Source organism: Salvia miltiorrhiza, chromosome 1 (genome assembly GCF_028751815.1).
Source record: "Salvia miltiorrhiza cultivar Shanhuang (shh) chromosome 1, IMPLAD_Smil_shh, whole genome shotgun sequence".
Taxonomy (NCBI): Eukaryota; Viridiplantae; Streptophyta; class Magnoliopsida; order Lamiales; family Lamiaceae; genus Salvia; species Salvia miltiorrhiza.
Window position 1 is genome coordinate 40,641,012 of NC_080387.1, and position 69,009 is coordinate 40,710,020.

Consider the following 69,009-nt stretch of genomic DNA (forward strand, 5'->3'; position numbering starts at 1 on the left):
GTTCAAGAAAGTGAAAGAGAAAGGGTTTTCTAATCAAATCAACATACCAAGTTGAGAAGTAGAAGCCATGGCGTTCAAGTTGTTGAATTGTGAGAGAAAGTTTATTCTATTTTAGCCGCTCCAGTTATTTATAATCATGTTTGTTTCGGTTTCTATCAAGACTATAGGATTGAGCCACGTGTCTTCTGTTATAAAGCAAACGCTCTTGTTTAATGCCTTGTCGAATTTAATACGAACAACAAATTTTCTCAAAATCAGAAGCCCTAACCTAGCTCCGACGATAGAAGAGAAGCCGCCAGCACGATCCGCAGTAGAAGATTGATTAGCTGAGATTGCGTTTGAGGCGGCCGGAGAAATCGGCGGAGCCGTAATCCAGTAGCTCGCCCCACGGGTGGCGCGTGGCGAAGATCGACAGTGTGCGCGATCTGTTTGGTTGGGAGTTGGTTTTTGAATTCAAAACTATTATATACGTCCCCGGTCCCCGCACCCAAAAAAAAAAAACTAAATAAAACCTCTTATATACGTCACCGGCCTATACGTACATTTTACTTTCTTTCCATAAATAGTTTTCTTTTCTTTCTTTTGAGGCATTTATGAAAAGGTATATTAAATCAAATGACAAGTAGAGTAAAAATGAGTGATTAAAAAAATATATACTATTATATTAAATCAAGTGACAAGTAGAGTAAGAATGAGTAATTAAAAAAAAAGTAGAGTAAGAATGAGGGTTTATGGCTTGTAAAAATCACGACCTTTAGGGTCTATGACTTGTAACCTCTAATAAAACATTTTGCTCGTAAAATCATGAATTTTGGAGATGTTTTAATTTTAATCTCTTGTAAAATATATTGCGTATAAATATTTAAACTTTTAATTGTCTATGATTTTAACAACAAAAATAATTGCCGACCAAAAATATGATGACATGGAAGCCTGAAATCCAGCGTTGCTTCATCGATGGTGACACTGAAACGCATTCATTTTAATACGAATGACATCGTTTAACTTATTAACACTGATATTTGGGGATTGAAATTAAGGCAATAAAAAAAGTATTACTTGCAATTGTTCCTCTTTGCAATAAATTAATGCAATGCAATAATAAATTAATGGCGACAAGAACCAATTGAGATTTACACAACAATTGAAGAAAAATCGATGGAGTTTGAAGTGCGGGTGCCACAGAATTAGGGTAGATTTAAAGAAAATGGGCAAAGAAAAATCGATGAAGATCGAAGGTTGGGTGCCATATCAGCTAATTATAAGTCACATAAGATTAAAATGCCACATATGTGGTCGAATACTATTCTCATAGTTAAAATCAGAAACAATTAAAAGATCAAATATTTATACACAAAATCTTTTGATTGAGGTTAAAACCAGAATATGCCCAAGGTTCATGATTTTTCAAGCAAAATCTTATGTTAAAGGTTAAAATCAGAATATGCCAAAAGTTCGTATACAAGCCATTAACTGTCATAGAAGAATTGATTTGATATCTCGGATGGTAAATGATGATGGTGGGCATTGTTGCTGAAGACTCATAAATCGGTCTCATGCCTCATGAAAAGATTCACCCGAGGTTTGAGCAAATGTAAAAATCTATGCTCTCAAATCCTGAGTATTCTGATTAGTGTACTTGGCCATGAATTTCTTGAAAACTGCCTCTCAATCCTGAAGAGAGTTTGGTGCTAGATACATGAACTATGCTTTAACTATGTCTTCAAGATGTATGGAAAACACCTCATCATTAACTGATCTTAGTTCAAACTAGCTTTGTAGAGAAAAAGTCTGAATTACAGAATAAAACTCTTTGATGAAGTTCAATGGACATTTCATAAAAAGAAGGCAGCTGATTAAAATGAATGTACGTGCTTAAGCTCATAGTGCCTAACTGTTACCCAAATAACAATATAAGATGTAGTCAGCGGAGGAGCAAAATCCCTCGTATTCCATTGTTTAATTTCCTCTGTCAATACTAAAAAGAACATTCACATTGATCACAAAAACTAATGGATGAATAATCTTTGACCTTTATCACTTAGAGCCCGTACCATGGATGGATTTAAACTTTTCTTTTTTTTGTTATTACATCAAAACTGCAAAAGGTCACAACTACATATAGTCTTAGTGCATGTTTGATATTCATATTTAGAAATAGTATGATTAATAAAATTAAGATAAATAATATAGAAAATATGAGATTAGTTATCTATTTAGATCTACGGTAGGTAAGATAAAATTCTAAAATAACTAATATTCTTGTTTGATAGAAAAGATAATTATAGATTAAATGAATGAATTATAATTTTAATTTTATATACATTTAATAAATAATTTTTTTAAGAAGTTAGAAAAAAAAAATTTATGCCACTGCCCACCGCCCCACCGCCTAAGCTAGTAATCTCGCTCTGGATAAATAATCCGAGGAGGGAGTCGATATTAGTTTTTTAAGTGGAACAGTAGAAAAAGGTCGAACTTCTCAATTATCAAGGACCATCTTCTTAGATAATACTCCCTCGGTCCCCCAAAAAACTTCCTAGGAGGGAGGGGCATGAGTTTTAAGACAAAATTGTTGAGTGTATTGAAAATGGTGAAAAAAATATTATACTTTGAAAGTGGTGAAAATGTGTTATAATTAGCATTGAAAGTGGTGAAAATGTGAAAAGTAAGAATAAATTGGGTACTATTAGTGGTGGGGTAGTGTCCCAAAATGAATAGAAAGTTATTTGGGAAACGACCCAAAAAGAAAATATAAGAAGTTATTTGAGGGATGGATGGAGTATAAGCTACCAAACGCTCAAATAAAACAAATTATTTAACTATCCTGGACAACCTTAGTGTTGAATATGGATAACTATTACCCTCTCCAACTCACCTAAGTTGATCAATTTCTTTTCGACACATGATTTAAGAAGTTAGAGTTTAGTCACTTGAATAGAGTGAAAAAATAATAAAGTAGTTAATCAACTTGATTTAAGAAGTTAAACTTTAGTGTTCTAATTGTGTTTTGTGATAAAGTGAATAGAGTGAAAAAATAATAAAGTAGTTAATATTGATCAAATTAATTGGACCGAAGTGAGTATAAAAGTTGCCCCAAAGAGATAAGTGAGCATCGCAAGGCTTTAGGCCCTTAGCATACTAGTTCGATGACAGACATTCTAAGATCACATCATTTTTGGGAAAACTACATTTGGTTAAGACAAAAAGATTGATCTAAAAAATATGGGAATAAGATCAACAGGAACGGAAATCCAGCATATTTCTTTCGAAACAGAAAATATATTCTGGTACTGAATAACCAAGAATCCTGAGGCACTATAAACACTGGAAAGCCCATGCATCTAAATAGAGACCTGCAGACTGAAACTCATTCTCCAATTACTGTAAACTTGTATGAAATGTTAGTGTGACCTACTGCCATAACATACAACAAAACGCATCACTACACTGCCTTTATGGACCAATGCAAGGACTAGCTTTTTCGTGAATTTTAATGTAACACGAAGCTCCAGTTATTTTGGATAACAACTCCAGATCCTTCTCCAAGTACTCCGCTCCAACGTCCAAAATATAATTAAATCTTGAATCCATGTGTGAAGAAAGTATCCTGCTACTCTGGCCCGAGCGAAAAGCACTTCAAATTCATTTAAATAAGTTGTGCTTTCTTAAGATCCGATAGAACTCCTCTGTCTTCAGTACTCCTCTCATTGTAGAGAACCTTCAAATTATAAATAATAGTGTCACTGCATAACTATCAAATTGTAAACAATAATGCTATTTGAGATGATCAACGTAAATGGAATGTGTACCTTATCAATAATTCCATATTCAAGAGCCTCGCTAGGACTAAAATATTTTGGACGCCTTATGTCTTCTTCGATCTCCTCAGGTGATTTTCCAATATGTTTCGCGTAGAGTTTGACCTTTCAAATCAAATATGCAGTTATTAATATAAATTCATTTTGCATACAAGGACATAATGGTGGCACATAAATTAAGGAAAAGGTGAACTTGAGGAATCAGCCTGCAATTTCCCAGATGTGTTGTTGAACCATTAAGTCATGTTGATGGGCACATGGAATTGACATAGAGGTAAGAGATGGGGATTAAAACAAACAGCTTCGCAGAATTCTCTTCCAATTTTTTCAATGAAATTTCTGGGGTATAAATGACGGAAGCTATCTATTTACTTTACCAACTCAGCCTTCACATTTCTAACTTCTTTCCTCATAAGCTCTACATCTGTTGCTTGACCCTGGAACCTGGCAATTGGCTGAAAAGTATATTTGAAATCAATATAAGAACGAAAAGTACCAAAATGAACTAAAGGTGAGATAGTCGGTGCTTCATTGTTTTACAGGATTAGAAACTCTGCTCAAAGTAGCAAAGCCAGACAATCTATTCTTGTGAGACAATCAAAGTCAAATGCAAAGCAATGGTATGGTTTAAAGCAAACCTGCTTGATCATGATTGTTGATGAGGGTAAGGCAGATCGATTACCCTTTGCACCAGCAGCCAGTAGAAGTGCAGCTTCTCCCCATGCATTGCCAACACATAGCGTAAAAATTGGTGGTTTCACATATCTGTAAGGAATTAAAGGTTAGAATTGCAAATGGAATAGAAGTTCACCAACTTCTGTCCATATGAATTGTCCAGCAAAAATGATATTTGCTTCTTCATTGCTCAAGATCCTCTATGAATTCATTAAAGCTAGTTGAAGGAGAAAATAAAAAGGAGGTTTTAACTCCAAGTTTAGATGTAATTGGTAAATGAACTGAAAGGTTCATGAAAAGTATTTACTCGATCTTGCCACAACTTCTACTATTTTATCAGTATGATGTATTATTCCTGTTACATGATGGAGTTCATTTTGAGTTGAGATAGGTTTCCTATGGATAATCCAATACTAACTTTGCATACAGACAGCTAGGACTAAAGAGTCTGTTGCACAGTTACAGATTTATAACCTCATAACATCATATATTGCAAATGCTTCCGTCTCATAGCCCAACTTCTCACCACCCTGCAGAAAGTAAAATAACAACGGAAACAGGAATCAATGGATTTAAAATGATCCAGTGACTAGCAAATGTAGGAACTACAAATTATCGCCTTCTGGTACCACCATACAATTGTGAGATCTCAATTCAAAATGATGAGATTACACTTACATGAAGAATGGTCTACTAATTAATTTTCCATATAGAAATCAATAAGTTGCAGAGAGGGGAGGAAATAATCCATATCTAAAGGTCACTAGAGGCAAGAAGATATTAGATAATTTACCAGAATTTCCAGCATTAACTATGAATATGATAATCTCACAAGTCACAACAACAAATGTCGGTCAGGTAATGTTTCTCATTAAATCATATTTAAATCAAATCAAGACCATCTTGAGGTAAAATGAACTCGTAAACCACCAAAACTAAAAGCTGAATGTGATAAACACCAAAACTATGAATGTGATAATCTCACAACAACAAATATCGGTCAGGTAATATTTCTTGTTATTTAAATCAAATCAAGACCATCTTGAGGTAAAATGAATTTGTAAACCACCAAAACTAAAAGCTGAACACTGATACTCGGGCATACTCGAGGAAGAACACTCTTCAACAGATAAGGCATAAGGAGGGGGAGGGATCACGCAACAGGTGCTTAAAAGTACACACAAGTTTGGGGATATTCCATGTCTCTAGGTTTACAATTTGATGTGTCTTCTGGTGCAATAAATGACAGTGGAGTTTTGAAGTCATTTATTTTCTTCTCCTTGAGAAATTAATTGGTAATAGCAATACATAAATGGAAATGCATAAAGCTGAAGCTGGGGATGGATCAACATTCAAAAGCTCTAACCTTGGTCGTCCCAGTGGAATTCACATAAAGATATATTGGTTTCTCCTCATCTTCATATTGTAGGTAAAGGAATTCAGCAAGTATCAGTTCAGTGACAGAAGGCACTAGAGACATCCCCAGATACACAATGCGGTTCTTGTATAAGTAGGATGCTAAATCTGGTGGAGGTTGCTCCCAAGCACTTCCTCTGGAGAAAGGGATTACCTGTAACAAAAGATTAACACTGTGTCAGTCAAAAAGGCAGTAGATAACTCATAAACACAGGAGTGTGCCAACTTCAAGTTAGGTTCAAACAAACCTTACTATAACCGGCTACGCCCAAAGGGTTGAAAAAAGTGATGTACATATATTATATCTAGTGAGAGGTCAATGTTCATTTGTCCTCACTAAAACTGTTAGAAAATTACATTAATAACAAGTACTGTATATTATTCCCCTTAAAAAAAGAGAGAGAGAAATAAATCCTTCTAGTGGTAAATATTTTGTGTAGTAAGTACTACATTATGTATCTCAACATAACTGAATGTTTATATTACAATGTTTTTTCTCATTAAGAGTTACAACCGAAGAATCAGCATCCACATCTTTCCTTCACTAATAAAAAGAGACATGTTTGCCAGAATAGTATGTTACAACCAATTTGTTAATGGAACGTATACACTTCTTGTAGTTCATTTATCTAACATCTGTAATTAGGCAAATCTTCAACTTACATGTCTGAGATTTACAAATAGATAGTGGTCATAAACTACATCTACAGCTAAGAGAGGATATAGTTGAAAACAAACATGATGAAAACCAAGAAATGTCTCCAAACTAAGTGGAAAAAAGAGATTTGGGATAATACATAAAATATCCAAACCATAAAGTAGAACACAAGTCTCACACGTGAGTATAAGAGTGAACTATTAATATCTACTCTTAGTTTCCACTATGCTCTTAGTTTCTAATATGTTTAGCTTGTGAAGCATGATTCTATCGAAATTAAACTTAAATTTCTACTATGCCAAGTATCCTAACCCTTAAGAAGTCTACTATGCTAAATAACTTTATATTAAGTAAATTTGACATCTATTAGCAAGCTACGAAAGTCATTTAATCAGTCAAATGTGTATCTAGAGTATTTTACTTGTCAATTAACCTTCATATAACCTTTATAATCCACACGATAGAATTAAAAACGTGAGCTAGTATTTTGTTCCAGTGTTCCTAGCTCTACCTCAGCATATGCATGAATAGATACGCTATAGCCACTGGACAGAAAATAGTAAGGCCATAGCAGACCGAACAAGTTACCAAACAATCTGTGACAGGGATATCAAACTGAATAGCATATGTTCGTGCCAGAAAAACGTAGTGTTCTGAGCCAGGAAACGCAACAGAGTTCATCTTAAAAGTTGAAGAAATATGATGGTGTGTACTACATTAATAAAAAACCTTATTGCGGACCAGAAAAAAAATAGCACACTTCCAAAAGGTAGATTCAATTTTCATGATTACAGTTTTGGTCTCCCAGAAGATAATGATCATGTTTAAAGAGTTCTAGAGTTTGGTCCTTCGGTTTCTTTATCTTTTATTGGTTAACTTCCCCTTTCCCTCAGATAAAAGCCTTTACATTTCCCATTTGCATCTAGGTTCAGCCCACATTAAGAAAGCTGCCTTTTTTTCCATCTAGTAGACTCAGGAATTTGATCAAGAAGTCAAAACTTTTCTTGACCCATGCTCAACACAAAGAGGATTACATGTAACTAGTTCTCAAAAAAATCGGCACTTCAGTATATTTTCTGTCCTAGTCACCAGCGAAGGATACATTTTAACACTCCACAGAAGATTGCCCCTTAAATTAGTGATGATCATTAGATAATTTTAGTCATCATGAAGTAAAAAGAGATCACATTGATGCCTATAAGGCATTGCCACTTCATACATTTTTGACAAAATAAGTTCACAGAACCAGCTAGACATTTTATATGAATATCAAGCTCATGAATCAGCCAAACGAGGCCCAGAAACTGAACTAGAAAACTTGATATCCTGAATAAGAAACACGCATAAGCTAACAATTAAAACTTCACGAAATATTTAAAAATAGAAAATGTTAGTAACGATGAACAGAAATTAATCCCAATTCAAGCAGAAACGCATGGTCTCACCCAGTAATTAAGTCGAATAACATTGAACCCAAACCTCATTGCCACATTAAATTCTAGTTTTCAAACAGCAGACCTAGTTATCTAAACATATCCACAATTTAACAAAACGTAGGGATAAAATACCATAGTAACAACGCCGCGTTTCCCTCGAGAGGTCGAATTGGAGGAGGTGTTAACAAGGGAAGCGGGTCGGATCCTCAGACCCGCAAAGTCGCCGGAGATGCTGCCACCAACGAAAGGAGAGAGAAAACTCGTCGGCGGAGATGGCCTCCGGGAAGACGGTGAAGGAGGAGGAGGCGCGGCTGCACTTAGGCTGGTGTTTAGTCTCATGCGGGTAGTCGGAAACAGGAGCGAAGCCATAGCAGCACTAGGTAGACAGAGAGAGAGAGGTTTATGATTATAAATTTATAATTTCAGTTTCAGCGAAAATGAAGTAGCAGTGCATATTAAGGTTGGGTAATCCCAGCCATTGATATTTGCGAGTACAACTTTGTTATTTAAAATATTTTAATTTTAATTTAATTGGTTTTCCAATATTAAAATAAAGTCGGGCTCCAGAAATAACGGAAAAAGAAAAAAAAAAGTCGGATTAAAATGAACTTTTTAATGTATTACTATTTGTTATAAATATGTTATGTGTGTTGACCATGAAATTTATTCTAAAATCCTAGCTCTCTATTGATTATCTGTTTTCAATTAATCAATTGTTGGCCACTGTATATGTTCAGTTGCTTTCTCCCAATTAAAATTTTATTCGATTGACTTAAGTTAAAAATTAAAGGGTTGAGGTACAGATATATCCCTGAAGTGGACACACTAGAGCGTATCCCTCCATTTTCGACCTTGACTCAAATACAATCACAAAGTCCATAAAAAGGTGCATTTAAACCTAGCGCCGTTTTCTCACCGTTAACTTAATTTTTTTATTTTTTTTTATTTCTCCCCTTCACCCTCTTCGCAAAACCCTCCAGCAACACCGCCATCTTTGCCTCTCCCTTCTCTTATTTCTTATTCCGATTGACTCCCGTTGTTGATCTCTTTCCAGCCACACCACAATGGTGGGCGCCGAGGCGAACAAGGCTTCCTCGAAAATCTTGACAAGTGAAACATTTGGGAAGGCCCTCAATGCAGACTTTCTTCCTCAAATTCTCGCAAACATCCAAGCAGTAAAAATGGCGATCATGGTGCAAAAATATTAGCCCTGTACTCTTCAAATACGAATTGGCCTCACTTCTCTCATAACAGCAGCGCACTAGTAATAGTAGCTTTAACTTCTTCCCCAAAAGTAAACAGCTTAACACACTCGTCACCTACCATCATCCATCCTTCCAAGCACTAAAAAAAACAATCCATGAACAGCCCCTCGCTACTGAGGTTGTCGCAAAGAAGAGCAGGGAGGGGCGACGACAGCGGTGGTACCGGATGGTTTTGCGGAGAGGGTGAAGGGGAGGAGGATCCCACTCAAAAATTTAAAAAAAAAGTAAGAAAGAAAGAAAGGAGTTAACGGCGAGAAAACGACCGTTTTCTCGCTGGGTTTAAATGCACTTTTTTTTATGGACTCTGGGGTGTATTTGGGCCAATGTCGAGAATGGGGAAGGAGTGTCCACTTTAGGGGGTGAATCTATACCTTAACCTAAAATTAAATTCTTATACCGTTGTTTTTTTTTTTTTTTTTTTTGACAAGATTGTTATTTGTTATGCATATTGATTTAAATACAATATGTCAATATTTGTGCCTATCTTATTGCTGTGAAGCTAGTGTCATTGGATTATTTTGTTAGCTAATAATGCACAATTTGTTTGTGTTTAAACCAATATATGAAATATGATTGCAGTAAATGAAAAAAAAATGTGTTTTTGAATCTTAATTGTTTATTTACTATGCTATTTATATATGTTCCATTAATATAAATCAAATCAATTTATTTAATGTGAAGTTTATTGTTATCATTTTTCATGCCAAATTTCATGATTTTTATGCACTTATTTTGAGATTTGACATGTTATGTCTTGAAATATACTATATATATACAGTCTTTTTTTTCCGAAATGATCTTGAAAATTAATTGATGATATTTAAATAGCACAAGTAGTATTCCTCTTGAATATTACATTCAAGATCTTAAATTGATGCTATTAAAGTAGCACAAGTAATATTCCTGAAGAATATTACATGCTCTAAGAGCAAGTAAATTAAACATTTGGATAACATATCCTTGATTTTTTATCTATTTGATTCATATTGTTGTTCTCAAAGTAACACAATCAATATTCATGAAGAATATTACTTGCTTTTGAAGAGCAATTCATATTACTTGCTTTTGAAGAACAACCATTCGGTTAGGAAGGTCAAATGGCCCTAAAGGCCGAATGGTTGTACTCTTTTTTCCTTCCTAAGTTTTTTCCTATGAGGTTAGTAAGCTTTTTAACGAGGCAACTAGTCTAATATGTGAGTAAATATACGTCTTGCACTCTTTTCCTCTACCGAATATTTTCCATGGGATTTTTACAGAGATGTTTTTAACGAGGCATGAACATCTAAACACTAACATCAAATGGTATCTTGTGATATTTGTCTTGCTGATAATGCCACTACACACACCATTCTTCAAAAGAAGAAGTATTTCCTTAAGTTTACATTAGTTGAGAATAATGTTAACACAATATTAGGTAGGGATGTCAATCGGGCCAGCCCACTCGGTTTCGGGTTATTTTCGGTTCGGGCTAGTCTATTTTTTTTTTCGGGCTAAATTTTTTCGACCCTAACCCTAACCCACTCGATTTCGGGCTATTCGTTAGGGCCGCTAGTTTACGATCTTTTTAGATATTTAATTTTTTTTTGGATAAATAATCATATTCATGTAATAAAAATATGTCGTATCTTTTAAATCAAGACATTTCGCCTTGTTTTAGATACAAAAATTAGTGTTATTTTAACGTAAGTTTACATAATATTTAACTTTAACTTCGTTTTCGATAAAAAAAATATACTCCATCCGTCCCAATATTCAAGTCTCCTTGCATTTGGGCACGGTATTAAGGAGAGTTAAATTAGATGTAAAAGTAGTAGGGACCACAGAATTAGTGCTTTATTTAATGTTATTTTATTAACTAATTAAAGTGACTGATAAAATGCCTTTTATATTAAAAATAGAGTCTGTTTTATTTTAATAGAATTACTTTAATTATTACAGTTAATTAATGGAGAAGCTGCCCATTTAGAGTGAGAAAGCGGCAGAACTAGGAAATTAAAAAAAGGTGGCAGAGAGACTATTTGGGCTCCGAACTTAACAATTTCATTCCAAAAAATTTAAAAATACACCAATTTTCGTGCAACTACAACTATTAAAAGAGAGCTATTGTTTGCTCACAATTTTTATATAGTCAAGTGACCAAAAGAGAATCCAAAAAAAGAAGAATGAGAAGAAAAGATTTAACAATAGATGAGGGGTCTTCTATGCTTCAATTCCTTCTTCTTGTAAGCAAAAATGGGAAGCCACCAAGAGGGAAGATGAAAGCTAAACTCATCAAGTAAGAAGATAGCAAGACCAAGGAGAAAAGGAGTTGAAATAGACCTAGAGCTAATTGCAAGTTTAGATTTAACAAAGAGGTCCACCATAAGGAAACTAGCTAGTGGCATAAATTGCAGCAAGAGCACCGTAGGTCGGTGGATAGATCAAGGTCTGATCAAAGCTCACACGAGTGCACTAAAACCTGACCTTATAGCCCCAAATAAGCTGTTAAGGTTCAAGAGCATGCAAAACATTGTACACATAGATGAGAAATAGTTTTACTTAACCAAGAGTTCTCACAGGTTCTATTTAACACCAACAGAGGCTGAACCACATAGAACTTGCAAGAACAAGAACTTCATAAAAAAGGTAATGTTTATATGTGCAGTGTGTCGGCCACTGTTTGCTGAAGATGGGAGCGTTTTATTTGATGGGAAGATAGGCATCTTCCCATTTACAGAGATGGTGGCAACCAAAAGATCAAGAGAACATGGTGGCTGGCACTCTAGAGCAAAAGCCCATAGAAAGTGTCAGCAAACCAGTTATGAGAGACTTTTTCATCAACAAGGTAATGCCTATATGCATCATTTACTTGATGCAAGATGTAGTTTTTTCAAAGAATTTTCATGCTTATGCATTTAATATGGCAGATTGTATCTGCCATCATAGCCAAGTGGCCCTCTTTTGCAAGCAAAGATGTGTTTATTCAACAAGATAATGCAAGACCACATATTTGCAATGATGAATTGGAGTTTAGAGAGGCTGCCACACGTGATGGTTTCAATATCAACATTGTGAATCAACCTCCTAACTCACCCGACACCAATATCAATGACCTTGGGTTTTTTAGGGCCATCCAAAGCCTATAAACTGAAATTGCATGTAGTGATGTTGATGATTTAGTAAATGCAGTGCATAAAGCTTATGAAGACCTAGATACAATGTCTTTAAATTGTGTTTTTTTAAGCTTACAAGGTTGCTTGTTGGAGATCATGAAGGTGAAAGGCCAAAACTGTTACAAGCTGCCACATATGAAGAAAGGTTCATTGATGAGACAAGATTTACTTCCATTAAGTTTGGAAGCCCCCATGAACTTGTCATAGAATGCGTGAGATATTTGAAAGAGAAAGGTGCAGAGGGAGGACTGGAAGAGCTAATGGACAGATTAGGCATTAATGAAGCAAATATGGATGGCATTAACGAACTTTTCAATGCCATGATGTTTCTTGATTAAAGCTATCATCTTGAAGGGTTTTTGAGTTTTTGTAAATGCCTACATGAAGATATAGTGCTCATAGATTCTGTAGTAGGAAACATGTTTTGAAAACTTGAAAATGTATGGCAGATTTTATTTGTTTCCATTTAATACCTATATACAGCAAAGTAGCATGAACAAGATGGCAGCCAACTACACACCTTAAACTAAGATCGCAGCCAACTACACACCCCACAATTAATGGCAGCACACAACCAACAAACACCAAGATGGCAGCCAACTACACACCCCACAATTAATGGCAGCACACAACCACCAACCACCAAGATGGCAGCCAACTACACACCCCACATAAATGAAGATGGCAACCAATTACACATCACAACGTAAGCACACGAACACACAAATCACAGACAACACATTACACCATCGTAGAGTATAATCAGAGCATGTTTATATCATTTCAGAGCCAATTGACAACCAACAAACCCTAGTACTCTTGCATGCAGCCACCAAGAAACACAATTACACAATTAATCAGGGAAAACAAAAAACAGAACACCAAGAAACAGACATAGATCTCACCCGAAACTAAATAAGCATGAGAAACATGAAAGATCTCACCGAAAACAAGTAACATGAGAAACAGGGAAGATCTCACCGGAAACAGAATTGGAAACATATGTGCGAGCATCCGAAGGTGGGCTTTGGATGCAGTGGGCCACCACTCGTTTGGTTCCTCCAATTTCACCTCCAATTCCTCCGAATTCGCCAGCCATCTAGGGTTTTTCTCGCTCAGAAAGTCAGTTCCCCAAGTTTCATGACAGCGAAGGTCGAAATCTCTCTTGATTTCAGAGGATTTAGGGAACCTCTCTCTCATTTTCATCCTTGCGGGGCGTCGGATAATCGGAGGTCGAAACGGAGGAGAAGGACTCTGATCTACCTCATACTCTCGGACGCCTTCGCTCTCTGACGCGCCACCACCACACTCCTCGGGCGACGTCGGCAACGTCTCCGACAGGGAGAAAGGAAAAAACACCAGCGGTGGATCACCCCAACGATAGAGAATCTTTGGTGCCGGGAATCACTTCATCGCTCAGATATTCCTTCCAACCATACGAAAGGTTCATCACGGCGGGAGAAGAACGGAGAAAGGCGGCGGACTGAAAGAATGGAGGAAGACGGCGAGCCTTAAGGTTTTCACCTGAAGAGGGCGGTGCTTGATTTAGAGAGAAAGGGTGAAGAGAGAGAGTGAGAGATTCGAAATAGGCTAGGGTTAGCAATAGATAGGGAGAGAGAGAGAGAGAGAGAGAGAGAGAGAGAGAGAGAGAGAGAGAGAGAGAGAGAATTGTTATAATTAGTGGAGAGAGAGAGAGAGAGAGAGAGAGAGAATTGTTAATTAATTGAACTAATTGTATCTTAATTTATGCTAAAAAAAGAAAATGAGATTTGAATATTGGGATGACTTAAAAAGGAATAGGAGACTTGAATATTGGGACGGAGGGAGTATGTAAATTTAACATAAATGATTATCTTTCTTTGACTTTTATATCATAGATATTTGTTATTAATCGTTAGAAAAAAAATCAAAACATATTCTATAAGCATCAAAATGTTATTATTGTTATTATCGAATTAAAAAGTAAAGTATTAAAGTTTAAAAATCAATTATTAAGAAAGTGTTCGGTTAATTGGGCCAACCCACTCGGTTTTCGGGCCAACCCTATCGGGCTCGGGCTATTTTCGATTCGGGCCATTCGGGCTAAAAATTTTCAACCCTAACCCTCCTTTTTTATCGGTCTATTCGGGTTGATCCGTCGATTTCGGGCTTTTTTGACAACCCTAATATTAGGTGCATCAAACATCATTGAAGGCTCCGGAAGTGCTTGTATCATTTTACCAAATGATACTAAATTAGATATTAAAAATGTCATGTACTCTAGTAAGTCTAAAAGGAACTTACTAAGTTTCAAGGATATCCTCAATAATGGATATCACATCAAGACAATTGTGGAAGGTAGCAATGAATATCTTTACATTAATTCTTTTGTTTCAAGCTATAAGCTGATAAAAGAAAAATTAGAACACTACCTTCTGGAATGTATTACACATTCATAAAATCAATTGAGACAAACCATGTCATGAACGTAAAGTTCAATGACACAAAAATCTTTAAGCTTTGGCATGATAGGTTTGGACATCCTAGAACAACTATGATGCGCTGAATAATCAATAATTATATGAGCATAATATAAAGAATCAAAAGGTTCTTTGATGCTTGTGCGCAAGGCAAGTTAGTTAGTAGACCTTCATATACGAAGATTAATATCGAATCTCCATCTTTCTTAGAAAAAAATCAAGAAGACATTTATGGACCTATACATCCACCTTGTGGGCCTTTTCGATACTTTATGGTATTGATTGATTCTTCTTCTAGATGGTCACACAGATGCTTGCTTTCTACTAGAAATGCAGCATTTGCTAGACTACTTGCTCAAATCATAAAATTAAGAGCTCAATTCCTAGACAATTCAATTAAAAGAATTCGTCTTGATAATGCTAGTAAGTTTACGTCTCAAGCATTTGAAAACTATTGTATGACTATTAGAATTGAGATTGAACATCCAGTAGCTCATGTCCATACTCAAAATGGTTTAGCGGAATCGTTTATTAAACGTCTTCAAATTATTGCTAGACCATTACTTATGAAATCAAAACTCCCAACTACTGCTTGGGGTCATGCAATATTACATGCTGTAACATTAGTTCGACTACGGTCATCAGCCAATCATTAATACTCCCCAATGCAGATTATTTTTGGCTGAGAACCTGATGTTTTTCACTTACGAATTTTTGGTTGCGCGGTTCAAGTCCCAATTGCACTCTCACAATGAACAAAAATGGGTCTCCAACGAAGACTTGGGATATATGTTGGATTTGATTCACCATCGATTATAAGGTATCTAGAACCTTTAACGTGTGATTTATTTATTGCACGTTTTACAGATTGTCATTTTGACGAAATGACATTTCCAACATTAGGAAAACAAATCTACATCCAGAAAAGTACAAGGAAATCTTTTGGAATGAGAAAAGCTTATCACATTTTAATTCTGGAACAAATCAATGTGAACAAGAAATTGAAAAGATCATTCATTTGCAAAATACATGCTGCAAATACTCCAGCTAAAATAGATGTCCTTGAAGGACAAATAGCTCTGACAGCAAATGAGTCTAAAGTTCGTAAAAAATGTGGTCGACCAATTGGTTCCAAAGATTCTATGCCTAGAAAAAGAAAGGGGCAAGATGGAAACCAAACAATAACGAAAATGACTAATCAACCAAATGAAAGTGATGTAATTCTTGAAGAATTACAAGTATCTGAAAATTATGAGATTTCAATAAATTATTTACATTCAAATCAGATACTAGAGAGAAAAAAAATATCACCGTTGATGATATATTTGCCTTTCATATAGCTTTTCAAATTTTAAATGAGGATCCTGAACTAAAATTTGTTGCAGAATGCAAACAGTAACTTGATTGGCCAAAGTGGAAATAAGCTATAGAAGGGGAATTAAATTCATGCGATGACCGAAAAGTATTTGGACCTATAGCCCTAACTCTGAAATCTAAAATTCATGTTGGATACAGATGGATCTTTGTTAGAAAGAGAAACGAGAAAAATGAAGTTACGAGATATAGAGCAAGACTCGTAGCACAAAGTTTCTCTAAAAAACAAGGAATAAATTATGAGGAAACATACTCTCCAGTAATGTACGCTATTACTTTCAAATTTTTTATTAGTCTATCTGTGTCACAAAGTCTTGATATGCGCTTTATGGATGTAGTAACTGCTTATCTATATGAGTCATTAAATAATTTTTATATATATATATATATATATATATATATATATATATGAAAATTCCCAAAGGATTTAAAATGCCTGAAGGATTGCAGTTAAAACCCAAAAGCATGTATTCAATCAAACTGCAAAAAATCGTTGTATAAATTGAAATAGTATGGTCGTATGTAGTACAATAGACCGAGCGAGTATCTTTTGAAAGAATGATACAAGAATAAACATATATGCCCTTGTGTTTTCATTAAGAAAATCAAAAGTGGATTTGCAATCATAGCAGTTTATGTTGATGATTTAAATTTAATTGGGACTCTTGAAGAGCTCAATAAAACTAATGAATATTTGAAGAAAGATTTTGAGATGAAAAATTTGGGAAAAAACAAAGTTTTGTCTTGGTTTGCAAATGAACGTATCCGTAGAGGAACGTTTATCCATCAATCCACATATACAGAAAAAGTGTTAAAACGCTTTTACATGGATAATACACATCTGTTAGCATCACCAATGGTCGTTAGATCTCTTGATATTAAGAAAGATCCATTCCAACCAATTGAAAATGATGAAACAATACTTGGTCCTGCAGTACTATATTTAAGTGCAATTGGAGCATTGACCTATTGGCTAATAATACTAGATCAGATATAGCTTTTTCTGTCAATCTTCTAGCAAGATATAGCGCTGCACCCACTTTGAGACATTGGAATGGTGTTAAGCACATTCTGCGTTATCTAAAAGGTACCATTGACATTGGTTTATATTATCAGAAAATTCTAATAATACTTTAGGTGGGGTATTCTGATGCTTGATTTTTATCCGATCCACATGAAGCTAAGTTACAAACTGGATACGTTTTCACATGTGATGGAACTGCTATATCATTGAAGTATGTGAAGCAAACCAAGACTGCAACATCATCAAATCATTGCAATCCATGAAACAAGTCTAGAATGTGTATGGCTAAGAAATGTGATGAGTCATATCCAAGAGTCGTGTAGGCTAGCTTCATCAAAGGTGAAACCAATTGTTTTATATGAAGATAATGTTGCTTGCATCGCGCAGCTCAAGGAAGGATACATCAAAGGCGATAGAATGAAGCATATTTCTCTCAAGCTCTTCTACACACACGACCTTCAAAAGGTTGATGATATCGATGTTCAACAAATTCGCTCAAGTGATAATCTGGCGGACTTATTCACCAAAGCATTACCAACATTGGCATTCAGAAAGTTGGTACACGAGATCGGCATGCGCCAGCTCAAAGATTCAATGATCTCAAGTTTAGGGGAAGCAATTGTACTCTTTTTCCTTCAACTAGGTTTTGTCTCATTGGATTTTCCTAGCAAGGTTTTAATGAGGCTGTTGGGAACCTTGTGGAATATCCTAACCCTTATTTTGATGATACCAAAATTCAAAGGACTTATATGTAATAGACTAGAATCGTTTTGAACTCAAGTGTTAGAGTTCGTTTCTAGTTTAGTTGCGGTGTCGAAGACTGAAGACTGAAGAACGAAGACTGAAGACTGCAGATACCAACTGAAGTATCAGTTGAAGAATCAGTTGAAGACTGATTATTTAATGCGCGCAAAGGACTGATACTAAAGTCAAGTATCAGTTGAACATTCCTCCTAGGACTGATCTTCCAACGTTCAGAAGAAGCCACGTACGCACAAGTACAGCCGCATAAAATGCAGAGATCTCAGAATATCTTATCTCTGCAGAGGTCATTCCTATCTGGTGGTTACTTTTCAGAGATGTCACATCTCATGTCCATCAAAGAGAGTCGTTTCCACACAGACAAGGAACCTCGAAGATTGAAGCCTCAGCCCAAATTCGAATTGCTCTCCAACGGAAGAAATCTTGAGGACGATTTACGCCAACGGATCTATTCAAGACTTCTCCTACAAATAGCGCTCGAGGATCACTTCAACCTTCACCGATTCAACAACATAAGCTGAAGCTCTGCCGAAATTGCTACTCAGCCTAAAGCTTAACCGCCCCAAAGCTTGAATCGAAGAAGATAATTCCAAAGCCAAAATCAGTCACTGCTGATTACATACATTCTCTTAGACCCTAGGCATATATCTGTTTACCCAGAAGCCAAAGGTCAAACTTGCTTCAAAGAACTTGTTCTTTGTAAGTATAGTTGGCACTCGTTCAAACCCCCCCATAAGAGTGTTTGAGTGGTTCGGAGTTCAGGAAGGTACTCTGAACTCTGAGTGAAAAGTTTGAGCACGAGGTGTGCTTAGCAGGGAAATCCTACGCGAGGTGTGTGGGTGCTGAAGAAGGGTTTTCTTCAGTTTACGGTTGTGTGCACCAGGCAAGCACACGGGTACGGTTTGCAGTGCACCAGTGAAGCACTTGCGGAGTGGATTGTTGGTCTGATCAACCAGCCGTGGATGTAGGAAAGGTAAAAGTCTCTGTGTTATTTACAGCTTTCAGTTTTACATTCTTACTTGTGCTATTTCTATTGATAAAACTGAACACTGACTAATAGCAAAGAGAAACCTTAATCCAACAATCTGCTCCACCGAGGCTATTACGAAACTAAGTTTAATTTCCGCTGCGTATGATATCAATCTGATTGAACTATCCTCTGATAGTAAGGAAGAGTGATATCATCTCTATCTTTACAAACACGACTGAAGCCCTTACTTGAATCAGTTAAGTTCCAGTAACTTAACTGATAACTCATTACTGAAGAGCTTTCAGTATCAGTCATCAACCCTGTTGGTCAAAACTGATTTCAGTAAAACAGGAGTCCTTGTGTGCGTGCAAAGTTTCGTTTTGATCTCTGATTGAGATCCCTCTGATTGAGGTCAGTAGATTAAGTCAAAAATAGCCCATAGGTGTATTCCCCCCCATACACCTATTCGAGACCCTCAGGACCTAACAATTGGTATCAGAGCAGGTTGTTCGCAAGAACTATCTGCATCTGACTAGGTTCTATTTGAACTAGATCCTTTTTCTTAAAGGTCTCGAAAAAAAGTTTTACTCTTTCTTTTTGTGCTTGCTATTTGCTCTATCTGCTGTTATCTGTTCTCTCTTTTTTGATGGAGACTAACCACAGCAGATTATCTTCTCTACCTATGTTTAGTATTGAAAAATACGACATATGGAAGTTTCGGCTTGAAAGCTTCCTCACCGCCCAACATTGCCGAATGTGGGAAGTCATCACCAGCGGACCGATCACCATCACCGAAACTGTCAAAAGGGTTCCTAATGATCTCCATCAGGATCCTTACGATGAGGTCCAGCCCAAGTCAAAGGCAGACTTCACCACAGAAGAAAGAAAGCAAGATGAGTTAGACAACCTCGCCAAAAGCATCATCTCTGGCACTATTCCCGACAAGCATGTCATGAAGATCATCAAGTGCGGAACTGCAAAGGAGATGTGGGACATTCTGGAAAGAATGTGCGTAGGTTCCGAGGAAATCAAGGAGAATAAGCTATCGATAGCTTGCCAGAAGTTCGACTCCTTCCTCATGCTCAAGAATGAATCTGTCGAGGAAATGGAACAAAGATTCAATCTTATCTTGAATGAAGTTCAATCCATTTCCAAAGATAAATACACTCAACGAGAAATCAACCTGAAGATTCTTCGAGCACTGCCACGTGGAGAATGACAGATCTACTCAGTCGCTCATCAACATAAGCCAGGATTCAGTCAGCTCCCGACAAACAAGCTTTTCTTCGATCTCATGGCAAATGAGTTCGACCTTCTGAGAAATCTTGGTAACAAGAAGGCTGGAGGATCAGACGAAGACGGTCCATCAACCTCAAGAGGAGTAGCACTGAAGGCCTCAACCAGAGAAGGCAAGAAACAGATCAAGGAACCAATGGAACTCAACCCAGAGGACTTCTTCAGTCAATATGCCTTGTTGACTGAAAGATTCAACAAGATGGAGTCCAAGTTCCGGAAGTACAGAAGGTTCCACAAGCAGCACTACAAAGGAAAAGAAAGAGAAGGCAACTCCAGACATTCCACAGATCGAAGCGGAGAAAGGAAGTCAGCCGCTTACGACATCAAAGATATGGAATGCTTTGGATGTAGAAAGAAAGGGCACTTTCGACATGAATGCCCTGATCTGACTCCAGCTGAGCGCAGAGAACTGAAAGCTAAGAAAGATCGTAGCTTTTTGAAGAAGAAAGCGATGGTTGCTGACGATGCTGACTCTTCCAAAGACACATCAGAATCATCTGACTTCGACAGTTCCAGCTCAGATGATGAGAGCCGAGCCCTGATGGCCAATGAATCAGAAAGTGTGGCTGACAACAGCTACGACAATGGAATGAATGGCTCAGAGGTGAACTCTCACTCAAAAACTCCATTTACTGATAACTTCCCGATGCTTTCAGGAGACCACTCAGAATCTGGAGATAGCTCATCCGATGAAACTGACGAGTTTGATCAGCTTATGACTGATCACTGTCAGCTGAGGAAAATGTTCGAAGATCTCCTCAAGCAGAATCAGAAAATGGACAAGGAGATCAATGATGAACGAGCTAAGAATCAGACAATCATCTACTTTCCGGATGAAACTTGTCTTGATCAGCTAATCATGGAGAACAGCCGACTGGAAGAAGAGCTCAGAATCTCCAACTCAGAATGTGAAAGAGCATCTCATGAGATCAAGAGGCTAAATCACAAGCTGGAAGAAACAGTCAAGAACTGCATGATGCAGTCTCCTATGATGAGCAACTTTCCATCGAAAGGACTGGTCAACAGCATCGGAGGAAAGGTTGCAGCTGTCAAAGGAAATGATATCATGATCATCTCAAATGACGATCCTTCTGAAATCACAACCTCAGAAAAATCAAGAGATCATGATATGGATGAAGTTCGCAAGCGCAGACTGATGGCTAGATCAAATGTTCCACCTCCACGAAGCTTCAGACGAGCTAAGGAGGCCCCCAACCAGATCATTCTACTGAGATGACTGGAAAGTAGATTTCAGTCAAAGATCAGGGAAGGAACATCAGGATCCAAGAAGAATCTTCCTCATCAATCCAGGGGGAAGAAAAGCCACATCAGTCAGAAACTGACATCCTCAGTTCAGTTTCAGAAGGAACAACATCCATGGAGACCAAGCAATGCTGAGTCCAGACGAACTGAGAGCCATCCATGACAACTAGCTACTGGACGTCAGTCAAGTCTCCAAAAGTCTGCAAAGACTCAAGTATCTCAGGGAAGATACTTCGCCGAGCAAAGAAGATCTCGACCACTCATCAGACAGAACTGCTACAAGAGTGAGGCCTTCAAAAGGATTTCTCAACAGAAGAATGCTCATGTGCCACCTGAAGCGCCAACGACGTCAATCAGACATTCAACAAAGCGCAAGAGATCAGCCATACCAACTCTGAAGCAGATATGGGTTCCAAAGGGAACTCGAGCTAACATCGAAGGACCCAAAGCTTGATTGGGTGCCTGAAGCAACTCTTCCTTGCAGGTTAATGTCAGGAAACATAAAAAGAAGGAAGAGGCCAAAGCTTCAATCAGAACGTGGTATCTGGACAGTGGCTGTTCTAAGCACATGACGGGCTACAAAGAATATCTATCTCAGTATGTTGAGAAAGCTGGATCCAAAGTTGCATTCGGAGACAACTCAATCGGAGAAACAAAAGGCTACGGTGTGCTCAACGTGGGTAACGCCAGTATCAGTAATGATAGCTTTGTTTCTGGTCTTAAACATAATCTGTTGTCTGTGAGTCAATTTTGTGACAGTGGTTTCACAGTAAAGATCAAGAAGGATAAATTCACTGTTAGAAACAATCAAAAGAAGGTGGTTCTGAAAGGATTCAGACAAGGAAGTCTCTACGTCGTTTCTTGGGAAGACAGCCCACCAGAAACGTGCCTCATCAGCAAGAGCAGCTCGGAGCTCAATTGGCTATGGCACAAGAGACTCAACCATCTCAACTTCAAGACGATCAACAAACTTGCTAAACATCAACTGGTAGAAGGCCTTCCTTCTATTGTGTTCCAGAAGAAGCAAGAATGTGAAGCATGCCTCAGAGGAAAGCAGACGCGGAGATCATTCAAGTCAAAGTCAGGACACTCCTCTGAAAGGATTCTGCATCTACTTCACATGGATCTGTTTGGCCCGATCACTCCAAGAAGCTACAACGGTAGGAAGTACACCTTAGTAGTTGTGGATGATTATTCACGATATACTTGGGTTATCTTTCTCTTCAAGAAGAAAGAGACACTGGAGGAACTGCCAAAGCTGCTGAGAAGACTGAGCGTTGAAAAAGAAGTCAACATCATCAGCATCAGATCAGATCGTGGGACTGAGTTCCTTAATACTGTCATTTGTAAGTATTGTGATGAACAAGGAATCAGTCATCAAACTTCTGCAGCAAGAACTCCACAGCAGAACGGAGTTGCAGAAAGAAGAAACCGGTCTCTAAAGGAAGCAGCAAGGACGATGCTAGCCGAGTCAAAACTCCCCTTGAAGTTTTGGGCCGAAGCAGTCAACAACGCATGCTACACGCAGAATCGCTCCTTCCTCACTCAGAGACATGGAAGAACTCCATACGAGTTATGGAAGAACAGAAAGCCATCGATTGCCTACTTTCATGCTTTCGATTCTAAGTGTTTCATACACAACAATGATAAGAAGAGGTTGAACACTTTCGATAGCAAGGCTGATCCAGGAGTCTTCCTTGGATACTCTGGAACAGAACGTTCAAGAAAAGCCTATCAAGTGTTTAATACTCAAACTCTTTGTGTTGAAGAAACACCTCATGTGGTCTTTGATGAGTCTACAGATGGTTTCAGGGAACAAGAAGCTGAAAAGTGTGTTCAGATCGCTGAAGGTTCCAAAGCTGAAATCCACAACACTGAGCCCTCTACTGTCTTGGTGTGGGGACCTGGCAAAGATGAAGATGCTGAGATGCTTCAGTATCAGAAGATCAACCAAAGGTCTGAAGTTCAGACTGGAGCCAATGCAGATGGCATCAGTCAAGGGGGAACTCCAGTTGCTGAAGTTCGAGTTGAACGCGCAGAAGCCGCCCCAGCTCTACTCTCCCCTGCTCCAGAAGGTGCTCAACACCCCAGAACCATTCTGACCGAAGAAGCCCCACCTTCTCCAGAAGAAATCAAGAAGTATCGAAGATGGTTTGAACTCCACTCAAAGGAGAACATCATTGGAGAACCATCAGATGGCGTCAAGACTCGGAGATCAATGTGCAACCTCGTCTTCGACATCAATCAGAACTGCATCAACGAAGATAAGAATTTCAGCTGTTTCTTATCAACTACAGAGCCCAAGGATATTGAAGAAGCTCTGAAGTCTACTCAGTGGGTCATCGCAATGCTAGAAGAACTCAATGAATTCAACCGGAATTCAGTTTGGGAGCTTGTGGATCGACCAGACGATGCAAAGGTGATTGGCTTGAAATGGATTTTCAAGAACAAGGAAGACGAAGAAGGAAACGTTGTGAGAAACAAAGCAAGGATAGTGGCTAAAGGATACAGTCAAGAAGAAGGAATCGACTACGACGAGACGTTCGCCCCAGTTGCCAGATTGGAAGCAATCAGACTCTTCTTAGCCTTCGCAGTTCACAAAGGTTTCAAGGTACACCAAATGGATGTCAAGTGTGCATTTCTCAATGGAGTGCTCACAGATGAAGTCTATGTAGAACAACCTCCAGGGTTTGAGGTTGCTGGACCAGAAAAGGTGTACAAGCTGAAGAAAGCGCTCTATGGGTTGAAGCAAGCACCAAGAGCGTGGTATGATACTCTCTCTGAGTATCTGGTTGAACAAGGCTTCAAAAAGGGATCTGTGGATAGAACTCTGTTCACTCTCAAAGAAGGAGAAGATCTCTTGCTTGTTCAAATTTATGTCGATGACATAATCTTCGGATCCAAATCTGAACGCATGTGCAAGAAGTTTGCTGACATCATGACCAACAAATTTCAAATGTCCATGATGGGAGAAATGAATTTCTTTCTCGGATTGTAAGTCAAGCAGACCAACGAAGGAATACTGATCAGCTAGTCCAAGTATGCCAAGGAACTGATAGCTAAGTTCGGTATTCAGCACATGAAGTCAGTCAAGATCCCAATGAACACAAACTGGAAAGTTGATCCAGGTTCAGAAGGAAACTCTGTCTCTTCGAAGAAGTACAGAGAAATCATTGGATCTTTGTTGTATTTGACTGCGAGCAGACCAGATATCGCATTTGCAGTCGGGGTATGTGTAAGATATCAATCAGATCCTAAGGAAGCTCATTTGGATGCAGCAAAGCGGATTCTGAGATATCTAAAAAGCACGCCCAATTTAGGATTGTGGTATCCAGCAGACGACGACATCAAGCTCACTGGATATTCAGATTCAGACTTCGGTGGATGCAAGTTTGATCGCAAATCAACCTCCGGAACATGTCAATTCCTAGGCAACAAGCTCATTTCTTGGTTTTCAAATAAGCAGACTTCAGTCGCCACCTCTACAACTGAAGCTGAATATGTTGCTGCCGGAAGCTGCTGCTCACAAATCCTGTGGTTAGTCCATCAACTAAAGGACTATGGGATCGACGAAAAAGAAGTTCCTATCTATTGCGACAGCTCCAGTGCTATTGCAATCTCCCAGAATCCAGTTCATCACACCAGAGTAAAGCATATTGAAATTTGACATCACTTCATTCGTGATCATGTCGAAAAGAAAAATGTCTCTGTGGAATGGATTCCCACTGCTATTCAGAGAACGGACCTGCTGACCAAGGCTCTCCCAGAAGAGAGGTTCAATGATCTATGTGCAAAGATCGGCCTCATCAACCCTGAAGAGTGATGCTGTGTTTGAAGATCTTCTTAAACAGTCATGCTGACTGGTGGTCAACCAACTGATGATTCAACGATCGCCGACGTGGAAAGCAATGAAGTCCGAATGCTCATCTGAAGAAGAAGTCATCCTGATGAATCAACCAGGATCACGTGGTATCAACTGACTACTATGTTCAGTTGATCAGTAAGTATTTTAAATGCTTACATTTCAAAATCAGTTATTTCAGTTAAGAGCTTTAAGTTTTTAGTTCAAAATCTTTTCTCTAACTGATCAGTTTCTTTCAAAAACTTTAACTGATTGTTTGAAATTGTTGGAAAATGGAATATCCGAGAAGGACAAGATTTTTTATAAAAGTGAAAATCTGTTTTGATTGAACTTGTCCTGATCTTATTGCCAAAAATCTTTCCAACCTTTTTGCCTCTGCAATAAAATTTCTTGAAAAGCTCATTGACATGACAGTATGTAATGATGCCTTTCAACTTTTTGAAGACGCAGTCCCTCGCAGTGACGGCGGACGCGAATTTTCTCTTTAATTGTATTTTAGGCACAGTTTTCGAAAAACCTTTCATCTTCTTACATGGTTCAAATCTTGTCTATTTATACCATGCTGTCTTCACGTTTTTTCTGCATCAACTAACAACTCTCCACAGCCTTCACTGTGAGAAAAATTTTCAATCTTTTCAAAAGTTGCAGAGAAAAATTGTTCCGACTAAAGGAGAAATCTATGACTGCAAAGTCATGGAGTGGAAGAATGACGCTCACATACCTGGTCTTCACCGGACCCTTCCACTGGATCTCAACGTCTCTCCGGCGTCAAAGTTTGCTCTACCCTCACTTGTATCCAGCGAAGCGAGTGTCTTCCATCCTCATGCCCGGCACATGGATTGGAAGTTCCTGTCTAAATTGGACAGACTTCACCTGGTTTTCAGGAAGTTTCTCACCTTTTGGTGAAGCCTCCATGTGGTGCAACAGCAATGAGCAGGAGCTCGTTGCCATCCGGCGCAAAATCGACAGTGCTAGTCCTCACGACTACCACTGATTCAATTCTCCATCTTCACCTCATCTTCTCCCCCATGTATGACGATGCGCGTTTTGATACTTTCTTTCATCAACGTCTCGCCATGCATTTCCTTCGTTTCTCCTCCCCTCCTCTCTCACTCCTCTATTCTTCTCTCCTCGTCTGTCTCCTCGCTCTCCGGATCGTATGTATAGTTGCATCTCATGATTATCTCTAACGATGCTATGCATACTTTCCTTTCCTTCACACTGCTCTTCTCCATTCCTCTGTCTCCCCGCCTTCTCCGTCCTCTCTTTTTCATCCTTCTCCATCCACTCCTGACGTCCTCCTCCTTCTGCATATTCGGGACTCCTCCCCTTGTCAAGTCGTCACCACAACTACTTGAGAATTGGAGTTGAAGTCTCATTTGATCTCAGCTTCCATGGTCATCTCTCTTTTTGATGTTGCCAAAAAGGGGGAAAGTTGGGAAAGACAGAGTCAGTGAGCAACCCTTTCCTTTGGTTACTCCTGTCCCTATTTCTTGACTGTAGATGGGATAGCTAAGGATCACCAGAAGGATGACGTTTCAGAAGAGACCTCAATTCAACGGAACACAAGTGAGAGTGGAACAAGCTTAGGAACATGAAGACACGAAGACATAAGATAAAGATCAAGAAGTTCAAGGCGCAGCCAAGCAGACTGCTGGAGTCCATGGGTTTCCCATGTTGTTTTTGTTGTTCTTTCTACTCCAATGTAAGTCTTGCCCTGTACCTCGACTGATGGCTTATCAGTCCTTATTAATGAAATGAACTTCTTATTGATCTCAACCTGAAGACAATAACTCTTTGTCCAGGCTCTGATTATGGTTTTTCTGCCTTCTTTTTGTTCTGTTTTTAGAACTGTTTTCGTTCTGGCTCTAAGTACAAGTTTTTAGGTTCTATTGTTAAGGGGGAACTGTTTTCACCCCATGTTTAGAACTTGTACTGTGAGTTCAGTCTTTTTGCTGTCTAGAACTGCTGTGTGGTTTTGGCATCATCAAAAAGGGGGAAATTGTTGGGAACCTTGTGGAATATCCTAACCCTTGTTTTGATGATACCAAAATTCATAGGATTTATATGTAATAGACTAGAATCGTTTTGAACTCAAGTGTTAGAGTTCGTTTCTAGTTTAGTTGCGGTGTCGAAGACTGAAGACTGAAGAACGAAGACTGAAGAACGAAGACTGAAGACTGCAGATACCAACTGAAGTATCAGTTGAAGAATCAGTTGAAGACTGATTATTTAATGCGCAAAGGACTGATACTAAAGTCAAGTATCAGTTGAACATTCCTCCTAGGACTGATCTTCCAACGTTCAGAGGAAGCCACGTACGCACAAGTACAGCCGCATTAAATGCAGAGATCTCAGAATATCTTATCTCTGCAGAGGTCATTCCTATCTGGTGGTTACTTTTCAGAGATGTCACATCTCCTGTCCATCAAAGAGAGTCGTTTCCACACAGACAAGGAACCTCGAAGATTGAAGCCTCAGCCCAAATTCGAATTGCTCTCCAACGGAAGAAATCTTGAGGACGATTTACGCCAATGGATCTATTCAAGACTTCTCCTACAAATAGCGCTCGAGGATCACTTCAACCTTCACCGATTCAACAACATAAGCTGAAGCTCTGCCGAAATTGCTACTCAGCCTAAAGCTTAACCGCCCCAAAGCTTGAATCGAAGAAGAGAATTCCAAAGCCAAAATCAGTCACTGCTGATTACATACATTCTCTTAGACCCTAGGCATATATCTGTTTACCCAGAAGCCAAAGGTCAAACTTGCTTCAAAGAACTTGTTCTTTGTAAGTATAGTTGGCACTCGTTCAAACCTCCCCCCATAAGAGTGTTTGAGTGGTTCGGAGTTCAGGAAGGTACTCTGAACTCTGAGTGAAAAGTCTGAGCACGAGGTGTGCTTAGCAGGGAAATCCTACGTGAGGTGTGTGGGTGCTGAAGAAGGGTTTTCTTCAGTTTACGGTTGTGTGCACCAGGTAAGCACACGGGTACGGTTTGCAGTGCACCAGTGAAGCACTTGCGGAGTGGATTGTTGGTCTGATCAACCAGCCGTGGATGTAGGAAAGGGTTTTTCCGAACCACGTAAAAGTGTATGTGTTATTTACAGCTTTCAGTTTTACATTCTTACTTGTGCTATTTCTATTGATAAAACTGAACACTGACTAATAGCAAAGAGAAACCTTAATCCAACAATCTGCTCCACCGAGGCTATTACGAAACTAAGTTTAATTTCCGCTGCGTATGATATCAATCTGACTGAACTATCCTCTGATAGTAAGGAAGAGTGATATCATCTCTATCTTTACAAACACGACTGAAGCCCTTACTTGGATCAGTTAAGTTCCAGTAACTTAACTGATAACTCATTACTGAAGAGCTTTCAGTATCAGTCGTCAACCCTGTTGGTGAAAACTGATTTCAGTAAAACAGAAGTCCTTGTTTGCGTGCAAAGTTTCGTTTTGATCTCTGACTGAGATCCCTCTGATTGAGGTCAGTAGATTAAGTCAAAAATAGCCCATAGGTGTATTCCCCTCCCCCCTATACACCTATTCGAGACCCTCAGGACCTAACAGAGACAACATTTTTGTTTTAGGGATTGGTCAATCAAGGGGAATTTCATGTGTATTGGATAGGTACATTTTCCTTTTGCTTTAAATAATTTCTTTTGTTTTGCTTGCTTTTAAGTATTACCAACATCAATTTTGTTACGTTTTCCTTTAAATAAATTTTCTAGTATTTGCTAAATTTGTTATGGTATATTTGAAAAATAATTAATTTTTATTATATTAATTATTTTATAATATTAAATTATAAATGAATAAATGTGAATAAATATTAAATTGGTGAAAAGTGAATCCAGAATTATGTGAGCAAAAAACCTAAATTTGAGTGGGTATTATTGGGTGAATAAAAAAAAGAAAATAAAGTGACGTGCATCGGATGATATCAGCAAAAACCTATAAATAGGAATATATGAATGAAGATGCTCAAAAAACTGAGAAGCCCGAACATACTCATATTAATATTAATTATTATTTCATTTATCCACAAAATTAATTAGTCATCAATTATTTTTTGAGATATTCCAAAATATTGTCAACTTTCTAAATATGAATTGTCTTAAAATAATTTTTTTATTAAAATAATCTTATTTAATGTTTGAGACGATAATATATAGAACAATAAATAAAAGAAAAAGGAAATAATTACATAAAAATTTACATTTTTCATAAAATATTAAACATATTTTCTTAATTTGCGTAAAATATAGAAATAGACTATTTTAAGAGACAAAAATTGTACTAGCCACGGCATATAGTAGAAATTACTAATAGTTTATCTCCCAATATAATGGAAAAATTATAATTTATTCATCATAATTTCCCCATATATGGCGTATAAACTATAACTGAATTATATTTAATTTATATATATATATATATATATATATATATATATATTAAATTATAAAAGATATCTATATATTATACATCACATGCAGCCGATACCTCCGTACCACAAGGGTGAAAAATATACGCGCCCGCAAAATGGCCAAAAAAAAAGAATATCATGATGTCTCTCGTATAAGTGCGTTCACGTAATAATAATAGTATATTACGGATCTTAGGATAATTTGTAATTGGATTGGATATTCATTTCTGAATCAACATCATACTCAGGGGCGGAGCTAGGGGTGGGGCAGGGGGGCCACTGGCCCCCCCTGGGATTTTAAAAAATACTAGGATATTTTTGTAATTTTGTATTAAAAATAAAAAATATATAATTTTATCTACATCATTATCTTGTTGAGCTATTTTATATTGTAATTGATATGTAAACTTTAGAGTTAAGACTTTTAGAATAAGTAAAAACATAATTAATTTATGCATATCATGCTTGGATTGGATTCTAGAGATTTTTTTTTGAATTTGATATTGAAAGTTACTTTGCCTTACAAAGTTTTATGGGATTTTGGAAAATAAAATCACAAACTATTTTGAATTTGCAATTTTAACGTCTTTTGAGTGTGGCGAATTAAATCACTATTTTTTTCAAGTTTTGCAATTTTGTCCCCCTGTTTTTTTCGATCGCTAGAGTATTGAATTGGAGCTTACATGATTAGTAAAAACGACGACGTTTTTGTGAGGCTTAAACGACATCGTTTCGTACCATTTCAATTAAAAATTTCTCCAAATTAGAGACTGTATCATGTATTTGCATAGGCCATTCGATATGAGCGGAAGAGAGCTAACTCGATATGAACGTGAGTGGTCTCGTAATGAACTTAGTATGTGTAGCTAAGCCCCATACCCAAAGAGGAAAGTCCAATCCCTCCCTGAATATAGATAGAAGTTGAGCCAGAAAAAGGGCGGCTTGCCGGATAGATCAAAATTCAACCGGATAAGCTCACCACATGTTCTCTGGGGCCTGCCGCCGCTAAATCACCCTACCTTTCTAACTCTTCGTCTTAAGAAATATATAATATTCAATATTTAATAATTTTATTATAAAATACATCGTAACATGAATATGAGCTTGAAAATCTATTAAAATGTGTTTTTTGTAATTTAAATAATATTATAATTGTGTTATTGATTATCATTTTTTTTAATTTAATTTAATTTTTATTTTTTAATTTAATTATTAATTTTCTTTTAAAAAAAATTTGGGCCCCTGAATCGAAAGTCTGGCTCTGCCCCTGATCATACTAACTCATTATAGTGTCAAAAATCGCCAGTCCGATGATAAATTGAGACTCCTGTCTCTCTCTCACTCATAGATGGAAGCAGAGCAAAAGTCGAGCAAAGCTCACATCTAGTTCCGTAATCCAGCCAAGGCCACTCTTAACTCTCTCTCTCATAGATGGAGGCAGAGCAAAAGTCGAGCGGAGCTCACATCTTAGTAGTTCCCTACCCCAGCCAAGGCCACATTAACCCAATGCTCCAATTCTGCAAGCGTCTACTCTCAAAGGGCGCCAAACCCACCCTCGTCCTCACAAATTTCGTCTCCAAATCCTTCGATCCCAAATCCACCTCCATCCCCGTCGCCACCATCTCCGACGGCTTCGATGCCGGCGGCTTCCGCCAAGCCAGGGACGTCGACCACTACGTCGCGCAGATGCGCCGCGCCGGCTCCCAAACCCTAGCAGATCTCCTCCGATCCTTCGCCCAATCCAACGATCGCGTCGATTGCATCGTCTACGACGCTTTCCTCGCTTGGGCGCTCGACATCGCGCTCGAATTTGGTGTCAAGGGAGCTGCTTTCTTCACTCACGCTTGCGCGGTGAATTACGTGTACTATTACGCCGCCCGCGGGGTGCTGAAGCTGCCGGTGGAGGCGACGGTGGAGCTGCCGGGGCTGCCGCCGCTGGACCCGCCTGATTTCCCGTCGTTCATATACGTGCACGGATCGTACCCGGCTTACTTCAAGATGGTGTTGAACGAGTTCTCGAATTTGGATGGGGCGGATTTTGTGCTTGTCAATACGTTTTACGAATTGGAGAAAGAGGTAAAGCTAATTAATCCGTGTTATTCTCAATTCTTGCAAAATTTGTCTCTCTCGATAATTGTATTTTTTTTTTGGTAAAATGACATTTTGTGTATGTGGTTGGTGTTTTTTTTTTTTGGGGGAGGAATGGATGTGTGGTTGGCGTTAATTAATGATAATGGGTATATATACTAAGGAGGAATTAGGAATATCCATCGTTTTCATAGAATCAATTAAAATTAAAATTGGCTCGAATGATAGAAATAATTAAAAATTTTAGAATATTCATTAAAGTAGATAAGAGATTAATCTTATTATTTTTATTTATCAAGGCTAATCCTTCAAAGTAAACGCCCCTAAAAATTAGTGACGTTAAGTTAATCGAGATTGGATTGGTTCTAATCTATATTTAACTTTGTAGAGGTCAAGACTTATGAAGCAAGATTAATCATACGTAATATTTTCTCTCAATTCGAATCATATAGGAGTATTATGGAACTAAGTCATGCTAAACTAAACAGGAATACTTAATTTAGTTTTCAAATCTATCTTTTTTAGTGGAATTTTCATATGAATTGAAGTTTGAATAAAGATGAATATGGTCTAATATTTCCTCTCCTCAGTCTCCTGTTGAGAAATTCATTTTGAACTCCAAAAGTCATGGCCCTGGCCCTGGCCCATGGTCACACATTGTCGAAGTTGTTGATATCAATTGTTACTCTTTTGCCTTTATATGTAGCGACAGTATAAACAAATCTGACTACTTTAATTAGTGGTGTAGAAACTCAAGATTCTAAAAATATGATAAAATTTGGGAATCCTTTTTGACATCGTTTGAGATTCTACATCCAAATTTGGTGTCACAAGTTTTAATTTATTATGAATTAGTTTAAACATACTATAATTGTTAATTAAGATGTATGATTGTTTGTTTTGTTTTTATTTTTTCTTGGGAAAAGAGAACGGTGGGGTTTTTTCTTTGGACATCATTTGGATGTCCAAAGAAATTTATTGTTGTTTTATTAATTATTTATTATTCGGGCCGATTATTGAAAAATTAGGACTTATTATTTCTTGCGTGCATTTTCTAAAGCAAGGAGGAGATTTTCTTTATTCATCAATATTATTTTTTGTGCGTGGCATGATATGTTACAATCAAAAGCAAAGTGTGATGATCCCATTTCATGAAATTCCATAGTACTTAATTACATATAGATCAATCTATTTTTTTTTCAAATAGGTAGTAGATTCGATGTCAAAAGTATTTCGAGTTCTTACAATTGGACCTACAATCCCATCTTTCTATTTGGACAACCGAGTTGCAAACGACAACAAATATGATATCAACCTTTTCCAAGCCGAACCCTCAACAACAATCACCAATTGGCTCGACAAGAAACCTCAAGGATCAGTTGTATACGTTGCATTCGGTAGCATGGCTACTCTCCCCAAAGAACAGACGGAAGAGCTTGCGTGGGGACTGCGAAACACAAATTTCGACTTTTTATGGGTCGTCGGGGCTCGAGACACAGAAGAATTGCTTCCAACGGATTTCTTCCGTGGGTTGCACGATAGGTCCTTGTTCGTGCACTGGAGCCCTCAGTTGGAGGTGCTGGCTAACAAGGCGGTCGGGTGCTTCTTCTCGCACGGGGGGTGGAATTCCACGACCGAGGCGTTGAGCCTGGGGGTCCCGATGGTTGTCATGCCACAGTGGACGGATCAGACGACGGATGCTAAGTTCGTGCAGGATGTCTGGGGCGTTGGCGTTCGGGTTAGGGTTGGCGGGGACGGTCTCGTCCGGAGAGAGGAGATCGAGGGTTGTATAAGGGAAGTGATGGAGGGGGAGAAGGGGAAAGAGGTGAAGAGGAATGCTAGAAAATGGAGTGATTTGGCTAAGGAGGCAATGAGTGAGGGTGGCACTTCTGACATAAATATTGATACATTTATATCTAAGTTGATCACTACTTCTTAACCCTTGCATTGAACAACGACTCATCGTTACTTACTTTAATCATATTCATTACAAGTAGCATAGGCAGTTCTATATCTTTGTCAATTGCATGTATAATTATTATTAGTTGCATAGGTAGTTCTATATCTTTGTCAATTGCATAATTATTGTACTGTTTGCACACTTTCGAGCATGTGCATACTTCTTTTTCCTCATATTTCAAGATGAACCTGATTATATTTCATTGGTGATTCATACCTTAGCATACAACTCGATATTTATAGGAATATATAGAAAAGTTAGATGCGTCTCTCGAGACTCAAAAATCAACTAGAACTAGTATGTCTTGCTGTATGATGGACGGTTATTTTTAAAATTTTAAATTATGTAAAAATATATAAATTTAAAATAATTATAATTAAACAATTATGTAAACTTTTTTGAAAGGAAAAAATGACATCTGTTTTTTTTTTTCACCAACAAAATTAAACAAAATGGAAAAAGAGTAGATGTTCAATATTAGAGATAAATAAGAGCGAACAAAAATTAATTTTGACACTTTAAACGATCATAAGTTATTCATTTCAAATTTACTTTTTATAAATTTTTTTACGTCGAGTTAAAGATCTTCTCGTACTAGTATTTAATTTAACATTCGTATTGAATATTTTTTCATGAATCGAAGTTGATAATTTTTTTAATAAAATTAAAATAAAATAAAAAATAAAAGAAGAAAGAAATTTTGAAAGGAAAAAGTGAGAGCATAGAGAAAATTTATAGGTAGAAAAACCCTTCTTTATACTATTATATAGATATAGATTCTTATGATATGAAACTACAGTGGCGGATCTATATAGGGGCTGCATCGGGCTCCAGCCCAGTGCAACCCCAAAATGTTGTCCTATATATATATTAAATATATTTAGCCCAATATCTACATAGTTCAATTTTAGCCCAGTCCAACTTTCAGAAAAAAAAAAAAAAATCTTTCAATATAAAAATAAAAATTAATTCATTCTTGTAGAAGATAAATTATTTTTTTTAAGAAAAATATATAGATGTAATTTTTTATATTCCTTCAACTTTAATGGTACAATTCGCAAGGGTAGCGTTAGTATGTATTATTGAATCAACAGAAAGAGAATAACTATCTATTATAGTCGATGATCGAATTCTAATCCTAAGTCCATTAAAATTCTACTTACACATAAATGACCTCCAAGAAATTTACGTTTCAAGAGATCATAATTTAAAACTTGTATGGAAACTGCTGATTTTGTCATGCTGTGTTTGATTTCAAAAGGTCAAATGTTTATGTATGTCTCATAGCTGCAAAATATGTGAATTTTATGAATGAATATTTGTTTGCAAAAACTTGTTGTATTTGGATGAGCCAAATAGTCGGTATTTCAAAGGATTGAACCTTTTGTGCATCATCATCATCATCATCATCATCATCATCATCATCATCATCATCATCATCATCATCATCATCATCATCATCATCATCATTATTATTATTATTATTATTATTATTATTATCTCAAAATAAAATTTAAGTCACATTTAATTGTATGTTGAAGTAAAAAATTGATTACGTAACAATTTAGAAATTAGAACTCTTTTACGAATATGCATACAAGAGTTGATAATTTAATTATAGGTATATTTTGTGCATTTATAGATAATTAATCTTTTGAAGTATGATCATAGAAGCTTTTAAAGTATGGGAGAATTTGCGTATTACTATTAGGCCTAACACCATCAAAAGTGAATTTGTTTATTTTCATACCAAAATGCCTAAATCATTGCGATAATGCCTAGCTTCCAACAACTAACAACCCGAATATGAAAATGAATGTTTATAGCAAAGACGAGAAAGATATTTAAAGTCCAAATCGTTAAGGATAAGAACTCAAATCGAGATGAAATCAAGTTTGATTGTTACATGCATGCTTTATAAAGTGTGCAAAGTTGTTAGAGCAATTCACATGGTCTACAGCCTTGCATCTAAATTACTAGCTATATATACCTTTTCACTCACGTCTTATTGTCTTGTGTTGGATAGTACACCCGTGAAGCACAATACAACTTAAAAGAAAGATTACAACGGAAAAACTGGAAATGCACTTAAAAACAAACTAGAACAAACTCAAAGCCGAGTCGAGGAGTCCTCTCTCCGCAAGACGAGATACGCCCCGGTAGTGCTCACGGTAAAGCGTGTCGTCCCCAAAGATGAAACGGCTTCGTCCTTCAAAGTAGCAGCACCGCGAGCTAAGAAGGCTCCGGCGAACTAGATGAGACGAGAATTGAGCTTTATGCTCCTACGAATGCAGCTAGGATGATGATATGAGATGGAGAGAAGAGAGAACTTGTGTGTTGGTGTGTTCTACTCCATCAACAAATGAGGCTATATATAGCCACACCATGGGAGGTGAAAGGCCTTAGCTTTCATGATGCCATCATGGCTCATCATGGCTAGCCATTAACCATTGGTGGTTACAGCAGCTGAAAGGCCAAAGGTCTTGGCAGTTACGACAGCTCAAAGGTCTCACGTGTAGTACACAATTTTAGTATATCATTTTCCACTCACCAGAAATTGGTTTTGAGACAATGAAAATACTGTGATTTATCTATATAAAAAATATAGAATAATCATATTATATTTAATCCTTTAGGAATTAAATAAACAACCACCACAAATTAGTTAAGTATAAAAATATACAAAACTAATTTCCAACATCTTGTCTAATGTAAATTACCCAAATTGGTTTTGAGACAATGAAAATATTGTGATTTATCTATATAAAAAATATAGAATAATCATATTATATTTAATCCTTTAAGAATTAAATAAACAACCACCACAAATTAGTTAAGTATAAAAATATACAAAACTAATTTCCAACATCTTGTCTAATGTAAATTACCCTAATCTTCTTTTTCACTCAAGTATTACTATAATGCTTTTTGTCACTCGCATATGACTGCCAATGTAAATTCTCATTGCTCATCGAGTTATACAACTCTACTATGTAACATAATTACTCATTATGTTGCTGCTCTAGAGCATAGCATAGATATCTCAACTCCTTGCAGTACGTAATCATGTGCATAATTACCCATTTTGGTTATCTCAAATTCTAAAAAGAAAAAGAAAAAAATCTTTATCCACATCCCCTCTAACAGCACGAGCAAACCATGGTTGGCGCGCGTTTCTGGTAAGGAGTATTTTATAGAGAAAAATTATATAGAGAAAAGAAAATTAGTTATACTACAACGTAGTACTAGTGCGTAACCCGTCGAAATTCGACAGGAAATTATTTTAAATTATTATTTAAATTATATGATACTCCCTTCATCCCCCAAAATTATACATAATTTTTCTTTTTGGTACGACCCTCAAAATTAGGCATACCCTATTTTTAGACACTACCTCATATATAATTCTTACAATTTTACCCTTTTAACTTACACTATTTACTCATAATCTATTTAACAATACCCTCACCGTGGGATCCTTTCTCCACTATCATTACTATAAACTTCCATGCATAATTTTGGGGGACGGGGGAGTATTATTTTTGTATAAATAATTATTTATATATAAATTATTTTTAATTTAAGGTAATATAGTTGAAATTATATTAATCTGAATCATATTCCTCAATTAAATATTAACCTTTTGTTAGAATAATAAATATTCTTTTTATATATATTTTTATTTAATACTAATATTTTGAAAAAATGTCAATATTGAAGATTTTATTTCATCTGAGCATCATCTCGTCTGAAGACTCTGAACCACCCTATAGGATCATATCATCATCTAAAGCCCGGAAGACGACATCTAATGTTTGAACACCAGACTTTTGAGCATCATCTCGTCTAGACCTCAAAATACAAAAAATAAACTTTTATGCTTCAATTTTTTTAACATCACTATCTGGAGGTTTAAAAATCAAATTTGACTTGTGAGATTGTATGATTTAGAGCTTCTAATATCATAACTAACTTGTAAACATAATTTTGTATGGAACTTGAAAAAATTGACAAACTTTTATGAATTATTAGATATGAAAAATATATTTTTCTTCCCTATACAAATAAAATGTACGGATATATTTTATAAAAAATAAAAATAAAATTTTAATTATTTTGATAGACATAAAATAAGATTTTGTTTTAAAGTAATCAGGTTATAGAATTTGTGCCTTATTATTCAAACATGTAAATCAATAACCGAACCCGTTTATAATTTACATACACGTGCATGTCTCAATTCAAACTCAACTTAAAATTAATTTTATTGAAAATTAAGAAGATAAATATTACTATATATATATATATATATATATATATATATATATATAAAAATTCATACATTATAATATATTGCAACATATACATATAATACATACGCTTTTAAGAAATATAAAATTAATACTAACAAATATACATCTAATCACTAACATTCAATTAAAATCATTTATTGTATATAAATTATAAATTTTTTTCTTGTCATACATGTAAATCTAATTTTTATTGAGATAAAATAAATAATAAAATTTATTAATTTAGATTATATGTAAGTTATTATTATTAATTATATTTATTAAGATTAATTTTTATCGAGATAAAATAAATAATAAAATTTATTAATTTAGATTGTATGTAAGTTAATATTATATATACATTTATTATTAATTATATTTATTAAGATTAATGAATCTTTATATGGAACGTAATAATTAATTAATTAATAAATGATGAAGATTATATATGGTAAATTATTAAAATGAAATAGTTCTAAGCATGCTGCATAGGTTAAGGTTTAATTCTATTATAAAGAAGATTTCTAAAATTTTAAAAATGATATGGAGACATTCTTTTTGGTTATTGATTCACCACATCAACACACCATGTCACAAACCCAATTTAGAGAATTGTTATTCAGTGATAAATTCCTATTAAAATAAAACTCGCGTGTAAAATAAAAAAAGGATCAAAGTTCCATGTATTTTAAACCAATTAACCTTAGTATATATCAAAAGCAATAAAAGTGTGTGCATATGTTGGCTTAAGAATAGAGTGAAATTAATGCCTAAAGTCAAACGTCTAGCACGACAGAAACTTTAAAATTTCTTTTTATCCAGTAAAAGAAACAGTAGATAGTAGATTATCGCATTCAACAAATGGCAGTACATTTAAATTTCAGACGCTAGAGGCTTGAAGAAGCAATATTAAGACCGCTTTACCAAATGATACAGAAGAAACATGGAATATGTAGAAATTTTCTATGAAAAATAAATTAATCAAAGTAGAATTACATACTGCCTTTTAGAAGGTGTCACTAGCTCTTTCTATCATGCCTAAAACTCAACTGCAAAAGTAAATATGTACACAAGCATCATAAACAAAATAACCTCTCCATCAAGCAAGAATATAAGCAAATATGTACACTAGTATCATAAACAAAATGAGCTCTCCATCATGCAAGAATATATATGTACAGTGAGAGTGTGGTGCTGAGGTAGGAAGAGAAGCAGTTATCCATGGCTGAATCAAGAACCTGATTCATATGCCCAAAAGGTATCAGGATCAGGACTGAAGAGAGACAGGTCCCTGACTTCCAGGTTAGCAATGTTCCAATCAACAAGTCGAGCTTGCACTACTTTAATCAATATCAGTATGGTTGGCAAAAGCCACCATGTGTCGTCTTCCCTGCCATTAGAATGTCAAATGGTATCTTTATTAAAATTGTTATTACCAAAGAAATAAAATCACACTCACACACTTAACCCCACTAGGTGACTCAAACCCCCGACCTATTATTGGTTGGAGAGGAAACGTCTTACTAACAGGTTTTGCTTCATTTTCAATGTTAAATGGTATCTATCATCAAACTAATTACGTGAAAATATGCAGATTCCGACTGTTCTTTTATTGAACAGACTGGTCTCAAGGAGTCTGCTGTGCAGATTTCTTCCCCAAAAATGAAGCCAAGCAATCAATAGTTTTTTCTTAATAAATATACTTCATAAAATCCTGATGGGAAGAATAATTTGCATCATATTGTGTAAATACATATATTTAAATTTACATCTTTCAATCATTCATGCAAGGTTAATTGCCTATAAATATACGAACTATACCCAAATTTCTGTTTTTAACCAAATCTATTTTCATCAAAAATACATGAACTTTTAATATTTTGGAATCTAGCTTAAATTAGAATTCCGGCCACACTTAATTCTACGTGGAAGCCGTAAAATAATTACATGGCATTTTGTATATTAATTGGCTATGAGCTAAGTGGCAATCTACATGGTGTCTGTTTGGTCGTTTAAGATTTAAAGGGCCAGAACTCAGAAGTGATACGGCCATCTGACCATCTTACTTCTGAATCTGAACCAGACTTCTGACCAACAACATCTGAAACTTGGACTTCTGAAACACTGACTTCTGATCAACATTTGCAAAGATAATGTCACTTAGCTTACTTCCAGTCCGCATCAAGCTAGCTAATATACAAAATGCCACATAATTAATTTTTGGTTTCCACGCAAGCTTAAGTGTGGTCGAAATTCTAATTCAGGTTAATTTCCAACAAAATAAAGTTCATGTATTTTTTGACTAAAAAAACAGATTTGGTTAAAAATTGGAATTTGGGTATAATTTGTGTATTTATAGGCAATTAACCCTTCATGTAATGCACATGTACACCATGGAAAATCATACTAATATATGAAGATCTGGTCAGCTTTGAGGTGAGAAAGCTCAGTATGTTTGAAAACCACCCCTTGAGATTTTAGTTGTCATATAAATACAACCCCAAATGTGTAATTTTACGACAGAAAGAAATGTCATGGGAGACATTTTTATAGTTTAGAATTTTTTATTCATTTCTTAGAATAAACATGTTAATCTTGAGGGCAGTTTTTGAAACTAACAAAATAAATAATTTAAAAGCTTGGTGTGATGTAGTAAAGTAACCAAATAAAACCCCAACAAACATGGTAAAATAATCTTCTCGTGATACAACATTTTTCAAAAGAAGTTACCTTGAAGGCCAAGCATTTGTCTCTGCCTGGGACTTCACTGTAGTGATGATGTAATGAATCAGGCCGCAGATGAATGCCACAACCTGCAAAGCTCACAAAATGGTACAATTAAACAACTGAAAGCAGCCACCCTAAGGTAAAGCTAAAAAATATACCCCCTCCGTCCCCCAAAATTATGCATGGTTAACTCCGGCACAAGTTTTAATAAAAAGCTGTTTGTAGTAATGATAGTGGAGAAAGGGTCCCACATTGAGGGTATTGTTAAGTAGATTATGAGTAAATAATGTAAGTTAAAAGGATAAAATTGTAAGAATTATATATGGGGTAGTGTCCAAAAATAGGGTATGCATAATTTTGAGGGACGTACCAAAAAGGAAAGGTATGCATAATTTTGGGGGACAGAGGGAGTATCACTTTTTCTGCAGAAATTTCTTTTTGAACCATAATTCTGTATTTCTGTTGCCCTTGGAAATAGCCATCTCTCTCGCTACATATATATAGGGAAAATGTTTTGACACCTCTAAAACTATACACCATTTATCCAAAATGCCCCATACTATTAATAATAGCCAAACAATATGTGAACTATCAAATGTTTAGTCATATCTAACATCTTTCATAATGTTGATTGGGCATTAGTTCAGCAGATGTGTCAATACATCATGAGGTGGAATACAACTACAAAAGAGATAACAATCATGCACAATTTCTTGGCAATAACCATCTCTCTCTCTCTGTATACGGGGAAAATGTTTTGACGTCTAAAACTATACAACATTTATCCAAAATGTACAATACTATCACTAATAGCTTAACAATATGTGAACTACCAAATGTTTAGTCATATCTAACATATTTCAAATTTGTGACGGAATGTTGATTGGGAATTTCTATATCAAGATACAGAAACACGGGGCACCATGTTAAGATAATCTATACTATCCCGAAACCTGCTAGAATCAAAGTCCTATCATCATAGGTTAGTTGATCAAGAAGCAGTCAAAGCCAATAAAACAAGATAATTCGACTGAAGTAAAATAGTAGCGAATGGTGTCTTTCAAGCATCAAGAAAGGCCACTTTCTAATTGATTTTTACAAAGATTTAGAAGTCTAATATATGTAGGCACTTGGCTCAAATAAGTGCGCATTCCCTCTTTTTTCTTTGCTATCCACTATCTTCATTTATTTATTGTTCAGTTGATGTTCATAATATCACACAGCATCAGTTACAATCTAAATCAGGAGTCTGAAGCATATGGTCACCTAATGATAAATGCCACACCCCTCTTAGCTTTTCTTCCCTTCATTATCCTTTCATTCAAAGTGTTGTTGCTTAGGTGAAAGTAAAAGGTTAATGTTCATAATACTTACAATGTTTGAGATTGAGCTAGCATTCCACAGGGCATAGACACGAGCAAGTGAAACTCTCCTAGGCCCATTAGTGAATAAGGCATTCAAGCCTGCTGGAAAGGGCGAGAGCAATGACAAAGGAAGGATTAAAAGCACAGCAACAAAAGCCCCTAGAGCTATCCAGTAGAACAGAAAGAGCATTAGGAGAGTGACGAAAAGGTCAGCCAAGAGCATGACGGTAATCAAAAGCTGTACAGTATCCTGAAACAGAAGTAAGCAAATGTCAAAGTGTGAACATTGTACTGACAAAAATATCACGGACTTACAATACCTGTCTGCCAACAGGGCGGGTGTTCAGCAACAACAGAGAAAATGGGAAGAGAAAATCCCTTTTATAGCCTAGTGATTTCAAGGTAGCTTCATTTATAATACCCCCATTGAAGCCCTTAGTAATCTTTTTACGGGACAGCAAACTACTTGTGTAGACTTGACTCTCTTCTGAATGCTTTGAACTCTTTTGTGCTCCTGAAGTGAAGTTCCTGAAACTGCAGGTGGAAATAATGAGATCCACCAGGAACTGGAAGGCTAAACAACTTCACCTATGCTTACTGATAAAAATAGTGCTGATATAATTTCTGAGGCACTCAGCTAGCATATAGCAATAGGGGAAAACTAATATAAACAGTTTCATTACTATTTACTATTCAAATGAAGTAGCATATCAACATCTCAGAGATGAAAAGGGCACTTGAAAATTACATGCTGAATGCATGCAGAGACTCGGTACCATTACTACTAAGGAACAGAAAACTTGATAGATTAGCTGCATACAACTTCAAAAGTATGTACAATAATGCATATCTCCGGTTGTTTTGTGATACCACACAAAACAGTTTTAGTTTTGTTGTAGAATATTTAGTATTTAGTATATATGTTTCCATATTTATCTTGTAACCCTAGTTTTTTTCCCTATATAGATGTGGGGATCTTGTATTCTATATACTGAACATAATAAACTATTCTTCTCCTCTCCTATGTCTCCTTATTTTACCATTCTATTCTACATGGTATCAGAGTGGGTATGAATTCTTCATTGATTTTTTCTGTGTGTCGTCGCTTAGGGTTTTAGTTTCTGCCGTTTCTGCTGTCTGTTCTCCGAACCGCCGGCGCTCTATTTCATCGCCGCTGCTATTTGTTCCTGCTCTGCCTAGGGTTTTGCTTTCTGCCTTTCTCTTATCATGTCCTACACTAAATCTGCTGCCTTAGGAACCACCATTAAATTGAATGGTTCCCATTTATCTGCTATGGTCTCGTGCTTTTCTGTTGTTCTTAGGATCTCAGGAAAAACGACATCATGTTTTATCTGCTGCCCTTGCTAGTACAGATCCTAAATATGAAGCATGGAGTGTTGATGACTGTTCTGTTATGACTTGGCCTCTCAATAGCATAGATGAACTCCGTTGGTAAAAACATGAAGCATATTACTGAGAAGTACTAAAAAGGCTAATTGAAAATTTTCACCACTAATGGGTATCGCAATTCCCACTCGGCTAAAGAGACAACAAAGAACAATTTTATAACAAAAAATCCCTGAGCAATACCAACCCCATTTCATTAGGACAAGGCCAATGAGTCATTTATACCATCACTTCTTAAACACATGTCATTAAACTAAGCAAAATGGATAAATTGATATCAAATCAAACTTTACTACCTCGATGATGCATCACAGTTGTCCATATACTCGGAATGATGAAGATCTTTTAGAGAACAACCACCAGCCAGTACTAAAATACCCAACTGGTAATATCCGCTTGATGTAGCTTGGAACCACCCCAGCTCGATTTTAGATCCGTGAAAGTCAAGTTGGGGGTTACCGTGAGTAGTCAGCCAATTGATAACGGGAACCAGAGCCGTCCGGATAGATCCATGTCTCACAGTTCTCAACTGGGCATTTAAACCAGCAACAAAGCGATTCCAGACAGATGCAGGTGCATGCTGAAATTGGAAAATCTTGTATGGTGAGAAATCTGTACACATAAATCCTTTTAATGTTATGAAGTATTAGAATAAGGAATCATTACACAAAATTTATCATCATCATCATCATCATCATATCACATCAAGCTATAATAGTTGGACTGTGTTTAAAATAGAAAATTCCTCTAGATCTCCTTGAGTTTCATTGTATCCTGAGAAGAATGTTTCTGAATATTTTTCTGAAATTTATTCAATAGCATTGACAAGTGTTGAGGAATATTTCATTGAAAATGGAAAAAATGGCAAAAAGGAATTTATTAGCAGTTCCCGTCTATGTTTTCCTTTCACGAACTCCTATCAATTCTGAAACAGCAAATTGAAACATTAAAATTTACCTGAGCAATAAGGTTCATCAATAATGTATCATTGTACAGATTATAAGGAGACATATAACTTCCGTCCCCTCCAAAAATAATTCCCATCGGAAATCTTTTCTGCATACTAGCTACCATGTCTATTCGTTTCTCGTCACCACCAAGGAAAAAGTCAATGTACGAAACCATCAAATCAGGAGTTGCCCCAACCTGCAAAGAGAATTTCACATGTTAGAAGATCAATAAGCATTCCATGTACATATGCAGTCACCCTCTTCTGCTCAATCAACTTTTGTAAACAGAGATTTCCTCTATTGCATGTTTTTTAAATTTAAGAATTTCACGTGTATTTATTGAATGTCTAATGATTTCAGCCACCTTTCTCGTGCTTCAGTTATGTGTGGGAAGGAGAAATTAACACAGCTGCAATACAAGCCTGATTTTTTGTTATGTATTCTAGTAGTTGGAATGTATTACCTTTTGTAAATCCTTTCATGGGAAAACTTTGAAGAAATGCATCCATTTTGTTTAGGCTAATCCCTCCAAGTAGGCACAGTTATATATGAATCCACTGCTAATAACAGTGACTGTCTAGGCTATTACTCCACCCAGTTGCGAGACATATTTGTCTATTATGTGCAGAGCTGTATACTATCTAATATACGTTAAGTTCAGAAGCTAAAGACTTCATCCAGTTCTTTTCTTCATATGATATATGTAACCAAGATTGTTTACATTAATAAAAATAACATCAGGAGGAAAAATATTTTCCCCATTGACCAATTATAATTTATATTGTTTGGCCCTACAAGAAAGACGACCTTTTGCGACATGGAAAATCTGTTGCAAACTCTAGTTTTTATGTCGCAAAAGCTAATTTGCAACATTTTTTGTGTCACGGTGGATAGTGTCATAAGGTTGTGATGTAAATTTACGACATTATTTTCCAACAGTGACACAACACATACCCTCATACTCATATATATAACTACATCAATCAAATTAAAATGTAAATAAGCGCGGAGATTATCCAAAAGACCTTCATTCCTTTATATAGAGCGCGTGATCTGCAAGAGCGCAGACAAGAGTGGTCATATTCAGACTTAACAAACTCCTGAAGCCGATGAATCTTTTTTCTCCTACGCCATTGCTTCCAGGACCAGGCACAAGGATATGCAAGGACTGCAAGTATGCTATGAACTGACCCTTCCCACCATTCATACGCAGCAACAGAGTTTATCTCGTCAATGAATCTGTTAAAGGCATCTTCATACCTGCATTGTCAAATAAATATGGCTAGTGACTACAGGAATCCACAAACCGGAACATGAAAGATATCAAGACCATATAGTTTGTATGAATGAAGTCAGTTATTTAGGGCATAGACCCTGAACCCCAAATTCACGAAAATGAATAACCAAATCCTGCCCAGGATAGAAAGAATTATTAAAAGAAATTAGGTTTTCAGATTACTTAGACAACTAATAAGAGAATATTAAAAATGCTGTAACTGGACCATACATGTCACATTAAAATCTGGTTAACCAAATAGGAAAGCAATCTGGAAATGTGAAAATATCTCTCAGCATATAGCAGAATTCTTTTGCACTAGAATGAAAAAGTATTAATAAAAGAAATATTCTTACACGATCTCAAATATTGCTGTGGGAGGTGAGTAAGGAAGATGCCAGGGTTCTCTAAATGTATTGGGCCCCATAAAATACATCCTATGCACATGACCCTGCGTTTCTTCTGCCTTAGCACCACGAACCTGGAAAATAAACAGACACAACTTGGACCATAACTTGACCATGCCATGGCTCTAGTTACACTGCAGGAAGTAGAATATGCACACCTCAGATAATGAAAGAAGATAAGGAGAACGTTGATCGTCATGATGCACAATTGAGTTTGCCCCCTCATAAGAGCATCCGGATCCAATAATTTTGATTCTGAGAGAATTTAATGCTAGGGATAGGACCATGACAACACAGAACAATAGAAAGGCAAAGGGCCAGGGCCCCCCAAACGTATATATCAGCTCCTCAAAAGGTGTGTAGCAGTTTTTCGTCCTATATTTGTCAGATATGCATTTATAAGGACAATTTGACTGGGTTACTCCACCTGCAGAAAAATAGGGCATGTAAAAGAAGTAGATCTAAACTTATGAAGATATGTTCGATGAATAAATGTATCGTATTAATCGCAATACCTCTTATATATACAAACTTAGCACGAATAGGAAGTTGTTCAAGAGAACAAGGCTTGCAAAGACTGGGATCTGATCCTTCATCATCTTTATATGTTCCAACAGGGCATTCCTACAATACCGACCAAGTAAAAGGATGTTTAAAGACAATGGTATAAATACTTTAAGTAGTGAAGTAGATAGGCGATTCAGGATAGATATACCATGTGTGGTTCTATAGGTTAGGATGGAGACTTATTTCTTGCATTTTAATTCAGAAACGATTTTCTTTTACTCAACCCTTTAATCACATAATCACATGATTAATTGGAATTTTATTGTAGACAGCAAACCTGGTACCCACATTCCCAATCAAGCATGACTACAAAATTTACCTCTACCATCTATCAAGCCTCTCAGGAAGACTACAAAGAAGATAAGTCACATAAGGCAGCTACAGAAGAATGATTACCATCTTCATATCTCCAATCAATGATGCCACCATCAATTGGATGATTTGGATCAGTATTGGATCAAGAGTATGTCCACTTTTCTATGTTGTAAAGGTGAACTTACTATAAGGTGAAAAGGAAGAAAGCCAAACCACCATGGAGAATTCGAGGAGAATTGATGGTTTTTTTGTTGTTGTTGTCTTTTCTTCAATAGTTCTCCAGACGGATACTCTTTTTCCTCTCTCGTGTTTTTTGCACTGAGTTTCCGCGGGAGAAGTTTTAACGAGGCCTAGCTCTTGATTGTGAATCTTTGTGCACTCCAGGAGTTACAGGATTTTTCTCTTTTTTCTTTTATATATGACATTATTTCTCTCAAAAAAATAAAAGATGTGTTATGCTCCTAGTAGTATTAGCAAACATATAAACATAATGAGATATTCATGAAAAAAAAGGCCAAAATGAAATGTCCACCACATTAAAGAGTGCTTTTCTGTTGCATATGTCTGTCCTTTACTACTTGGTTTCATTCTCCTTTAACTAATAGAAGTTCAACCAGCCCAAAGCTATATCAGAAAAGGGAGAGCATGGAACATACTGTACAGAATGTACCATACAAGCCTTTAGGGCACTTCTTTCCAGTAATTGTGCCCTTCTCCCCGTGAAGACCAGCTCCACTCCCAGCACCTCCACTGGAACAAAATGAACAGATTTGTTATGTTGCTACAATATGCATTTTTTTCATTCAAATGCTCGCAATGTCTGCTTTGGTTATCATTGCCCCTACATATTATTTAAGTAGGGAATGACAGTAATATTGAAAATCCACATGCTTATCCACAATGAGTAAAATAAACACATTAAGGAGTACATACAGAATTACCCAGCTAGCAAACCAAGGAACACATAAGAGCCACATCATGTTTGACCTGAAGAGAAGAAATCAAGCATAGTATGTCTAAAGTGCCTACCTGCATGAGATTCTTTTATTTAATTTGACTAATGATAGACTGCACAAAAATGGATCAGCATTTAATATAAACGTGCTGCTAGATCATACGCTCTCTGGCATCCCTTTCCTAGGAATTTCCAATGAAATTAAAAAGCTATAGGAGATAAAAGATAAAGAGCATACTGTTAGCCAAATAATATTCATGTCCAAGGACACACCAATTAAGAAATAAACAACAGTTTCGATAGAGATAGTAGCTAGTTTGAAGTCAGCACAGAATCAGTTAGCACCAAAATCAAATCAGAGTTGTATATCCATGCAATATCAGAACATTAGCATACCTGTAGTCGATAGCACCATTGACAAAAGCAAGTGGAACATATTCCTCTCCAGCTGCTATCTTAGACCAGTGAAAATGGATTCTTCCACCCCCACCACCCCCACCCCCTAAAGCACCACCATAGCCTCCAACAGCTGATAAGGAGGAGTTTTCTACAAGTGAAACAGTTTGAAGGAAAAGAAGGATGGTCCCACCAGAACCTCCACCAAGTCCACCTATTAGAGTACCATTACTATTGCGAGTTGACTTATGACAACTTTGACCATCAGCACTGATAAACCCATAATTATCCAGCCTGAGAAGCGGCCACTGCCTGGACCCAATCACTACCATAAAGCATGAAACAGGAACACAGGTCACCATACTCCAGTTAAAGGATAAAGATAAAGGAGCTGTGTATCATATTTTTGTGAACTAGACTAATTAAGGAGAGTATGAATAAAGCAACAAGAATAAAAACATTTTATCTTTAGCATAGAGCAATAACTTCCAGAAGCAAAATTTTAAATTGCAATCAACATATTTCACTTGTCAACACATAAATTATCACAAGAAAATCAAACATTTGCAATACTCAAATATAACAGCTACTTAAAATACTAACCTACTAATCCACCACCAGCCACATATCCATCAGACTGATTACGACCCTCAGTTCCACTACCCAATTCACAAGGAAGATCGGCACTGCCATATCTCTGACCGCCTTCACTAAGGATCCCATTGAAAATTCCAGATCCCCCTCTCCCACCATGTCCAGCACCACCACCAGCTCCATTTGAGTAATTTCCCTTACCAATACCAGTCTTACAACCTGGATGGCATGCCATAAGAAAAACTCAATCTCATATATAGAATGCTTAGCTGAAAAGATGGCCACATAAACTTGAACTATACACTACAATGGAAATGCATGAAACTGGAAGGCAGCATTCAGAATGCAACTAACATTCAGAATGACACCAGATTGTAGAATATATATACCTAATGCTGATGCAGTTATCATGCCAACAGTGTCCACAATAACAGTTCTTGCCCTGTGAATGTGAACAATACTTCCCCTAATAACCCCACTCACCAGAATATCCTCAACACGACATACCTATAAAATATAACAGTCAGAATTTGTCAACAATTAATAATATAACATGGTTTACATGAGGGTGCATACCTAATGCTATTTTCTGTTCTTTTATTTTCTCTGTTCAATTATTAAATAGGTTGTTTAATCCTACATGGGCTTTGCATGGCTCAGTTGAATAAAAGAGGTCCTTTTCCTTACAAGAAAGAACTTCTAGGATTCCAGGTCTCTGGAATGCAGCACAGCGCGCTTGGACAGGAGAGAGTTCCTCTCCTGATAGGTCTATGTTTCCTTTTAATTCAGTTATTCAGTGATATTAAATTAGGGTTCTTTTTAATCACTAGTTGTTCTCCTTTACTCTTAACACTTACGTCCACAAGCATTCAACGATCTAGTGATTGTGCTCCCTGAAAAAGGAAAATGGAAGGAAAATAGAACATGAAAATACTAAACATTTTCAGGAGAAATGTGGATTCTTAAGCATCTAAATAAATTCTCTGAAATTATAGTTATCCCATGCTAATACATGGAAGCAAGAATTACTTGGTTGAGTGTGCGTGTGTTGGCCAAGCGGTAAGGGGTTAATGCCTAAGGCTAAAGGTCTTGGGTTCGAGTCCCCTGTGGCGCGGCCTGTAAATTTTTTATTTAATACTGTTAATTTATAAAAAAAAAAAAAAAAGAATTACTTGGTTGAATCTAGATGATTTCAACTATGTCCGTGGCACAAAAAAAAAGGAGTTTCTTCAGATTCCCCCTCAACTACATGGCTAAAGCTTTGGAGCAAAAGCATCCAAAGGATCGATCAATTAGACCACAATGCTTATAACCAAAAATAAATTAAACAGTCCCCTTGGGATGGCCTAGTGGTTGGGGTGGTTGCCTGTTGTCCAAGAGGTCACAGGTTCGAATACTCTCGGCCACAATAACCACTAGGTGGGGTGTGTGTGTGGTTTGTATTATTTATAATGTAATTTCATCAAAAAAAAAAATTAAACACTTTCCTACAAAAAAAATACATATTCAAAGATATTTTTAATTTCCTTGATGGTTAGATAAACTCTCAAGAGATGCGGAGGCATTTACAAGATATCTAACTTACTTGCATGGAGAAGGACAGGGTATAATTAACATGACAATCATCTGGTGGAATTATCAGATCCACAGGGCATGTTGGACTCTCACAAAGAGATTTAGTCACCCTATTTCAGGTCAACAGAAGATGATGTCATTTGTCCATATAGAAATATAAAAAGAAATCATTTATGTAGAAAATATAAAAAGAAATCATTATGTATAAGGTATTACAGATGTCCGATCTACTCACAAGCCTGTACTATCATCATCAACCAAGGGAGCTTGAAGTAAGGAACCTGGGCCAACCTACCACGCGAAAGTTTAGTGATATGAGAAAAATGTTTGAAGGTCCATCAAGCAAAGCAGAATGACAATCAACAAAAATGAGAGAGCAGCAAAAAAAGAAGAATGCTGTCAATTTCTAAAGCAAAGAACATCTAGAGCTATATTTTTTTCCTTTTTCTGATGCAAGGAGCTCTATTTGTTCCACGTAGAGAAAAGTACATGAGGAACTCCTGTAGAAAGAACTTAAAGACTTTGGCATCATGTAAGTAAATGTCAATTCTGGTGAAAAGAATGTAATTTCTCTAGAGCTATATTTTATCCTTTTCTTATGCAAGGAAATTTATTTGTTCTACGAAGACATAAGGTACATCTCAGCTTCTGTGGAAAGAACTGAAGACTTCGGCATCATGTAAATGTCAATTTTGGTGAAAAAAGCTTAGACTTCTGGCATTTCTAAAGGAACAGTTTTAGCCAATGTCAGAAAACCTATACATATAGTGAGTAGATATTGAAGTGCTATTCAAACATTCTAAAATAATGACAGTGTTATAAGAGCTAATAGCACAGAGATGTCTTTATTGGGAGCGGAGGTAAAATCAATTTGTACATCACAAGATAATAAACAAAATGTACTACCCTGATCTTAGGCCTTGTCGTCTATGGAACAAAACTTGGAGAAAGAATAAAGTAGAGAAGTTTTTTCTTTAATGGATATCTTACAGTAATATTATAGAATAACGACAACGATAGTCTCTGGGCTTTGATTGCATCACCTTCACCAGTTAGTTTTAACAGTCCTTGCCCGTATAGAGCCAAGTTTGCATTTGAACAGATCACAGAGTTGTCCTGCCAAGTGCCACCAAGGGGAAACAGTGAATTAAAGCCTCATTAAAAATAATCTTCTAATAAAGCCAACATTTGCAGTTTTTTGATAAGTAGATATTACCTTAAGAACAACAAGATTTCTGACCTCAAGGATAGATGTAGCGACATCAGCGTTTCCTCCACCAGCAACTTGGATTTGCGAGTTCAACATGAGTAACATTTTAACCGATACTCTAAGAGCTCCATAAACCTAGTAGAGGTAGAAAACACAGAAATTATGAATATATGACTATTATAGAGACCGGCATCAACAAATGGTGCGAGACAGAGGTGATGCATGCTGGTTCATCTGATGTTTTAAGTCAGACAATTTAACATGTACAGTTATTTTCATTTATATTATGGAACTTCCTGCAATACTATCTAAAGAACAGTCATAGAAAAATGAAAATAATATTAATAAAATGGAGCTCCATGCTAATTATCTTTGTATTGAAAACATAGGACTCTGTTTGAACATGCTAAAGGGGAAGATGGATAAAAAGAACCTTTTTCAAACATAGTTTTCGGTATGTTCGCTATACTTCAGAAGAACCATGTCTACTAATGTCACTCTTAAAACAATCCCTCCAGTTTAATTGTGCACTTGAATGGTAGCAGTCAATATCTCAGATACTAGAGAAGTATGTGGTTCATCCAACTTGACCTCCAAAAATAAATAATCTCACCAGACCTTCAAACAGAATCTTGGGCACAAAACAAAAGGCTATTAACCCGAGCATGTTTGAACCTTATGGTAGTGGTTAATATAAAATAATGAGATCCGTAAATTTTTATTGCCCCCAATGTTACCATATGAGGATCAAGATATCACTCAATAGATTTAAAACAACTAACATGAATATTTACTTTAACTGAGGGCTACCATCCACTTCATACCAACCAAAAATTTCCTCTTCACAAAACATTATGAACTCGAACATGTTGCACTTTATGGCTGATGTAAATCTGAACTAATGAGATCTGTTTGAGTGCCCCAAATATTTCCAGATAGGAGAATCGATAAATTACTCAATAGAATTAAAATAACTAGCAAACTATCCAGTATAACTGAGGGCTTGCCCCACTTCATACTGTACCAATAGTTTTCCCTTCACAAGTAAAGTTGCCTTATACTCTTTCATTATAGTATGAAGCAGAAAATATGTATGTTTAAGAAAGCTGTTTTCACATGTAAAAATATCTAGCACAGAGCTCATATTTCCAAAACTACAAATTATTAGTACTAGAAAACTATAGCGCGGAGAGGCAGGCAAATAGTACAAGAAAAAATGTTATACCTTTATAATGGAATCGCTCATTAGAAGTTCCTCTGCAACAAGTTCAAATTCTGAGACAGGATAGTCAGACAACCCAAAAATGATGCTGCTTTTACAATACAAGCTTATCTGCCCTCTCACCTTCAAATGGAAAGTTCCAAGACATCATCAAGGGTTATTCCCAGAAAAAATACAGTTCAGTTCAAATATTTTCTTAGCTCATGGAGCAGCAACTCAAACATTTGGCAAGAAAAAGAAAAACAACAACAACAACAACCAATGACCAGTCAAAACTGGGAAATCTCACTAAACAGTAAATAAAAAGTCTTCAAGATTGTGCAGCAGAGATTCATTAATTGTACTTAAATTGATTGATTGCAATAAGTTAACAAGAACCACAGGTTTCTAAACTTGCAAGTGCCAGTTGTGGCAACAATATGTATTTGGGATCTCCAGCGACAATGTTGGCTGTCTTGATAGACCTGAATGCCTTTCGGTGCATAAGTGAATATTTAACAGAATATGTTCTGGGATTGCAACCACATTATTGTCAATTAATCAGCAGCGACTCACATATACACTATAAATACAACCAAGCGATTTGCACATACATTAGAAATACAACCAAGAATCATATGACCATTGCGATTCATAGTCCATATGGTTGAACACAAGAGTTGAACTATGCATATATGCAGAGTAGGGATGTTCACATTTGGTCGATGTGCAAGACAAACTTTTATGAAGGAAAAGGAGATTAGTGTACCTATTTTGCTATTGAAAAAACATGTAGAAGATTTTCTAAATACCAAGAAAAGGTCCTACACATGCTGCATTTTATATAGCATAAAAAGCCGAGTACTCCATTGTCTTTCTCATAAAATAATTATACAGATGATTTGATGGAACATCATTGCCAGTTAACTTCGACCAGACTGATGAACATTGACCTGTTATTTTACAAATGTCAGAAGTCTAGGATTCTAAACATTTGTTACTGATTGCATTAGTCAGAAATGTTTCTAAATGATGCCAACATGTCTACGTGCATGTATTGTTGTGTCTGCAACATTTTGTTGAGGTAATATGTCCTATATGTGTCAGGGATACACACAAGTCAAACTTTTATATAGGAAAAAGAGATGATTGTAGACCTGAACTCTTGTCCAGAGGAGAGGCACTAAAACTTTTGCATTGTTCTCAACATAAACATTTGTCCACAGTGGGCTCGTAGAAAAATCCAATAAGGGAGTTTCCGTTTCTGTTGTCAAGTTGTCATTGCCAACTCGTAAACTCAGTACGGATGCATCGAAATAAGTGCCAGCTGCACCACAATTCCAATAACACCCAACACTAAATCCACCTGCCACAAATAAGACAGATATACACAAGGTTAACCCTCGCAACAAACCTATGAAGATGAAAATGATATGAATATGGACAATCTGTATGAACTTGTGGTTAGATTTTGACATCATTTGTGCTAATTCTGCTTACAAACATAGTTTAGTTTTTATAACCTCCATATGTGGACAGCACTGAACTCCAATAAAATGTCTGAAACTAGCAAGCTGCTTGGGAGATGCTTTACTTCCACAGCATATTTTCATATACACGACAAGGAAACTAGCAAGCCCATTTGGAACCAACAAATAGTCGGTATGCAATCCTCTAGCATTTGAACATATCTCATTAACTCCAAGGTTTGTTCATATATCATAACTTTGACTGAAGTTTTGATTATATACAACAGATTATGCCTGATGAAGATTTTATGCCACTCATAGGCAATTGCGTCTCGCAAACCCAAGAATTTTCGGGCTGAGACAGTTGTTTCCGAGGATGCAAGGCTTGGACTTCTAGCAATAAAGTCTAAGCATGTCACGTCATACAAAGTCCTAAAGAAATTCAATTGTTTTCTACAGGGTCATAAAGTAAATTCTCTTGTTTTTTCCAAATAATGAAGTTATGCATTATATTGCTCGTCTTCCACATTTCGTTGCAAGTATCCAAAGCCGCCTTACATTTTTTGACTTGGTGTTATTAGATTGTGTATCCTCCACATTTCATTGCAAGTATCCAAATCCAAAGTCACCTTCCATTTAGCCTTCATTACACTACCCTTCCTTCCCTTATTTGCTTATGTTAGTTAATCTCTAGACATCACTGGGTGTAACCAATATTCAAGAATAACTTCTCATTTGGCCCTATCCAAAATGCTCAGGATGACTCTAAGACATTGATCCAACAATAGGGAGGTTAAGCCAACATTATTTGAAGGGTGACTCTAAGACATTGATCCAACAATAGGGAGGTTAAGCCCACATTATTTGAAGCAATGATGAAAATGATATTACTAATGTTACATGTTACTATATTAGTTACATTACAATGGAAAATACATTACTTACCTAGTCAAGTCAAAAGATGAATATCTAAGATATTTAGCGTTTTTTTTAAAATGTCCCTAACAAACGTTTTCTACTAAAAAACCCTCAATCTTTGGAAAAGTTTGATTTAGGTCCCTCTTCATAGAATCCAACGACAGAATGATGAGTCACCTCGCCGATTCTTAGGTGGATTTTTTTTCCACCTCACCCACTAAACGACATCGTTTCATGAAAAATAAAAAAATTATTAAAAAATAAAAATCAATCTAAGAAGAACTCAGTTCTGCTCCCTCTCTTCGTGAGTTCTGCTCTCTGTCTCTTTCTCTCTCTCTCCCCCCCTCTCTTTCTCTCTCTCTCTCTCTCAGGTGGAATTTTTAATTTATTTTGTTTTTGAAACAACGGCGTTTAGTGGGTGAGGTGGAAAAAATGTCCACCTAAGAATCTGGCAAGGTGACTATCATTCCGTTGCCGGATTCCGTAAAGCAGGACATAAATCAAACTTTTCCAAAAAGTTAAGGGTTTTTTAATAGAAAATGTTAGTTGAGTTGGGGACATTTTTTGGAAAACGCTAAAAGTTGGGGACACAAAATATGATTAACCCAAGATATTATTATATTGGTAACAAATTCTTCAAGGTTTTATATGTCATGGTGATGTTAAAATTGTTCTAGAATCTTCTTTTGTATATTCAATGTTTATAAGCTTTCAACACGTAAAGGGGCTTGCAATAACTGATGCCTTATAAAGTCAAAGCCAGAAAATTATTTCGATTCAGAGTAATTCGTCATTGTCATGAATGTTCAAATTCTATTCTTCAAAGTTAATAAACAAAAGCCCAAAAAAAAAAGAACTTCTGATAAATAATCTCAATCTGAAAGTGGTGTAGGTTGAGGAATATTTATAAGAGTACACAGTGTTGTAAAAAACAATTGAAAATGCATCTATTATTTTATCTAATTCTTATTTAATGGACAATGAGAACTAAAATAGATGAGCTGAAAATGCAAGGAGGCATGGCAACAGCCCAAACAAAATAAAAGACTAGGAGCTGGAGGATATAAGACAGTAAAAGGAGCAATAATTAACAGTAATTGCAACAGTTGGTAGTTTCAAAAGTAGGTAACCTCAGACTTAATATTAAAAAGGGTTAATAGCACCAAAATACATGAACTTTCACACATTTCTGAAATTGCACATAAACTTAAATTCGGCCTCCAAATATACGAACTTTTATTCCTTTTTGATTTTGCACATGATGAACATTTTCGGCGAATGATTCATTAATATATTTTTGTATTCTTGTAGTGGAATTTACCTAATATCCAACTACGCCATTTAGAAAGAATTCCATTTAAGTTACGTAAACAATTTCGACTTCGACCTCAACATTCATTCGTAAAAAATGTTCATCGTGTGCAAAATCAGGAAAAAAAAAAAAAAAAAAAAAAAAAAAAAAAAAGTTCATGTATTTGGAGGCAAAATTTTAAGTTTATGTGCAAAACCAGAAATGTGTGAAATCAATGTATTTTGGCGCTATTACCCCTATTAAAAACATTACCATGAAAAGTGGGATGGATGTAAGAAATTACTCATGCAGAAGAATAAAGCATTAGCGAAGGACTTTGCTTAGGGGTCTATTACTAAAAATACAAGGAGAACTAGATTAGCACTAACCATGCACTGTAATTTTTACATCTTCTTGCTTGCTGTAGCAGTTAAGAGATATCCTTCCACCTCCACCTCCACCCCATCCCTTCCCACCAGCTGCAGTTATGACACCGAAGCCCCTCCTGTTCAGCAATACCACATTACTTAACTTAAACTATACTCAAAGTAGTTCTATGTTAAAGAGTAGCCAGAACGAGCACCATGGGAGAGACACATCAAGCTCTAATCTATGGAGAAGCAAGAAAATCGTAAGAGTATAGGTCAACCAGTCTAGTTTTAGCAGATCAGACAAGAATATAAAGGCCTCTCAGGTTCAAGGTTTTGGCCCTGAAAGTCAATGCTTCAACACAGAAGGCCACATTAATTCCTGACCTCTAATAGGAAATGTGATCTGGAAAGAACAGATACATATTCACACTAAATTGTGATAGATCTTGTACAATAGTCTTCACAAATTACAAATCAGAAGTCACTTTCATATAGACGATAAATGTAGTGGTTTTCAGTTCTGATGAGTCTTTTCAATTCCCTACTACCCTATTACAAAACATGACCAGGTAAAAATTTGCCAAAAGAACAGTTTATAAAATTGTACATGTCCAGGACAAATAGTTTGACCTCATTCTTTATGAACAAAATCAATCAGTATGTTATACAAATTCAAATTAAGGCACTATTTCAGATATCTATTCAGCAGGGGATCCAGGTTATCCTTTTTCATTATTATTATTATTATTATTAGGCTTAAGCTGTGCGCAAGTGTGGCATTTCACTAAACAATTCAAGCAGGATGTTACTCACAGCTTTGTAGCATGTATTAAGATACTCCCACCAGATCCTCCACCACCTAGTGATCCTCCATCCCCGCCTTCAGCAGATACTGATCCATTCATGTAGAGAGTATCAGTTATTTCAAGCCATACACGTCCACCACCACTTCCCCCAAACTTGTGGTTTTCAGATGTACCACCACCCTTGCTTCCATAAGCCCATGGGCGAGACAAGGTGGTCCATGCATAAACATCACCGCCCCAGAAGTTCGAGAAATTGGTTTTCAAACAGGATGCACCACGTCCACCATGCCCTCCACCAGCTCCATCATAGCCAACAGGTGTTCCACTAGTCTGATGAGGTGGTGACCCACCCAATGATGATGTATTTAGAGAAGAATTAGGCTCCATAGTCAGATTGGCAGCAGAAAAAAACACAGTGCCAGCAACTACAGCTGCATTATGACCAACTTTTATAGTGCCAGATAAATTGAAACTTATTGTACAACCTTCTATTGGACAAACAATTTCTACATGAGGAAGTATCTCTAGGTTTCCAGCACCAACTACATATATGTTAGAACTGCTATACAGGTTTGAATTGAGAAAACAGGTATTATTAATATTAAATGACCCAACACCCTTCAAGTCCTCACAAGAAACAAAATCGTCTTCTTCCCTTGAAAATCTTGATTTTTGTAATCTGGTAATAGAATAGGCTCGATTTGCACCACCTAAAAATGAGAGACTGTGATCTGACACTCTGTCCGAATTGAGGACATGTTCTTCAGTCCACTCCAAGCTGTGAGAAAGAACATGTACCCAGAGGTATCCACACAAAACACACCAGCAGATATAGTACCAACTTTTCAGTAGAAGCATGACCATCCAATGAAAAAATGTGTCGATATTGATTTAACACATCAATGAGCCAAGATTCCTACAAGAATCGATCTTGATAGCTGCTCTTAGAATCAATCAATTCAATGCTGAATCAGAAAAATAGATATTCCACAATCACCCCACTCATTTTCCAAGCAATCTTCTGCAGTGGCTCATCGATTCATGTGAAACATTCCCTGCAGTGAACGCATCTCAAGGAGTATTAGCCATACCTCAGTAGTATGATATCAAGTATTAGACTCACCAAGACCACATTTACTCCACCACTTTGCTAGTTTATCACCTTATGAGGGTGACTCCGACACTCAATTCAATTTTGCCCAAGATATGAAATAACTCAATTTCATTGTAATCTCGAAACAACTCAAAAATTCTACAGACAAGATATGTGGAAAAAGCTAAAGCAAGTAAACAGAGTATTCGTACAATCATAACAGTGACCCATCTGCACAAGCAATGCAGAATGAAAGCGCACATGAAAGCGCAGTAAAACACGCATGCATAGACTCACGCAATCACATTTGCTGTCCAAAGTTCAAACAAACTCAATTATCGTCGAATATTTTATACACTCTAATTAAATTATACGTAGTTCAATCTCGCAGATGCCGGCACATGTAATCATACCATACGCACACAGAACGTTGAGTGATGAGAGCTGAGAACTGAGAGAACGGAATTGGCCAGCAAAATAAATCGAGATAACAATCTCCGACCACAATTATGAACTCCGAACACGCCTCAAATTTCCCTTTCCGAAAAAATTAAAATTAAAAATAAAAAGTATATTAGCTTCTGGAAGTCAGCGTCGCGCCTCTCCTTCTCATTGATTTAATTTTAATGTGTAATTTTAGGGTAAGACGAATGACTACAGTTCGAAAATGGTGGTGGTGGGGAAGGGTGTGATGATGGCGACAGGGATGGCGAAAGGGGAAGGAGAGTTGTTTTAGTTGGGAGTCGTAAGCACAGTGGGAGTGAGAGAGAGAGTGGAGTAGAGAGAGAAAAGAGAGTCCGAAAGCCAAAATACTTGCATCGCTGGATTCCGGTTTGAGATCTATCTGCTGAGCTGTAATCGCTCCATATATTTTAAATTTTAATCATAATCAATTATATTATGTGTCCAAATTTTTTAGTATGCCTTTAATTAACATATCCTTAAGTAGTTTTTTTTTTTTTCAACAATATAGCCCAAAGTAACTACATCCGAAGATAAAATAAACATCACCAAGGAAAAACACCAGAACAAACTAAGAGCACTCACATTGATTGAGTAACTCATTACTCAATGGAGTGGAGATCACTTATGAGTAAACACCTCACATCGTGCTTACTCATTCTCTTTAGTTTTGATTTTTGCATTTGTCATTTAATTTAAATTGCACCAATTTAAATAACATAATTACTTCAAATTAGATTTCATTAATTAAAAATCCCTAAAAATTACATTAAAAAAAAACTAAAAAAAAACTAAAGACATAATTAAAAATTACTTTTAAAAAACTAGCTAATTTCCACCACCCCTTTGTCGAGCTAGAATCGCCATCACCCGTTGCATGTGGATTTCTAGCTGCTCTGATGTTATGTCGGAGGTCTTCATGAATAAGATCTGATCGTCGTGGATCTCCCTCTTTAGGGCATTCTTTGAGTCATACAACTCGATCATTCGATCGAGCTTGGTATCGGTATTCGTCATGTATTCCTTACATTCGGGTAGGGCTGTCAAACCTTGCGGGCCGGGCCGGCCCGGCCCAACCCAGCGGGCCTAGGCAATTTTTTGGGCCGGGTCGGGCCGGCCCAAAATTTCAGCGGGCCTCGAACAATGAAGCCCAGCCTGGCCCTATACGGGCCGCCGGGCGGGCCGGGCCAAAACGGGCCAAAAATTAATAAATTAATATATATATATATATATATAGTTCCAAAAATTAATAAATTAAATCAAATTTAAAAAAAAATTGAAGACAAATTCGATGAAATAAAAAGGGCTTTAAACAATCTACATCTAAATTACGAAATTGACTAAAATTAAATGTAAACAGATATGACTAAAACTAAATGTAAACAATATGAATACAAGTAAAAAACAAAAACTAATTGCAAAAACAACAAAAACTGAAAACGATTTATTCACAAATGAATTAATACAGTAATCAAATCAATTGGAATCAAATAACAACCACAAAAAATAATCAAAAATAAATAAATCTTTCAAATAAAAATAATTTAATATTGATTGTTGATTGCTAACTTAAATCTTAAGTTAGACTTTGACTCGTCATTGTCGTCAATTGAAGAAATAGACTTAGATTGGGTTGGGTCCATTGGGATTTGGGAGGAGATATAAATTTTTGAAATTTTCACCTACTATACTGACGGGCCGATTTGGGCCCGAAAGCCCAACGGGCTTTTTGGCCCGCAGGCCGCATGGGTCGGGCCAGGGAGGCCCGGATTTTTTTGGGCCTTGAAAATCCTAGCCCAGCCCGGCCAAAACTACGGGCGGGCCGGGCGGGCCCATCGGGCCGGGCCATTCTCGGCCCATTTTGACACCCCTACATTCGGGTGGAAACTCCTAGCCTTGCAACGCCTTCGCCTTTCCTTTCCCCTTCGGCGCTTTCGCCGCCGCCTTCACCGCTTTATTTCCAATAGGACAGGAAGATGTGATTTTCTCGCCCGAGGCCGAGGTGGTGAAGTCGTCGGTCTCACTAGTCTTTGTCTTCTTGGAGGAATGCACGTCTCCCTCGAGGTACAAAGATTTGAACTTCCAGTTCGTCCGGATGAGCTTCCACGCATTCTACAGCTTGAAGGGATCGTCTTTGCTCCGAGCGGCGTAGAGAATTTGAGCCTTCTCCCGAATCATGTCGCCAGAAGGCCACTTGCGTTCATATCCACCCAAATCGACTCTCACAGCTTCACCTCAGAACTCACACGGGCCCAATGATATTTTATTTTCCAGTGGTTGAGGTTGGTCTCGATGACGACGTTCATCAGGTCAAGGACGTGTTGCGAATAGGCCTCACCCTTTTGATCGATACCCCGGATGGCGTCGTTCGTCTCCTCCACCTAAATTCTTGCGATGGGGTCCATCTCCTCCTGGGTGTAGGTGTGACGGAAGGCCCTGCCCTCCTCCTTTGCCGACGCCTTCACTTTGTAGGCTACTGCCTTCCACTGCCCGCCTTTCTTAGGCGTCATCAAGGCACTATGGGCCATCGGCGCCTCCTCGCCGGTTGAGGGCTCCTCCCCTAAGTTGAATCACGATAAATAGGGATGGTAGTCGCCGGTAAGATTGGGGATCCAATTTGGGGTGTAGTAGTCAGAATTGTTTGGATCCATTTTAGAAGAGTTTGAGAGAGATGATGAAGAGAAAAATTGAAATAGTGTGAGAGAGAGAGATGATGAAGAGAATTGTGTGTGTGAATTGTGATGGAGGAATAGGGTATTTATAGAAGAATTTTTTAAAAAAAATAATAGCAATGGTCAAATAGGGTGAAAGTAAAAAAAAATTAAATTCAAACGGTCGAATTGAAAAAAATAAGGAAAATAACAAAAAAATGAAACAGACGGTCGAATGGAATTCAAAAAATTCATTTTTTTTTTTAATTAGGCGAGTGCATTGCACGCGCCTTTAATTTCCGCTATTGAGTCGTACTCAAAAGAACGAGTAAGACTCGAGCCCCCCTTCTCTCACATCGGCTTACTCGAGTAAGTCCCATCGAGTCGCCCGATGTGGGTGCTCTAAGTATCATCATGGAAACGAAATCTGAAGTTAGGATAGCCGAGCTGGTCCATCCTAACCAAAGCAAGAAAATAACTTGGAGCAGAAACGTAATCGAAAGCAGTCAGAGCTTGGACCTGAAGCCCTCACCTCGCCATAAAGTCAGCAATTTCCCTCACAATAGATGTGAGTGAAACGGACCTACCGATGTTGAATAAGCTGTCGAATCCAAGCAATAGTATGTCGGAGACTAGCATGACCGTGTTGCCCAGCAGACATGAGCAAAACGATCGCCGCAACATCCAACTCAACCCAGATATGAGCTGAGAAAGAAATAGTCAACCTAAAATCCTCGAGCAGAGCAGCTAACTCAGCCTCAAAACTTGAAGTAGCAGCACATGGGGTGCAAAAAGCAGTAAGAAGGGCTCCAGTGTGATCACGAACCACTCTTCCACCCACACCACGTTACGTCTGTGAATCGTAAGATCCATCAGTATTAAGCTTCACCTAAGGGGACTCCAGAGAGGGTTATCGCACCAAAGTGGAACGGAGCATCCTCCTCACAGGTGGAGCTGAAGGCATGAAATCAACCGGAGGAGCGCATCCCCGCCAATGAGTGTCGGTCAATGTCCCCGCCGCAACAAAAAGATGAAGATGATGGGTAACCTGCCAAATCACGTGAGAAACACGAAAAGGAATAGTCTTGTGCTTACGACTATTCCTCTCCATCTAAAGGAACCACATAATCAAACACATCGTTGAGTTAACTTTCGCTTTTTTTTTTTTATTAAAATCCCTCAATTTTAATATTCTCTCCGTCTCACCTATCTTGAGACACTTTCTTTCTTGGACGTCCCACCAATCTTGAAACATTTCCTTATTTGATAAAAATTTTACTTTTTATTTATATTTTCACATTTTCACCTACATACAAAACACTACTTTCTTAATTCTCGTGTCCAAAAAAAGGTCTCAAGATAATCGAGATGGATGGGGTATTTTTTAAAAAACTATATATTCAACTATACAAAATTCGGTGCTAAAATGATGATCACCTCATCAAATTTTTAGATGGAACCATATTGCTTATTGAGTGATAGAAATAAAGATTTCAACTAAGAATTCGACAATTTAACTCAACGTCACCATTACGTGGTTAGATATTTTTTAAAAATTATAGAAAATTGAGTATTTTTTGTAACACCCCATATATTTAGATTATTATATAAGTTTAATTATTAGTTTTTTTTTTTTTTGCATAGCTTATTATTATTATTATTATTATTATTATTATTTGTTAAGATAATTACATATAGATATGCACCATTTATTTTTTTAGGCTATTATTATTATTATTATTATTATTATTATTATTATTATTATTATTATTATTATTATTATTATTATTATTATTATTATTATTATTATTATTGATTCCTATTAGAATTAGAACCCCTTTTATCATCTTTATTCTTTATCCTAATAGGAGATATACATATAATATAATTTTTATATTTATCAAAAACTCTGTAGAAACTAGTATCTTTTCAATATCTATTTTTCAAACCCTAAAACACATGCACACAGAACGCAAAGCAAGCAAAATCGGAACGGTGCGATTAAAACCTTCATTCCGGATTTAATTTTTAGTCTCGACTTTAAGGTGATGGATTTTACGCTTATTCATATTGTTATATATGTTTTTACTTTCATGTTTGATTACGTGTTTACATGCATCTCATTTTATGATTATGACTAAGTCATGAGGCTTATGTCTCTACCTCTAGGGATGGTAATGGGGCGGATCTGGACCGGATATTGCTTGGTCCAGATCCAGATCCGAATTTTTTGACTTAGACCCAGATCGGGTCCAGATCCATTGGATCCAAAAAATGAGATCCATGTCCAGATCCATAAGATCCACAGGGTCTCGGGTCCAGACCCGGATCCATACTTTTTGTCTTTTAAAATAAATTTATAAATCTTAAATTAATCCAAAATAAAATTATAATTATTGTCTAGAATTTCAACAATTATTCAAAATAAATGAATTAACCATATTCTATAAAAATATCATCAAAGTTTAATAACAATAAGAAATATAATAATCAAGTACTAAATTAGAGTGGAACAATGTGTCCTCTATTTTACATAGAAAAAAGAAAATTAATAATAATAATAATAATAATAATAATAATGAAAACTAAAACTTAAATTAAAATATTATCTTTAATTGCATTATATATTATTTATGAAAAGAGATATATATATATATATATATATATATATATATATTAGTCATAGATATTAGGTTAGAGTTAGATAAAAATAAATAACATTATATATATTTTTATATATAAATGGATCCATGGATTGGATCTGGACCGGATCTGGGTCTCAGATTTTTTGCTCCAGATCCGAAAATTATAGGAATAATCCAGATCCGGTCCAGATCCATTGGGTCCATTTTTTCTAAGGTCCAGATCCTAAAAAATGGATCTGGATCCGCGGATCTGGATCGGGTCCAGGATCCATTGCCATCCCTACTCATTGACTTAGGTTACGTTTACGATTGGTCATGGGAACTACTCCATTGACTTAAGCTATGTTACGATTGGTCATGGGAACTACTCCATTGACTCAAGCTATGTTTACGATTGGTCATGGGACTCACTCCATCGACTCAAGTTATGTTTATGTTTCGTCAAGGGACTTATGTCTCTACCCCTTGGCGCATGTTTGCAAGTACTACATGTTATCATAACATTATTTAATTATATATGTGACGTCTATGGATATTTGTTATGTTCCTCACTGAGTATATTTTCAATATGCTCACCCCTTATCTTTTCAGTTTTGCAGTTCTGGAGTCGAGATAGCCATGGAAGTTGAGAATGACTAGAGATAAAGATTTTGCATAGAAAGTTTAAGTGAATTTGTTACATTTTAAATTATCGTTTTTTTATTTCATGTTACTAAATTAGTTTTTTGGGCAAGTTGGTTTTGAAATATTTTTAAACTTTGATAGTTAAGAAATTTTATTTTATCTATTAATTCTTCAAAATTTTAAATTGAAAAGTTTATGAAAATTGGGGTGTTACATTTTTTTTAATAAATATGGAAAGTTTTAATAAAAATGGAAAGTTGAGATATGTTTTTAAAAATGCTAAAAGTTAAAAATGTAAGCATGATTAATTATTTTAATAATTAAAACTAGTAAGTGACCCTTCGAATTTCAACGGGATCTATTAAAATATAAATTTATAAAAAAAATTTAATAGTATATTTTTTATTTCATTAATTTATTTTCATTAAAATAGAGAATTTAATAAAATTATTTTAAAGTAAAAAAGCTATAATATTTATTTGAAATTGATCTAATTTAAATGTCTTATGAAATTTATATGTAAGCAGAGTTTCAACCCACAAAATATTAAAAGAAAAATTGAAACAATTATTTGAAACGTACCTAAATTAGATGTCTGCAGGTGGAACCAGTAACTGAAAAAAAATTAAATTAAATCATTAATGTTATTGAAACTCACGACCATCATATGAAAAAAACTAAAGGATATGTAATTGACCATCATATGAAAAAAACTAAAGGATATGTAATTGAAACTCAGATGTTAACTAATTAGTATTTTGATGTATATGATCTGCATATGAATCTAAAATTCGTTGGAATAAGTTGTACAACTTAAAACTCAAAAAATGCATATTAATGTTATATTCGTTGGAATAACGTATATTATTGATTGATTTTTATAGATTAATATATTATTGATTTTTATAGATTTTTAATGGATGGAGTTTTATTAGAGGTGGAGATTGATTAGAGATATTGAAAAATATAAGAATGAGTGGCGCCACGTAGGATAGCTAGAGTTTATTTTGCTATTTTATATATATATATATATATATATATATATATATATATATATATATATATATATATAGGGTAGAGTTCAACAAGAACGTAAATATTTGCAAAGTCTAGAATCATAATCTCGTTCGTTAGATCAATTTTAATCAAGGGCTGAGATTAAAAGCAAATATTAGTATCCCTTAAATTACTCACATCCCTCTCTCCTCTCTCCTCTCTCCTCTCTCTCTCTCCCGTCCCTTTTTCCCTCTCTCTCGTCTCTCACACAGAACACACACACACACACACACAGAACACACACAAAAGGTGGCGTTGCCTCCTTCCTCGGCGCCGCCCAAGTTCAGCCATCAAGTTGTGTTGAACTTGTGTTGAATGGTATTGAACTTCTGAACTTCTGAACTTCTGAACTTGTGTTGAACTTGTGGTATTGAATGGTATGAGAGATGAGAGAGGAGAGAGGAGAGAGGAGAGAGGGAAAAAGTGACGGAAGAGAGAGAGAGGAGAGAGGAGAGAGGGATGTGAGTAATTTAAGGGATACTAATATTTGCTTTTAATCTCAGCCCTTGATTAAAATCGATCTAACGAACGATATTATGACTCTAGACTTTGCAAATATTTATGTTCTTGCTGAACTCTTTCCTATATACATATATATATATATATATATATATATATATATAGGGTGTGGTTATAATGAGAACCACACTTATCGTAAGAACATAAGAACCATTAAAATCAATGCATCTGCTATATAAATTAATGCATTTGCGATTAAATTTAATGCATCCGGAAATAATAAAAATTTTGCTCCCTTCAGGATTCGAACCCAGGATCTGCATTCATCCACCAAGATGATGCATCCACCGTAGACCTTGATGATCGAATGGCTTAAAATGGTTCTCCGTTCTAATTTTATTTAGTGGTTCTTATTTGAACCTCTCCATATATATATATATATATATATATATATATATATATATTAGTTTTAATATTTTTTTTTTGAAACAATTAGTTTTAACAAGAGTCTATCTTGTGCCTCCTTCTCCGTAACGGCAAAGACTTTTCCTATTTGTGAGGCAATTGTCGAGTCGATTACATGCCCGAACAAACATTAACATGAATATAATTTTATCGAGAAGTTGCATAAAAGCAGTTGGGGTTTAGGTATGAGTTCAATGTGGACCAATAATTTTTTATGTTTGAGGTAATTAACAATGTGGACCATTATTGCTTTTTAGTATTTTTTTTATTTTTTAAATGGGGTTCATTACACTTTTTTGGGACTAAATATTCAAAAAAAAAATTGAAAAGACTAAACATTCAACTTTTGGAATTGGATATATGGTGTATGATTGACTCGTGGTATGCTACGTACTTACTCAAAACAAAATTTTTGTGGATGATAAATAGTTGTTTAAAATCAATTATATGAAGATACATTAATGTTTATATATCATACGTACATTGATTAAATACCATTCATTGGGCTTGTACGTACTTAAGTTATTGTGGAATTAATTATAATAATTATGTGTATAAATCAAGATGGTGAAATTTACAAGTGTATTTTATTTTTACGAGATAATTTTTCTATAAATCTACATGAAAAAATTAACATTTTTCTTAATTTATGTCGATAATTTTAATTATATATAATTAATATTTATTAATTACTTGATTTATCATAGATGAGAATCAGTTAATAATTAATTCAATGTTTTTGTTTTGTATGGCATAAAATTATGTCTCGATGCGATGAGTTGGTAATATTCTTTTCAATATCTCAAAAAAAGATATTTATATTAAACATGGTCAATGAATTCATTTCTGGTATCTTACTATGACATAAAATTATATCTTAATGCAATAAGTTGATAATGTTCCCTTGAATAAATGTTGTTATCACGAGAATTGTATAACCTTATGGAAACCTTATAGAGATGCCTAGTCGTGAGTTTGTTCTGCTAGTCCACCTTCCTAGAACCAGTATCTATATCTAATCTTGAATGTGGTATCTATATCTAATCTAATGGCGTTGAAGCTAGGGCTATAATAATAAGGGATATTTGTAGTAAAATACACGAACTTTCGACAAATTCTGGTTTTTCCCATTACCTTTAAAACATTAAAAAAAGTACACTATCTTTCGATTTTTTCTGATTTTTCCACGAGTATGAAATACCCTAAAATAGAAGTTGATTTTAGAGCTTTTAACTTAGATTTTTTGATACTTAAGCGTGACGGATAATACATGTGACATAATATCCATAAAATCAACAAATCTTAGTCAAAAGCCCTAAAATCAGCTTCTATTTGAGATTATTTCATATTGATGGGAAAAATCAGAAAAATCGAAAGGTAATGTATTTTTTTTTTTTTTTTGCAAATTTTAAAGATTATGGGAAAAACAGAATTTGCTAAAAGTTCGTGTATTTTACGGTAAATATCCCTAGTAATAAATCATTACTCCATAGTATTATATTATTCTGCTACCCAACCGCGTTGTTTAGTTGCATTCTTCTCAAAACTT

At 36.1% G+C, this 69,009-nt stretch overlaps 4 protein-coding genes and 1 non-coding gene across 7 annotated transcripts in view; 2 read left to right on the forward strand and 3 right to left on the reverse strand.

The window, feature by feature from the left end:
- LOC131024632 (uncharacterized) overlaps positions 1-488 on the reverse strand; it is a 3,643-nt gene extending 3,155 nt beyond the window's left edge. The window contains exons 1-2 of one of the 2 annotated variants that reach the window (XR_009101965.1): positions 269-488; positions 48-185 (exon numbers count right to left, since the gene is read on the reverse strand). Coding sequence is in view for 1 of the 2 variants with exons in the window: in XM_057954142.1 (XP_057810125.1) it covers positions 48-69 (22 nt within the window). In the remaining variant the exon portion in view is untranslated. The remainder of the gene's footprint in view (positions 1-47; positions 186-268) is intronic. The other variant, XM_057954142.1, reaches the window with a different exon arrangement.
- A 1,021-nt stretch (positions 489-1,509) lies between these two features.
- LOC131007377 (small nucleolar RNA R71) lies at positions 1,510-1,617 on the forward strand. Its single transcript, XR_009096079.1, has one exon. It is a non-coding gene; the product is annotated as a small nucleolar RNA R71 (small nucleolar RNA).
- A 1,626-nt stretch (positions 1,618-3,243) lies between these two features.
- Positions 3,244-8,485, reverse strand: LOC131024645 (ATP-dependent Clp protease proteolytic subunit-related protein 4, chloroplastic). The gene is made up of 7 exons (XM_057954152.1): positions 8,139-8,485; positions 5,863-6,066; positions 4,971-5,026; positions 4,460-4,586; positions 4,199-4,276; positions 3,813-3,926; positions 3,244-3,721 (listed from the first exon to the last, which is right to left on the reverse strand). The coding sequence occupies exons 1-7, from the start codon at positions 8,373-8,375 to the stop codon at positions 3,650-3,652; spliced, it is 888 nt and encodes a 295-aa protein (XP_057810135.1). The 5' UTR covers positions 8,376-8,485; the 3' UTR covers positions 3,244-3,649.
- Positions 8,486-31,146: 22,661 nt separating this feature from the next.
- On the forward strand, positions 31,147-34,116 carry LOC131024650 (UDP-glycosyltransferase 74F2-like). The gene is made up of 2 exons (XM_057954160.1): positions 31,147-31,942; positions 33,162-34,116. The coding sequence occupies exons 1-2, from the start codon at positions 31,298-31,300 to the stop codon at positions 33,891-33,893; spliced, it is 1,377 nt and encodes a 458-aa protein (XP_057810143.1). The 5' UTR covers positions 31,147-31,297; the 3' UTR covers positions 33,894-34,116.
- A 5,041-nt stretch (positions 34,117-39,157) lies between these two features.
- LOC131024660 (uncharacterized) lies at positions 39,158-59,921 on the reverse strand. Of its 2 annotated transcripts, none has more exons than XM_057954177.1 (23): positions 59,512-59,921; positions 58,013-59,060; positions 57,218-57,333; positions 54,308-54,516; positions 53,175-53,294; positions 51,980-52,084; positions 51,730-51,855; positions 50,975-51,030; positions 50,750-50,849; positions 49,554-49,671; positions 49,174-49,383; positions 48,571-48,895; positions 47,876-47,969; positions 46,853-46,961; positions 46,496-46,764; positions 46,287-46,411; positions 45,680-45,914; positions 44,662-44,850; positions 44,001-44,284; positions 42,618-42,831; positions 42,308-42,547; positions 40,937-41,019; positions 39,158-39,596 (listed from the first exon to the last, which is right to left on the reverse strand). In XM_057954177.1, the coding sequence occupies exons 2-23, from the start codon at positions 58,867-58,869 to the stop codon at positions 39,437-39,439; spliced, it is 4,344 nt and encodes a 1,447-aa protein (XP_057810160.1). In that variant the 5' UTR covers positions 58,870-59,060; positions 59,512-59,921; the 3' UTR covers positions 39,158-39,436. The 2 variants fall into 2 exon arrangements, with proteins under 2 accessions (XP_057810160.1, XP_057810154.1); XM_057954171.1 differs by having other exon boundaries at positions 51,956-52,084; positions 59,512-59,920.
- Positions 59,922-69,009: the final 9,088 nt, after the last annotated feature.

Coding starts and splice junctions, on each gene's coding strand:
- LOC131024660 (XM_057954171.1), bottom strand. CDS start 58,869: ATGGTCATGCTTCTACTGAAAAGTTGGTACTATATCTGCTGGTGTGTT. Junction 42,548..42,617: donor CCCGCCCTGTTGGCAGACAG/GTATTGTAAGTC, acceptor CTTCTGTTTCAG/GATACTGTACAGCTTTTGAT. Junction 41,020..42,307: donor CTAGCTCAATCTCAAACATT/GTAAGTATTATG, acceptor TGAGCTTTGCAG/GTTGTGGCATTCATCTGCGG.
- LOC131024645 (XM_057954152.1), bottom strand. CDS start 8,375: ATGGCTTCGCTCCTGTTTCCGACTACCCGCATGAGACTAAACACCAGC. Junction 5,027..5,862: donor ATTCCACTGGGACGACCAAG/GTTAGAGCTTTT, acceptor TACTTTCTGCAG/GGTGGTGAGAAGTTGGGCTA. Junction 3,927..4,198: donor GAAATGTGAAGGCTGAGTTG/GTAAAGTAAATA, acceptor TTGATTTGAAAG/GTCAAACTCTACGCGAAACA.
- LOC131024650 (XM_057954160.1), top strand. CDS start 31,298: ATGGAGGCAGAGCAAAAGTCGAGCGGAGCTCACATCTTAGTAGTTCCC. Junction 31,943..33,161: donor TTTACGAATTGGAGAAAGAG/GTAAAGCTAATT, acceptor TTTTTCAAATAG/GTAGTAGATTCGATGTCAAA.